This window comes from Otolemur garnettii, unplaced genomic scaffold, assembly GCF_000181295.1.
Source record: "Otolemur garnettii isolate 467f Iridium unplaced genomic scaffold, OtoGar3 scaffold00049, whole genome shotgun sequence".
NCBI lineage: Eukaryota > Metazoa > Chordata > Mammalia > Primates > Galagidae > Otolemur > Otolemur garnettii.
This window is the reverse complement of record NW_003852444.1, coordinates 2,385,004-2,455,951: the sequence shown is the minus strand read 5'-3', so window position 1 is coordinate 2,455,951 and position 70,948 is coordinate 2,385,004. Positions and strand designations below refer to the sequence as shown.

At 45.5% G+C, this 70,948-nt stretch overlaps 2 protein-coding genes across 2 annotated transcripts; one reads left to right on the top strand and one right to left on the bottom strand.

Annotated features, from left to right (window-relative positions):
• Window positions 1-38,165: 38,165 nt before the first annotated feature.
• Window positions 38,166-53,704, top strand: EPHB6 (EPH receptor B6). The gene is made up of 18 exons (XM_003791551.3): window positions 38,166-38,352; window positions 45,322-45,392; window positions 45,698-45,898; window positions 46,198-46,262; window positions 46,537-47,320; window positions 48,024-48,179; window positions 48,472-48,825; window positions 48,985-49,109; window positions 49,317-49,479; window positions 50,417-50,531; window positions 50,757-50,809; window positions 50,953-51,072; window positions 51,224-51,471; window positions 51,715-51,888; window positions 52,424-52,573; window positions 52,809-53,002; window positions 53,125-53,280; window positions 53,391-53,704. Exons 3-18 carry the CDS (start codon window positions 45,799-45,801, stop codon window positions 53,497-53,499), a joined length of 3,066 nt encoding a protein of 1,021 aa, XP_003791599.1. The 5' UTR covers window positions 38,166-38,352; window positions 45,322-45,392; window positions 45,698-45,798; the 3' UTR covers window positions 53,500-53,704.
• Window positions 53,705-54,252: 548 nt separating this feature from the next.
• TRPV6 (transient receptor potential cation channel subfamily V member 6) lies at window positions 54,253-68,929 on the bottom strand. The gene is made up of 15 exons (XM_003791552.1): window positions 68,583-68,929; window positions 60,512-60,609; window positions 60,266-60,388; window positions 59,781-59,918; window positions 59,448-59,546; window positions 59,132-59,307; window positions 58,536-58,682; window positions 58,246-58,458; window positions 57,914-58,000; window positions 57,738-57,814; window positions 57,358-57,523; window positions 56,973-57,039; window positions 56,325-56,593; window positions 54,916-55,022; window positions 54,253-54,599 (listed from the first exon to the last, which is right to left on the bottom strand). The coding sequence occupies exons 1-15, from the start codon at window positions 68,708-68,710 to the stop codon at window positions 54,317-54,319; spliced, it is 2,178 nt and encodes a 725-aa protein (XP_003791600.1). The 5' UTR covers window positions 68,711-68,929; the 3' UTR covers window positions 54,253-54,316.
• Window positions 68,930-70,948: the final 2,019 nt, after the last annotated feature.

Below are 70,948 nucleotides of genomic sequence, written 5' to 3'. Positions count from 1 at the left end.
CTACCTAGGGTAAAGAGGCAGCTCCATGTCCTTGTGCTCAGAGTCTTATACTTTGGCTCCAGCAGGACAATTTTCAACTTTTTTCACCCACATCACCCCATTGACGCAAAGCTTACTTTGGACTCAAACCCTGGGAGTTTTTCACATATAGTTCTGGTGAGCCGTATATTCCCCTTCCTATGTTCACACAGTAAGTTTTCTCTCTCTGGTGGTTGGTGGGGGGAGCATTTTCTTAAGTTTATCCATTTCCTGAGCTTGTCTCTCCAACCTGTTGAGTTTATGCAGGATTCTAATTCTGTGTTTATCGTATTTATCCCCTTCTCCTCATGCTATCTCAGATATGATCATTTTGCTTTATTTATTCTTATACAAGTGATTCCTAAAATTCATGGCCAGATCACCACTGAGTACAGAACCCATCACATTCCCTAATCTCTCTCTGAAGTCTAGGAGCTGCTGAAACAGAGAATTAGCCTGTGATCTTCCTCGGTCCCTAGCTGAATGGGCTTGAATAATTCCTTTTTATTCTCTGGGCTTCTATGTCCTCCTCTATGATCTGAGATTGGGCAAAGTAATCTCCAAGGAACCTTTAAGCTCTACTCTTCAGATTCAGTGATTCAAAATCTATAGGCCCTGAAGCATCAAGAGAATAATAACTCAGAAAACCTCAGCTCTTCCTCAGCTTGAAATCATACACATCTGTGACACAGACTCAAAGGATGTGTAATGGTGTAAGGGACAGTGTTGATCCCAGAGTCCCATAGTTATTAGAGGCACTTGGATTCCAGACACCTGTTCCCTGGTCCTCCCCCTAGTAAAGAGTCTAGTGCCATGAATGAGAAGCAGCGTCAACAAGGAGGGAGCCCCTGAATCAAAGGTCAGGAAGTAACGAGATGCAGGTTGGGGTCTTTAGGTTAAGCAGCAGATGTTAGGGGTAGGGATAGAAGTGTCTGAGCCCAGTGATGGTTACAGGGCTGTTTATCTCAGAGTAACATCAGCACCAAGTAACAACAGCCACCTGTCCTAGCTCCATCTCAGGGAGTCACAACAGGATGCGGTTTGACATTTACCAGGTCTTGCATCTGGGGTGCCTGTGAAAGGCCCTGCCCCCACCCACCTTCTGAGCACCATGAGAACCACACTCACCACATCCTGCCCCCAGCTCTCCCCAGGCTGCTCTTTCTACCTAGGCCTCTGGTTAGCCCCCTGGCAGTGGAAATACAAGTGCAGAGAGAGGAAAGGGTCTCTAAAGGGGAGTCTAGGTGCCTCAGCTCCACGTGCAGTGCTGCCCCATGGCTTCTACACCTGCTTGAGGTTATAAGCAAGACAGTAGTAAACGAAAGCAGCTGCAATAACTGCTCTGACCCAAATGGGTCCCTTCTGGTCCCACATCACTCAGGCAACTCCCTCCTCCCACCCACCTGCCCCCCCCCACCTCTCTCCCTCAACCTGTCCTCCCACTTCCTTCCACTCATGTAACGAGAGGTCTTAATGAGTCACAGGAAGGGGAGCCCCGGGTAACCAACACACTGCAGAACGGACGGTCCCTGGACGTTTGAGCTGGTGTCTGTGTGCAGCATGGACTGGGTTCCTCTAACTTTCCTTCTCCAGTTGTAAGGTCTATGGGATGGATATTTTGCATTCCATCAGGGGAAGAGATAAGGAAGAACATAACACAGGAGAGGGGCAGAAAGTCCCAAAGGAGAAAGTGGGAAATGAGCAGGTACATAACAGACCGAGCCTGCCTTGCCAAAGCCAGGCTGGTTAAACCAGTTTCTCAACCCTGGGCATTCGCCATCTTCCTCAAACTGTCTAAAGGCCCCAGAGTGTCAAATTATAAATCCCTTACATGGCTGAAATCCATGTGAAATGTCTTGAAGGTGTCCCTCTGGCCACCAGCAAGTGGCCCTGGATTTTCCATGTGCAAGTGGCCAGGGGATGAGATCTATGGAGAAACAGTTACCCTGGCTTATCTATAAACCCCGGAAGCTCTCCTAGAAGAAACAACAGCATCTTCTGACCCAAGGGGCAAGTGAGGTTGATGAATTCCTGGCAAGAAATATTGTATCTGAGTAGGATCTACCATCCCCTCTCTCCTGAAATCACGATGGCTGTGGATTTCTGAGTCCTAGAGCTATAGAAAATGTTATGGGAATAGGATTCTTATGCTTGAGCAAGGGAAGGTAATATGGAGGATACTAATTTGTTTTGTTGACTTTCAACCCCCCTGGACTAGTAGCGATTGCCTGGAATGCTTCTCTTTTGAAAAGGATCTGGATGCAGCATGAGGTCCCAGTAGAAAAGATGGATGGTTAATAACTGAATAGCCACGACATAGGCCACAAATTTCATGGGTTTGCCATTTAAGTACACTTAGTGTTTCTAAATATTTACATGCTGGTAGTTTATCATTTAATATTTTAAAAAATAAGTCTTCCTTTGGTTAAGTTGTAATAAAAATTTCTGTACATGTCAAGAGAGGAAAATAACATGTGTTGAAAGTTAGACCCTGTAACAGGGTTTTATAAACACTTCATTTAATATATTTAACAATTGAATAAGGCAAATGGCGAATGTGAAGCCTAGAGAGATTAATAAACTAGCCTGAGATCATAAGAACAAGTAAATTTAGACTCAAAAATCAAGTGCTTCACTATATCATGCTGTGAGTAGGCTCAGCACCGTCTTGAGTGGACCTCACTTGTCCTTTAATGTGCGTGATGGCTCACTGTGTCTAGCACATAACAGCCACTTGATATATATTAATAGTTGACCCTTAAAGTGCAGGAGGGACCAGAGGCATTATTACATTCTCTTTCTCTTTTCTTCTTCTTCTTTCTCTTTTTCTTCTTCTTCTTTTTTTTTTTTTTAACTGTGATATAAGGAAATCACTGTGGTCTTCTATTTATTTCTGAGGAGTGCATCTGTCTGACTGGTAAGAGGAAGAAATAGGGAATGTCCCCAAATGGCTTCTAGGAACAGACAAGAAGTTCTCAACTTTGATACAATTCACATTTTGGGCCATATAATTCTTTTTGTTTTTGTTTTTGTTTTTTTTCCAAGACAGAGTCTCAGTCTGCCAAGGCTGCAGTGCTCACTACAGTCTGGGACTCCTGGGCCCTGTTGACCCTCCTGCCTCAGCCTCCCTAGTAGCTAGGACGACAGACACACACCACCAGGCCTGGCTAATTTTTTTTTATTCTTTTGTGGGAACAGGGTCTTACTATGCTACCCAAGCTGGTCATGAACTCTTGACCTTACACACTTCAGCCTCTGCCTCCCACAACGCTGGGATTATAGGTGGGAGCCACTGTGCTTGGCCCCCTACCCACTCTCTCGATCACTCTGTGTCTGTCTCAGATTTTCCTCTACAGATTAAATGGTACTGGAAACAAACACTTGTGTGGATTGTTGGAGATTAAGTGATGCCAGGAACGGAGTATTTTAAGACTTCTTGTGCCCTCTCGTGGAGGGTGAGGGACATTAGAAACAAAATCATTTTAAGCATATAGAGAACTAGGGGGCGATGAAGGATGAGCAGGAAACTCGGTTGCCAAAGTAACCACAGCACCTCCTCCCAGCCATCCACATCAGCCTTTTCCTCTGCTCATTTCCATCCAAGTGAAGTCTCTTTTTTAGGGATCTACCATTACACACATGGCCCTCTTCATTTTCAGTCTTGTATATCTCTTGGATCACCATCTGTTCCTCTGTTCCCTCTTTGCTACGAGGAAAGGGATGGAAGATAGCACAACAGGAAATTTTTTTAAACCCAAAGCAATAATCATAATTTCTAAGTGCATGTTTCTTATACTAACAAAACCACACTTCCACCCGAACGAGAACAGTCTCCTGAATGTCTTGCCCTCTCGCTGGCTCCAAGCATCTACAAAATTTCTAGTCTCAGCAGTAATGTCAATGATAGGAGACTCCCCGGTGATAAAAGTGACCCATTAAGTGACCTGAGTTGGCAGTCCCCCTACCTCCCACTGCACCCATCATTTGTTCACCACCTGTCTCCATGCCACATCCAGCCACGGGGTATCCTAAGTCACTCACCCAACAGTGCACATACCCTCTGCTTGTGGACACCGGTAGGAGTTTGGGAGCATAGAGTATTGGGCAAGGTATAGCTGCACTGTAAGGACTGGAGTCTGAGAGCCCCGGACCAGACAGCCACACACTGGGAACATTATCATGTGGACAATTCACAGGTTCTGTGCACATAAGATTTTTTGTTCTCCCTGAGAACTTTATGAAGTTTTTTGGAGAATACTGGCTCAATTCAGTTGATCTCACATTGGCTAGCAGCCAGAAACCCAGTCACAAATATCCTCCACTCAGTCCCTGAGTGAGGGTTCCTGGGGGGGGTGGGGGGGGTGGAGTTTTTGCACAGATGTCAGCCCCGCCCAGCTCAGTGTGATACTCCAGGCACAGAGATAGAAGCCAGAGTCGCTGAGGAGGAGCTTCTTAGAACTCAGGAAGAACTGGCTTTCATGGGTCCTAGAGGTTAAGAGGTTCTGGAGCCCCTCAGACTCTATCTGGTCAACACCAAAGGAATAGAAGAGCAGCTGGAGGGGCCCTCCATTGACCTGCCGGTACCAGTAGAGGTTGGGGTTTGATGTCCCCTTCACAGTGCACTCCAGAGAGAGAGGGCTCCCTCGAAGCTGCACGCTGGTCACTGGCCACTGATGAATGGTCTGAGGCCTGACACCTATAAGAAGTGGAAGGTGTCATTTAGAGAGGAAGCATTCCAGCCTGGCTTGCTCACCTAGACAGCAGGGCTGCTCAGACCCTTCCATGAGTCAGGTACACGGAGTCAATGCTGGGGAGTAGATTGGGAGAGCTAAGAGTGCCTGGTGCCCCTGGGACAGGGGAGACCAAGACAGCAAACTCCTTCCCAGAGAACAGAGAGAACCAAGACTCATGGCACTGGTCCCTGAGACAAAAGTCCCATATCCTTTCCAGAGAAGTGGAGGAAGGTACCCCTGAGAGTGAAAGCAACAGCAGAGGCTGTGGACTCACAGGGCTGGGGTGCAGGAGGGTGAGGATTGGAAGGGAAGCTCACCAGAGAGGAGAGCACCTGCCTGGGAATTTGCCCAGGAGAAGGGCAAGGAGGAAGCAGAGCATAGCTGGAGCCAGCCTTTCCTTCAGCTTGTCGGTTGACACCTTCTCTAGGGCAGAGACGTGTCCGGGCCCCTCCCTGATGGGCATCTGCTACCACAGTAGAATGATCACATCCCCTAGAGCTGGGGAGGAAGTGAGGCTGGTGTTCTTTTCTTTCTTTTTTTTTTTTCTTGTGGTGATTCATCCCCATCCTCCCTGGGAACCTGCTGCAAGCACCACTTATTATCTTCATTGCTATCCTGCTTATGTCCTGGTATGTAAATATACTTAATGACTCAGAATTTACCTGTAAACAAGAGGTCACTCTCTAACTCCCCCAGGAGACATCAGAAGTCTCTATAACTCAGGGAAACTGTGATACTGGCAGAATGATGAAAAGGGATTTTAGTCTCTCTGAAGTTAGAAACTGGAGATAGAATATGTCACCTGGGAAGCTGGAAAGGAGATAAAAGGAGATCAGGACTCAAGAGATTTAGGTCTGTGTGGCATTCAAAACAGAAAAGCTCAGTTCTGGGGAAAGGAAGAGGTTATGACAAAAAAATGAGCGATCATCTGCATGGGCTTCATCCCTGGCAGACAGGCTTAGAGACTCAGATAGGCTAAATTAACTACTGAACTGATCAAAGTTGGACTGGGTTCTGCTAGATCTGATTTTCATGTGAATGCAGAATGAGGTAGAGGAGACATCACGGAGCTATGAAATCATGTGAGTCTGGATTGGTACCAGATCTCTGCCTATTGCTGGCTTGGGAACCCTCAATTTTCTCACCTATAATTTTTTTGTTTATTTCAGGTTACTATGAGTGTACAAATATTTAGGCTACATTGTTTTTATTTCCAAAGTAAAATTCAAGTTGTCGTTGAGCTCTTCACCCAGTAGCGTGCTGAATACCCTTACGTTGTGTATATTGGGTGAGATCCCGCCAATCGCCCTCCCCTCTTCCTCCTTCCCTTGTGTCCCTAGACTATGCTTGTGTTTTTTCTCTCATGTAGGCATGTACTTGTTTATATACTAGTTTCATATTAGCATTGAGTAAATTGGATACTTTTTTTTTTTTACATTGAATACTTTTTTTTTTTACATTCTTGAGATACTTTACTAAGAAGAATATATTTCAACTCCATCCAGGTAAACACAAAAGATGTGGTCTCCAATCTTTTCTTATGACTGAATAGTACCCCATGGCCTACATATGGCACAGTTTGTTAATCCACTCATGGGTTGATGGGCACTTACATTGCTTCTACCTCTTGGCAACTGTGACTATCCAGAAGAATAAAAATCAATTTTCTCATCTGTAAAATTTAAGATAATGATTGTAAGACCTACAAATGGTTGAAGGATGCATTTTTCCTGGTGCATTGCAGAAACTCTTACAAGTAGTATCTTTTCATTATTGTTTAGACCCTGTGTCTGCACTCAAGACCAAAGATTGACAATAGACTGGGATGGAGAGTGGGCTGAAGGGACTACAGAGACACCGGAAGTGCTGCCAAGCCACTGACTCACTGCAGCTAAAGATGGAAATCTATTAGGCAGTGGGTATAGCCTCATTCTGCTGAGATGAGATATAGGACCCCAAGGCTCCTGGAGGGCAGCCACCGCCCTTGGAGCTGCCTCTTCCCTCTGTCTTTGCCATGCTCTGTCTCTGAAGGAGTTATTTTCAAAACAATTATTCAATTTGAGTTGGATATGGTGGAGTAGTTTAAGGTGAGGAGTTAGCAAAGAAAGCAGCAGAAGTGGCCTAACAGGGAGACTGAGCCTGAAGCAAATCGGGTATTTGTAGCACTCTCCCATTTCATCAGGGGCTGGTGATGTAAGGCATTTGTTATTGTTGCTGAAGCTGCAATAACACAATTCCAAGTTAATTCTGAGGTTCTTGCTTCAGGCAGAGTTTAAGCTATGGCAGCAAATGTTTCTTTTGCTTGCATATGAATGCACTATATTGCAGGGTGTTATTTTATATGTTTTCCAAATGGAATTAATCTTCTTATGACATTTATTTATGTGATAGATCAAGTAGTAAATATAATTTGCTTTCTGTGGATATTTGAGATACAGATGAAAAATAGTTATGGCTCATAAAAGCAAGCAGTGAGGTCCTACAGTTTAATCTCAGTTGTTAAAAATCTGTTAATAGGACTGTATATAATATCAATGCATGTTAGGATTACAAGGAGTCAGCCCCAAATGAATTCACACATACACACAACCCATACCTCCCCATCTTTCCATTTCTGCTCTCCTTCCTCTTTGCTCCTGAAATTTTTATTGAGTAAGTCCTGAGTGGGAATGAGGGTGAAGGGAGGGAGGGCAGAGGGAGAGAGAATGAGAATCTCTCCTGCTTTCCATGAGACCACATGGTGTTTTCATTGGCTGGCAGTCTCTTACACTAGCCCAGCCCATGAGACCTGATATAACTCATCAGCTGCATTAGCTTAGTGTCATTTCCAAGTGTAGAGAGCAATGTAATCTTCCTCCCTAGAAATGGCACAGCAGATTGGAGGGTGAAGAGCCATATCAGTCAGATCAGAGTAACCAGCTGACTCCTGACACCAGATCGTTGTCACAACCCAGTAGCTGGAAGCTCCTTCCATATGGCTGATGCTTAGAAAAATCTCTCCTCGTTCCCCATTCCCAACTGCAACACTACTATTCATTCAATCACTCAAGTCATTCATACGTTGAAACGTGCATGGGGATACGATCCCTCTACTCTGTGGGGGCAAATCTCCGAGAGGGAGAGGCCTGGAGGTCTGGCCTAACTGAGGAGGTGGCCATCTGGCTAGCTAGCTGAAAGCTGTCTTTAACCATGCTCTGTGTTCTCCTGTCCCTTCTCGTGGGCACTGGAAGGTGGGTAGCCACCTCTTTGGCAAGCTTCTTTCATATCCTTTTGTTACCATCTTGATCCTCTTTTTCTACATTAGGTTCTTAATGAATCACTGCTAACAAGATAAAGCTTTAGTTCTAAAACCAAAATCTATTCCTATATAATGGGTTTGGAAGATAATTACAGAATCTATTTGTTCCTCCACAGAAGACTTAAAAATTACCTGGAAGGAAGAAAAAAATGAGAGTCAGACAAAAGGGTGGTCCCAAACTTCCTGAGCTGTGCCTGGTCCACACGCTATCTTCTGCCTATCCACATCCTAATCAAGGAAAGAGAAGAGAGAGGGGTAGGGGGAGAATTGTGCTTATTTCCAAGATGATGTGAACAAAATCTTAGGTCCCTACATGTCACACTGGTTAGAGAACAGTAAGTAGAAATGGCTTGTGATAAACAGATAACGGCCCCCCAGAAGACCCCATTCTTGGCAAGGGAAAGTACCCCCAGAAAAAGAGGAAAATTAAAAAGTAAGCTGAGTGAGTTAGAACAAAGTCAGCTAGTTTACATTTAAGCTAGCCATTGCTAGCAAGCTTCCTGCCTTTTCTGAAATTCTAGCCTGTTGGGGATACAGCTTATAAACACCCCTGCTGGGTCTGTGAGCACCATGAGGAAAAATGGTCATAGAAGAGGTTATGGTAAAGACCTAGAAAGATACACTAACTGGGTCATTTTCTGACTAGTAAACAGGCAAAGAAGATACCCATTGTGGAGATTTGCATTTGCCTGGGCCAGAGATCAAGGGAGCAGCTCGAGCCCTGAGATATGGGCAGAAGAACTTATATCCCTTATTGCAGAGGAAGATCCTCTGTGGTGGTGATGGGAGGAAAATTCCTCCCTTCCACCTATTCCTCAGAGGAGATTAATGCTACAGAGAACTAGCGGAGTTTAACAACTCCTTAGAAATCTGTGTGTGTGATCTCAAGCAGGAGATCTTCCAATACAAGTTTCAGATTTCAGATTTCTCAAGGCTAGTCAAACCCTTAAATAATAGCACTAGGAAAAAGGAGTTCTGAAATAAAATAATAATAACAATAGGAGCTGATGTGCTCACTCAGAAACTGCTGGCATCTTTGTTCCCTCCCTCCTCTTACCCTCAAAAGCAGAGTGGAGCAAACACTTGGGGCCATTGCCAGAAGTCCATAAACGGGCAATGGACCCCTGAGCTCCCACCTTTAATTCTACTCTATGTTTCATGTCTCTTTCTTTACCATCATTTCTAACTTCAGTTGGTTGCTGCCAGTTTCCACAGGTCTTAGCAGACCCTGCTCTCAGGGTGGGACCCCAACACTCATCTCCAGAAGCTGTATATTTGTTATGCTACATGGCAAAGAACAGCTGAAGATGGAATAAAGTTTCTAACTCGATGATCTCAAAATAGGGAGAGGAGTCTGAATTACCCAAGTGTGGCCCCACATAATCACAGGAGTCCTTAGGCAGGGTACAGGAAAGAAGAAGTCAGAGAAAGATACATGGCCACAGAAGCAAGTAAGAGAGATGGCAATGCTGCTGGCTCTGAAGATAGAAGTGGGCTTGAGTCAAAAAATGAAGTTGCCTTTAGAAGCGGGAAAAGGCAAGGAAATTAATTCTCTCCTAGAGCCTCTACATAGTAATGCAATCCAGAAGTTACCTTGAACTTAGCTCACTTAAACCTGTGTCAGACTTCTGAACTAGAGAGCTGTACGACAGTAGCCTTGTGTTGTTTCAAGCCACTAAATCTGCAGTGATTTACTATAGAAAGGAAAAACTAACACGTGGCTTTAGAATGTGTCTTGAGAAAAGGCACTGAGGTAGTCTGCCAAAAAACTCCCTAAAGATCTCAGGACAGATCAGGAGTAGACACTTTCTCATTCATATGAAGATGGATTGACTGAGAGAAGCCCTGAAGCCTAAAGGGGCATCATGATTGAAATGTGGAAGATGTAGGGTCCCCTTCCCCTTCACGGATCAACAGGGAATGAAGGACAGAAAGATGCTCCTCCTCCAGACAGAGGGATTAGCAGTCATCAGTGAGGACAGGTGCTGGTAAGTGGTGCAAATGGCAATAACTAATCAGTGACCAAAGACCAAGTACAACCCTCACTATGCCTTGATATTTCATAGGAGAGTCTGAGAGAGTCCAAAATGAACCATGTGCACCTCAATGGAACCAGGACCTAGATATAAAAAGATTTTAATTATTGAAAGCTAAAATTATATTTTACTCACCCATATTTGAAGCCCATGAATTTCACAACCAGCTTACATTACCTATAAAATTCAAGACTAGATAGGTGTCATGGAAAACAAGACATTACAAAGATGTAATACTTGATTTTCAATAACTTATCTACTGGAGGAACTAAAAAGCAGAAAAGTGGTCAAAATAACAGGGGAGCTCAGGTACTGCTGCTTCCAGTTATGGTGGGGGAACTTGCACTCAACTAATGTTCTGTGTCACTATTATTTTTTGACCTGTGGTAACAAAGTACCATAAGCTGTGTGGCTTAAAACAACACAATTTATTGTCTCACAGGTCTGGAACCTAGAATTCTAAAATCAAAGGACAGAGTGTCCCAAAAGTCACCCTAAAGCCACCATACATAGGAAAAATGAGAAATTGTAGCTAAACACATCTTTACTTACAAAAAAGAGATCACAAAGTTTGATAACATAGTTGCAAAATATTCACTGCGTGTTAGCAACTTCATTGTAAAATTTTATAATGAACCTTATGTTAATAAAGGTACATTTAGCCACAGTTTCCCATTTTCCCTACATATGGTGACTTTAAGGACACCCTGTATTGGCAGGGTCACAGTGCCTCTGGAACTGGGGGGCTGGGGGGGGATCTTTCTTTGCCTATTGTTCCTACCTTCTAGTGGTTTTCTGACAATCTTTGGCATTCCTTGCAGCCTTGAACATTTTCCATTGCCATTTATCTTCTTTTATGAACATCAGTCATATTAGATTAGGAGTCTATGGAACTCTAGTTATGACCTCATCTCAATCAGTCACATCTTCAATGACCCTATACCAAAAAGGATTTCTTTCTGAGATACTGCAGATCTGTTAGTCAATATAACTTTTTCTAGGGGAGCACAATTTAACCTATTACATACTTCAGTAATGAAAAAACTAGAAAACTAGACAAATTACATAAAACACTTGTCTCCTAATAATGAAAAACAGACAGTGTGAGGCTGTGATCCATAAAAGAGGGGAAACAAATGAGGTGAGCCCTGTTATCATGGCAATTTTCTGCCTGGCACTTTGTGGTTTGCTGCACAGGGAGAAGGAAGCCAAGCAAAGCATGGCACTCTGAAATTCTTACTGAGCAGAGATTATAGCTCAGAGAACGGGGAGGAATGCACAGAAAGAACCCCAGAAATTTTTCTAGGGTTCTCCCTGCGTCTTTGACTAAATACATGTACAAAGTTGGTATATATAGGATGAAACTCTACAAGGCCAGGAGAAGGACAAATACTGGGGAATTAACAACTACTTGCAAACTATAGTATGAGTAATTACTAAAGTTTGCTCAAGGCTGAGAGAGGCTCTGACCAATCAGAAGAGCTTTCCTGAATACCTGGACCATTTAATAGACACCCCAGAATCAGCTTTACTGGGGCCACCTGGAAGCTGTATGCCTGGTCTCTCCTGAGCCCTGGTCTATGTACCTCTTCCTTTCCTAACTTTGATCTATATTCTGTCACTGTAATGAACTACAGCTATGTGGATAGTGACTTTTAGAAATTCTGTGAGTTCTTCCAGCAAACCCTTGAACATGAGGTTGGTTTAGGGACTTCCTAAATTGGTGACGAGAAAAGGAAAATTCTCAAATTGATGAGCTCAGATTCCACCTTAAGAAAGTGGAAAAGAAGAGAAAATCAAATCCAAGTGCAAGAAAGGAATAAATATCACAGAAGAAATCAATAAAATAGAAAACAGAAAACCAATTGACAGAAGTCAAGGAAACCAAAAGCTTGTTATTTAAGATCAATAAAATTGTAGCAGACTAATCAGGAAAATAAAAGAGAAAACACAAGGTACTCATATCAGAATTAAAGTGAAGGCATTGCTACAATTCTAGGTATTAAAAGGATACTAAAGAAATATCATGAACAACTTTATGTCAATAAATTAAAACAGAATAATAACAAAATAACAACAATAATAATAATGAATCTCAACTGTTACCTCCTACCAACCATACAAATTTACTCAAAATGGATCATACATCAAAATGGATATGCTAAAACTATAAATGTTTGGAAAGAAAACATATGTGTGTATATATTTATGTGCACTAAAGTCCCAAAACCTTAGTAAACTAGGACTTGTTAGCAATTCTTAAGGAGAACACAAACGTTCTCACATAAACTATAACAGGAACACATTAACTATAAAGGGGAAAGAAACTAAACTGAATTTCATCAACATTTTAAACTTGATATTGAAAAGACACTACTAAATGACTGAAAAGACAAGCACAGACTGGAGAAAAATAGTCACAAAAGATTAATCAAACAAAAAACATCTAGAATATAAAAGAATTCTTAAGTTCAACATTAGAAAGAAAACAACCAGATTGAAAAAAATGCACAAAAGTTTGGAATAGACATTTTATCTGAAAAGATATAAAGATGGCAAATAAGCACATGAACAGGTATCCAACATCAGCAGTCCTTTGGGATGTGTGGATTAAAGCCACAAGAACTACTCTACAAAACAATTCTAGCAGGTAAATTAAAAAGACTTGTTGGCCGGGCGTGATGGCTCACGCCTGTTGTCCCAGCACTGTGGGAGGCCAAGGCGGGTGGATCACCTGTGCTCAGAGGTTCGAGACCAGCATGAGCCAGAGTGAGACCCCGTCTCTACCAAAAATTGCCAGGCGTTCTGGCAGGTGCCTATAATCCCAGCTACTTGGGAGGCTGAGCCTGGAGAATCACTTAAACCCAGGGACCCAGGGGTTGGCAGAGGTTGCTGTGAGCTATGTACTCTACTGAAGGACACAAAGTGAGACTCTGTCTCCATAAAAAAAATAAAATAAAATAAAAGCAAAAAGACTTATTACCCTGTTTTTTTGTGTTGATGAGAATGTAGAGCACCTAAAACTCTTATGTGCTACTTGTGGAAATGTAAAATGGTATAAAAAATTTAACTTGCCATAGATGTCCACATATGACCCAACCATTCTGCTCTTAGTCCTATGAACAAAAGAAATGAAGGCACAGGTCCACACAAAGACAAACATTCATAAGAAAATGTAAGAGTCAAAAATTCAAAACAACCCAATTGTCTATTAACGAATATATCCACACTATGGGAAATTATTTAATGACAAAAAAGTATGAACTATTTATATGTATAATAACACAGATAAACTGTCAAAATAATTGTGATGACTGAAAATAGAGAAACAAAAAAATTCATACTTTAGGATTCCATTTATATAAAATTCTAGCAAATGCAGAGAGGTCTACAATAACAGAAAGAAATGTTTAAGTATTTGTCAGTGTGGAGAGAGGGATGGGCATATAAAGGCCCAATAAGAGACTTTTGGAAGTGATGTGTAACGTTCATTAACCTAATTTTCATGATGGTTTCCCAGGTGTCTATATATGTCAAAACTTATCAAATCGTACATTTTAAGTATGTTTATTGTTTATCAAACACACCTTAATAAAGCTGTCAAAGGAAGAATTATTTTTAATTCAGTATCTGAATAATAGAAAACCACTGGGAATGTTTGATCAAGAGAGCACCACAATTACTATTGCAGTTTAATTAATTAACTACAATTAATCACCATTAATCAGTGAGAAATATATTTTGTGCTGAAGATTTTCCAGAGAGACCAGTAAGATTGTTTACAATGCTTATGGAAGGGCAAAACTTCATAAACTCCCTTTTCAACATGCTGGTTCTTTTGCCAAATTTCCATTCTGGACGCCAGCTACCTTTCGCCTCCTTTTTCTTTCCACAGCCACACCCATTCTCATTATAGTCCCAGACTGTTCAGCTCTGAAAAGTATATCTGGCAAAGCAAAGCTGTAAGAGCAGATGGGCCCCATTTGGAAGGCAGTTGCATGCTCATCTCTTTTTGGACAAACTTCATCCTCACAGGAGTTGACCTCTCACCAACCCCTTTGGGGAGGGAACTCATCAAAGTGTACAAAATAAGTTCTATCCATGAGAATGCTGCTATTTAGAAAACAAAATTTTCTCCTCCTTGTTATGCACAAAAAAGTTGGTGAAATTACAGGAACTGGTTTGAGAGAGAAGATAGTAAGTGTTTAGTATTCAGAGCTTGAGGTTACAGGGATCCAATTCAATTGGAAAAAATACAAGTGAAAGACTGTATTTTTAATGAGAGAGGGTCATCTATATATAGATAATAGTTGAAGTGTTTGGAATGGATGAAATATCCAAAGTAATAAGTAAAGAAAATAAAAGGTCCCCAAAACAAGAATTTCTAAATATCCACATTTTTTAGGCAAAAGGAGGAACAAAAGCTTGAGAAGTGAAGAAAGTCGTCCTAGAGACAACATGAAAATCTTTCCAAGATATGCTGTTCATTCGAAAAGCAAGTTGCCAAGTAATACATCAAAGCAATATGATTAGTATCAAAACACATTCCCAAACACATAAAAGCAGTTGCATGGATACGTATGTGTGTACACAACATTCTTTCATTCATTCGAACAAGAGTGTTTGGATGTCTGCTCTACATTCCCATGTAACTTATTTTAGTAAGGAATGCAAATATATAGAAAGAAAAGGAGCTAAAAAAGTGAGTGCCAGATTAATAACAGTAGTTATTTCTGGGAAAGAGAATAGGAGAGGGACATTTCAAGAGAATCTGTGATTTCAGTGTTTATACTTCTGTGGTGCATGTGATTTGCACTGAGACCACCAGTCGTGATCTCAAATTGTGCTCCACTTATCTGAGCAGATAACTAGGAGAATTAAGGTCACAGGGTTCAAACTGCATCTATTTTCCTTTTGTCCCTAGTAAATATTGAGAGCAGCATCAAGAGAAAAAGGTACCAGAGTAGTTGGGACTGACGGAAAGTTAGAATGTCCAGTGTGGGATGAATAAGAAGAAAGAAAGAAGAAGTTACAGCATGAGTGGATGGTCCAAGCGAGGGAGAGAGAACAGTGGGTGTGGAATGTTGAGAAGGAGCTGGCTTGTGAGATGAAGGTATCCAGTGTCTGGCCCCAGTGGTGGACGTGGGATCTAAGACCTCAGAGGCTCTAGATAGACTGTCCTCATAAACAGAAGCCAGCGGAGGAGAACAGAGAAAAGAACACCAATCTGTTACTGAATCATCTTTGGATGTGAAAATGGGTCAACTGAAGATGCTAAAGCATGGATTTCAAGAGGACTATCAAGATAAAAGGCAAAGGCTTCAAAGCATAGTGGCAGAGAGAGGGTGGTAGAGATGGCCATAGCACGGTCAGACCCCTCGCCACCTGCCAGGGTGATGGTTTGGGGGAGCATCTTGTTAGAAGAGAAGAGTAGGAGGTGCAGGATCAAAAGATGAGACCCGTGCTTTAGATGGGGCCGGGATGTGAATCTAGAAAAAGGTCAGGGAAAAAGAGAACAGTGCATATGGCAGCACGGATACTACCTGCAGCACGTGCTCAGCACCCAGGACGATGCTGTGTGCTGCTGACAGGACGGCTGATAGGGATCGAGTCAAAACAGCCCCCCTGGCCTTGGGTGTGGTCTGTGGGGATAATAGAAACATGCGGGCAGCCACTCAGAGGAAAGTGAGGATGAGAACCAGGGTGTCTGAGTGCTGTCACTCTTGAACCAAGGTTCATCCAAGAGGAAAAATCAAGTTCAAAAGGCAAGAGGCCAGTGTAGATATACAGCAGCTCTCTCTGTCTCTCTTTCACACACACACACACACTTCCTCTCAAGCACACACCCTAAGATTCCAAATGTAAAGCTTGTACTGAGTCATACCAATCGCAACAATTACTTGCCCTGTCAGGTATGTTTATTCATGACTATGTTACTAAGAGCAGGGAGGATGTGAGAAAGTTTCATTTTATATCTCCATTTAAAATCTTGCAGCGCTCTGTCCAAAGTGACATGCTAAATTATAATTGAATTGTCTCTGACTAAAGGAAGTTGAGACAGAAGAAAGTTGGAAAAATTTCAGGTAAGTAAACAGTTGCCAAAGGAAGTGTCTGATGATGAAAGACAATAAACTTCATATGCAAACTGAAAATAAATGACAAAGTCCCAAGTTAGTTTTAAAAAATATTATACCAAAGCAATATAAGGAATAGATAACATTTTTGTTGTTGTTAACAGCTAACATATTATGAGGACTTGCTGTGTCCAGGTGCAATCGAGTTGTTTTTATATATTATCACCCTTAAAGTAAAGCTCTGTAATCCTGAGAGGTAGTTATTGCTTGTCCCACTTAACAAATGAGGGCATTGAAGCTTGGAGACGCTAAATTACTTGCCCATGGTCACACCACACAGGCAGCATCTGGGTCCAATCTAATGCTGACTGAGTATGAGGCTCATGTGTTTAATCTACACGCTGTATTATTCGCCACCGTAGAACAAGAGCAGCGGGGAACTGTGCTGGAACTGTGCGGAGGTGCGGCGGTATCTGAAATGTATTTACTAGCGCTCATTGTTCTTCAGGCATTCTTCTTAGTGTTGTGTTTAATGACTTTATCCTGGCAAAGACCTTATGTTTCAGTGTTTCTTTTATCACCCCCACTCCACAGATAAGAAAGCCGAGGCACAGATGAATTAGATAGAGAATTCTGCCCATGGTCACAAGATTAAAAAGTATTAATACTTGAGCCAAGATACCAAGCCAAGGAGTCTGACTACAAAGCCTTCGGAGTCCGTGCTATGCCGTGTCAGAGTACAAGTTACCTTTTCCTTCCCCTGTGGAGAGAGAACTAAGAAAAAACTAAGTTCAGAGGCAAGAGATGAAATTATTATTTAGAAATTATTCCTCTTCACAAGAGTGTTGAACAGACAAATGAACAACAAAATTGGTTTTTTGTAGCAAATACGTTTGTAATCTTGAGAATTTCAATTACTCAAAAGGCAAGGGGAGTGTCACAGACTTTGAGAATTTCAGGATTCCCAAATGACTCTGGAACTAAAGGTCTCTAGGGTAAACAAAATATACTCAAAGAGATTTGGAAAGAAATCAGGAAACATGAGAAAGAGAAAAAAAATCCAAAGTAAGTGGAATCAAAGGGCAAAATAATGATGATGATGATGATGATGATGATGATGATGATAGCATTTATTGACAGTTTCCCGAGTGTGCAGTATTGTGATGGAGAGAGAGGCTCCTCCTCTGTCAGGACAAGCAGCGATCCACTCAGACCCTCTCCTAGAATGTGGAGTCAGCACCACTACATGGAAGATTGGATTCAATGACCAAGAAGATTTCTTTGGATGTACTTCATTGTAAAATTTTACATATGGCGCCCATAGCACAATGGTTACGGTATCAGCCACATACACTAGGCCTGGGCCAGCTAAACTACAAATGACAGCTGCAACAAAAATAGTCAGGCATTGTGGCAGACACCTGTAGTCCCTGCTACATGGGAAGCTGAGGCAAGAGAATCACTTAAACCAAAGAGTTTGAGGTTGCTGTGAGCTGTGATGCCACAGCACTCTACTGAGGGTGACATAGTAAGACTCTGTCTCAAAATAAATAAATAAATAAAGTAAAATTTTATATAAACAGGGTCTGCTCTTTGAACTCTGGGATCCCAAGATTCTAACAATAAAATAAGTTCCCTGTGAATATAGCCAGCAAAATAAATTTCTTAAATAACCGATCATAAAAGAACCTGACCTGAAACACACACACACACACACATACAAGCAAGAGAAAAGGGGAGAGTGAGAGGGAGTGAGAGCAGGAGACAGACAGCAGGAGAGGGACGTCCGAGCAGAGACACATAGGATGTCCGTGATGCCATTACATCGGGGTTACAGTAGAATCTTGGAGCAGGGACAAGCAGATTATCAGAAGTACATCAAGGGGAGAAAAAAACAATTCTAGAAACATGTTTAAGGAATAGCATCTAGTTTAATAAACTATAAGATGCAACTAGAAGTCAGCAAAAGATATTTTCTGGACCCAAATAGCACCAGGGGGAGATGCACTTTGATAAAGAATCTGCCTCTATTTTTTTTTGTCAACTATAGTTTTCCCAAAGATATCATTATTTCATTTGGCCACATGATAAAAAAAAAATGAGCAGAGTATTCAAAATATATCTGTGAGGCCCTCTTTACTAAAATATTTATTTATACTTGAAGTGTATTTACATGTAATATCTCTATATCCATAAATTCTAAATATCACATTTAATATGACCCAGTGCTTGATGGAAGTAAAAATAAGGAACAGTTGGAGTAACCAGGAGTTCCTGCATGGCTTTCGTGTCATCTTTGTAGGCGTAATGCTTCGTCTATTCCTATGGATTTTGAAAGACAGGCAGGGCTAAGATGAGGAGAAGTCCCCCTAATGGACGGAGAAGAGAGTTGATAAAATATCAGGGATACGGAGGGTAAAGAAACTTAGTGCAGAAGCAGGTAGCCTGTGAGACAAGGGCGGAATTCATAAGAAGTGCTGAGTACAGATAAATAAGTTAGTAACCTCTGGGACACATACAACCGGATAAAATGCAGTCTGCATCTGGATGTGCCGAATACAGTGTGTTAATAGATAGAAAGGGAGAAAGAAAGCCAAAAAAAGAAAAAAGGAAAAGAAAGGAAGCAATTGGTGCAAGTGAGACTGATCATATCAGCAGAGGGCCAAGCCTCAGGCTCAGGTTCCAGCTGAAGGCAGGTGGCAGACACAGCAAGGACGGGTGATGATAAGTGATCCTGGTCACCAGGACCTACAACACAGACAGCGGGCACTTGGCTCTTCATATGGGACATTATTACAAAGCACTAAGTATTTTTCTACCCCGAATCAATAAAAAAGTGATCATCATTTTGGGTTTCTTGAATTATATTTATGTAAAAAATAAAATCATCTCTTTGACTGATTCTATTTAGCATATCTCAGCAAATCTTTCCAGGCCACCATGAGTCCATAGATTCATTAACGCCCATAATGAAAGGTCCTTACAATTCATTTAGTCCACTGCATGTAAGGAAGCAAAAAATGAACCCTAATGTTGTTACATAATTTTCCTCACTTGATACCCACAGCTTCATAGTAGTAGACCCAGGATTTGAGCCCTAAGAGTTTACAGGGTGAGAAACCAGGATCTCAGAACCTAATGTAAGGAGTAGTTAAAGCAGGAGTAGGTGACAAGTGACGAAATATGTTCATGTTTGGAAGGAAGCTTGGGACACAAGAATATATAGGGGGTTATAAAATGTCCAAAGAGTGAAGAGGAAGAGGGAGTTGGTTGATGGAAGAAGACACTTATAATGAAGCCCAGCTTTACAAAATGAGAGTATTTCACCCCCTTAAAAGATACGTATACAGATGAGAAGACTTATACAAGGATAGGGATGTCTCCAGGTGCTTTGTTGACAGCCTGGAGCCTTCTCTGCCTACACCGCAGCATGATGACTTAGAGATGTCCACATGGTTCAAGGGCAACCCTCAGTTTTCCAGGTTCACAAATTTGTTTTTACCATAACAGAAAGAATGGATCAGTCTCTCGCGGTCTATTCGAGTTCAAAAAAAAGGTCACCTCACAAACTAGAAAGAATGTCAATTTATAAATTTAAAATTCAATAATGAAAAATGTAATTTCCACAGGTTCTGAAGATGTGCTCTTCAGCCAGCACATTGTTTTCCTGGGAAAGAAGGTATATAGATGACGGCAAGGTCGCTTTGTGAGGACAAGTGGCTCAAATGATTTGTGACATAAGACTAGGTGCACCTGATACATCTACTTAAACAATGGGAATTATCCCGCATTAAGGACCACTCATTCATTCCTTTGTTATATTCCTTTTGTGTTATCGCTCAGGTCACAGTGGCATCCTCTTTGCTCTCTTCTCAGTCCACAAAAGTGTCCTCTCCTACCTCATAGTCATATTGGACAATTGAATATCATCACCCCGCTGGGAAGGGGGACAGAGTGTGGTGGAATAACCTTAATAGATGACAACCCAGTTTGCTTAATTCCTTCTCGTAAGTCTCAGTACACATACAAAATTATTTCACTACCAACTTCTCTATTGATTAGTTTTATGTCTGTAAGCAAGATGGACATTTCACACATCCTTACACCTTTATTTGTTGCTCCTTTAAAAATGCATAGTATCTTTTGATTCCTCACTTCATAATATGATGATATTGTTAACTTAAACCCTCCTTTGTTTCTGTTCCTTCCTTCCATGCAATAAATATGTCATCCATGGTCAAAGTTAATATAACTTACATTCATTATGTGACATAATCAACTATTTTTGTGCCTTGTCCATACTTGATTCCAAAAGTTAAAAAATTAAAGTGGTTATTGTTATTCATAAATAATTCCTTATTATTTATAAGTAATTGTTTACTGCACAGTCATAAGATATAGTTACTGTCGCGTATAACTTTCATCAATTTTTCCTGGAGTTAAAATTCTGTTTTGCTTAAAGCAGTTGATTTTATCATGTCCTTAATTTATTTTTCATGTTTTCCACCAAGAAAAATACTCCATTATGCAGAAACTGCTAGTTGTCTCCCAATACCTGTTATCCACTTCTTCTCTAATAAACCAAAATTAAATTTAGTTTGGGCACATGAACATACGGAATTTAAAAAATACATTTTTTCAGATAGCCAAGTGTAGTTGTTGACTGAGTTTGGGTCCTGGGATGTAAGTGTTGTGTGCAACTTTCACCAAGAGTCTTTTCTAAGAGTCTGCATGGCCATTCTCTCACTGTTCTCTATTCTGCTTCTTGGTGCCTAAATTGGGTCATTTGTATTCTATGGAGAGCAAAGCAGAAAATTGTTCAGGGTCCTCGATCATGATGTAGCTGCTATTAAGTGCCCCAGACTATGTACATCCAGGGTTTTATGTGAAAGACAAATAAGCTTCCTCTTTGCTAAAACCACCCTGAGCTTTCTTACTGGTTCAACACTCCCTAACTCTGGGGGATTTTTTATAGGAACAAAACAAAACAAAACTTTTGTATTTTTGTTTTTGAAACAGAGTCTCCTTTTGTCGCCCTCATAGAATGCTGTGGCGTCACAGCTAACAGCAACCTCCAGCTCATGGGCTTAGGCGAGTCTCCTGCCTCAGCCTCCCTAGTAGCTCGGACTACAGGTGCCCACACAACACCCAGCTATTTTTTTGTTGCAGTTTGGCTGGGGCTGGGTTCGAATCCTCCACCCTCAGCATATGGGGCCGGTGCCCCATTCACTGAGCCACAGACTCTGCCCAAATCTCTTGTATTTTTTGTCATTTGACATTTGATTATTTATCTCTTACCAACAGAAAAATGTATAACCTAACTACTTTACACTCAAAATGAATGTCATTGTTTTGGATACTTGCTTGGCTCATTTACTTTGTGAAGAGATAGATGAAGGATGCTCAGAATTGATCTCAAGGCACAGATGTAAGAAATAAAGCAGGACCCAAGGATAACTTGAGTAGGTCCAGTGACACTTAGGTTTAGCTAAATGTATCTTAGAGCAGAACATCAGTGCAAAACAATGGCTCCATTTAGCCGGCTGGAATGTCTCCCGGATGCAAAAGTCAGAGGGAGAAAGAAGAGGAAGAAGAAAATAAGACACTTAATATGAAATTCTCCATGTGGCCAGTATTTTATCCTGAAGATCCTAAGGTCACAGAAAAGGTCAAAACGGAGATGCAACTGGACAATCAATCCACCTATTCAACCCCAGTTCTCTTTTATCCTATAATTTCTGAACCTAACTTTTCAATAATTTTGTATTCCTTTCTTGGTATCCAAGCTTATCCCACTAGCTACCCGCAATATTACCCTCGTTCTTTTTATTTTGTTCTTTCCAAACCTCTGTCTCTTCCTTCCTGCCAGCTTGTTATCGAACCCCCCAGAGCTCTTGAGTAAACCAGAAATGTGTCCTCTATCTACCTTTGTCATATTCACATACAGACACAGTGGGAGTGGGGGTGAGCAGAAAATCACTTAGCCACAGGGATGTGCACAGGGAGATGACAGCAGTCTTATGGATAAATTGCTCTCACACAGATGCTCAGATGAAACGGTAATAAAAAGGAAATCTGAATGCTTGGCCAAGAGGAAATAAATCCCCTGAGGTCAATCTTTTGTTGGTCTCCTTGATCTTCTTCAGTAATGGGTCAATCAGACCACATGGCCTGAAGCTCAGATGCTGTCCACATGATTTACTTGCTGTCTCAGTGTCCAGCTAGAGGCTGGGATTTAGGTTACTCTTGCATTCAAGAGGCTTGGATTAGAAGGGAAGAGAATGATAATACTTAACATTTACACTACTTATATGCCACGACTGTGTATTTGTGTGTATTTGTATATATATATATATACACACACACACATATATATATAATCTATTTTTTCTGTGTATTTGTGTATATATATATACACGCACATATATATTATAATCTAATATATATATATTTTTCTGTGTATTTGTATATATAGACACACACACATATAGAATCTAATTTATTTTTTCCAACAAACCTGAAACACAGCTAGGTCATTCTTTATAAAAATAATTTATCATTTTTAAAAATAAAATTTGCTGTATAGTTAGTTTACAACAGGCATACATGAGGTACATATTTAATCCTTATAACAGGCCAACACACAGATCATATTTTACAGTAGAGGAAACCAAGGCACCCAGTTAGCTACTGATACAAGTAAATTGATAAAGATTTTTTAAATGATAAAACCTACTGCTGTTGGGCTTAGAAGATAGTATTTTATTTCTGGAAAATAATCCTTTATACATATATAAAGTCACAACAAAGCAAATATCCTTTGAGGCAGCAATTCCACATTAAGAAATTTGATCCAAGAAAATTATTATCTAACATCCCAAGTACAAGAATGTCCATTAAAGAGTTGTTTTTAAATGTGAAAACCAGTACTGAAATAACTTAAATATTCGATCAGAGGAAATTATAGTTAAATTATGGCATACTGTAAAATGGAATATTTCTCATATTCAAAAGTTATTTTAGAAAGTGATCTAATAATCTAGAAAATAGCTTTATTGACATGGAAAATTATATTTTACTAAGTGAAAAACTTAAGTTGAAGGTGATAGAAAAGAACTCATTTATTTCCCTTCACTCCAAAAAAAAAAAAAAAAGGAATAAAGTTTAGAAGTATGGTATTGTAAGAAAATATGAAAGAGAAGAAATTAATATAATTGCCAAATGTTAGAAGGAGAATATTAGCAAAATAAAAATTTATGAGTTTCTGAAAGACCAGAGACAGCTGCAGCCAAGGCGATGTCCCCATCAGCTCCCCACAGGCAGAAGGGAATGCAGCAGGTCAGGGGAGCAGTTTTCACAGCATCCCCTGAATCCTTAGGGATGGAGTGAAGGCATGGGGAAGCACTTATGGCAAGACAACTAATGATGAACTGCATGTCCGACGGCTGCTGACTCAGAGCTCCCGTGCTGAACATCACATGTGTGAGTATATGTGCAAGGAAGGGACCTATAAAGTGAGGCTGAGTTAAGCTACCAGCCTAAGAGGGCAGTGACTTTCAAAGCACAAGTTCCCTGTCCACATGTCGTGCCCAGAAGCAGAAAGTTTGCTGTCAATCTTCACTATCAGAGAAAATGTTAGCCAGTGACAGGTAATAATCAACACTTTTAAATTCACAAGCATATTGGCCTACTGAGTATCAGCAGACATTTGACGTAAAAAAAAAAAAAAAAAGCACCTGTGATAAAGACAATTCTATAGACTTGTCAGACTATTTTATCATCCATTTGAGAGTAGAAAAAAAGCTACATTCCCTCGCATCTAGACTGGGCCACATGACCAGTTCTAAATAGTGGAATGTGAGCAGAAACAAAACCCACCTCCAAGCGTGGACAAAATCACAAAACCCCCCACATGTGATCCTCCTTTCTCTCAACTTTTGTGGCAACACTGGGAATTCTGGGGGAGTGATGTCCTGTGTCTCCACATCAGCTTTCAAAGGAGACGCTCCCGGAAGGAAGGTATGCACTGACCTTTATGTGAGGAGAAAACAAAACAACTCCTTTCAAGCTGTCTAAAAATGTGGGGATTATTTGTAATAACTGGTTGCAGTAATTACTCTTACTAATATAGCAGTATAAAAGAGAAAGATCAAGGTAATTAAACAGAATAATTAATTCTGGGAAAGACACAAAGGCTTTAATTCTTTAACTGAATTCTGTCTCCTTTACATATTTTTTAGAAAATATGGGAATGTATTATATTCATTTATTAGGAAAAGAATAAAATTTAAAAAGAAAAAGTCAAAGGAAAAGGAAGAGTTCATGGAAGTTAAAAGTTATGGCTTAATGAATTCAGGAGCTAGAAAAGCCAGGAAAAAATGTAAACCACAAACAAATGGCAAAAATTATTGGGAAGAAAAGTTAGCAACAATAGATAAACTTTTTTTACATATTCTTCTAAAATTTCAGAAACAAAAGATAAAAAGAAAATCCTAAAACATCAAGAAAATAAATAAACAAAACAAAGTTTTAAGAAAGAAAATAAGTAAATAAACAAAACAAGTTACCTTGGGAGGAACGTGAATCAGATTTGCTGCCAACTTCATACCAGCAACATTAGATACTAGAAGTAAATGGATTCAGGTCTTCAGTCAAGCTATAAAGGAAAACATTTTATATCTCAAATACTCTACCTTAATTATTAATCAAGCATTAAGAATGAATAAAGCTATTTCAGGATATGCAGATGAAATTTTTTCTATACAGCGTATGAACTGTGGCAAAAGAAAAAAAATGTAATCCTAAAAAAGATGACGATAGGAGATCAAACCCCAAAATTCAATATATATAAATTTCAGTATTACTGGGATGAATTCTACAGTAGAATCAGGAAATGAGTCATTTGGACACTCTCAATTGGAACAAGAAATAAGAGAATTCCATTAGAATTTCTTAAGAACAATTTTTTTTTTTTTTTTTTTTTTGTGAGAGTTAGAATGCCGAGGAAGACGAATGATCTCAGTAAAAAGTCGAAGAATACTTGGTCCAAGGGCTTAATCAACGAGCACATGCGCAAAGCTGCTCCAAAAGCGTCAACGGGAGTTGATATGGGCTTATCCACATGGGCTTCCTGCGCCAGGCCTAACCAGGGGTTATCAATACTGCCCCAAAGAGAAGAAGCCAGTACCCTAGGGACAAAAATTCAGATCCTGCGGAAATAAACATGTAATTGTTTTTACCAAAAAAGAACTCGGCCCTTCCAAAGTGATGGAGGAGAGGGGAAATGGAATAGGGAGTAGACAGTGTGTTATAATCATTAATTTCAAGCTCATGACCAGATGCAGAAGCAAGGACTGAGGCAGCTGTGCTTCATGTGATTTACCGCTTCCTATTCGTCCCAGGCCAGTAAGGTACTTGAGGGAGGAGCCCCAAGACAGCAGCTAACATTTGAGGTCTCAGGTGGGTCCAGCTCCATCGCTGTTGCGTCTCCCGGTTGCTTAATGCAGCTCAGACATCTGCTTTCCCTGACCCTGAGGCTCCCGCATGTGCTTCTTCCACATGAACAATCTGTTCCTGCCACACATCAATGTGCACACAGAGAATGTTTGTTAGGGTAACATTAGCCGCAGTAATAAGCAAAATCTAAACATGCGATGGCACAACCACGGCAGAAGTTATTTCTGGCTCATGTGAAGTCCTACATAGTTGTTCCCAGTTGACAGGAATTGCCCCTCCAACGAGTAATTCAGAGACTAAGGGGTTGTTTTGTTGCTATTTTTCCCATCTTTCATTTTAAAATGTAACTTCTGAGATCCTTTTACTTGTCTATATCCAGTTAGTAAAAAGAAAATAAAACATAGTTGGAGCACGCAGGTCTATGAAGCATCCTGGCCTGGAAGTAACGCAGGGTACCCTTGACTGCAAACACACACTGGGGAGAACTAGACATCTGGTCTCCCTCCTAACTCACTCTCTTTCCTCCCCACACAAGTTCCAGCTTCTCTGCGTCTTCTTTATTTCCCCAGATCCTCCTCCCTCTGTCTCACATCCCGCATGAAAATCTCCAGGTGGCCTTCCAGGCAAAGACATATGGTGATTTTTGATGTCTTAGGAAAAAGGAACAGAGGTACCTAATTATGACTAACTATGACAGATTATGGTCATTATTGGAAGACAGGTACCCCAAGGTCTCTAAACCCTTTCTTGAAAGATGCATGCCTGCCTGTACTGAAAGAAAATGAGCCATAGCCACCAACACTTTGTTTAGGAATTCTGTTTGCTGACATTTTTGCTTCATTAATTGATTAAGAGGAAAGTTGTCCTTTAATATCTCAAATAAGGCAAAAATGATTGCTAATGCATTTTCTCACAAGACTCCTGCAGAAGCACACATCAAGGCCAGCTGTGTGGAGAGCAACATTAATGACCAGGGTGCACCCTCTCTTGGCTGGTAGAATAGGAGCCTGTGGAGAGGCAGCTCTAAGGCCACCAACAGCTACTCTGTTGTCATCATCCACTGCCCCCACCTGAGTCACTATGAAGCCTGGAGACCTGAAGTTGCAGAGCTGACAGCTGGATCTCTGTGATCAGTCCATTTTATTGAGAAGAGGAAAGTGTTATCCCCTTTGCCCTTACTTTTTTAGGAATCCTGAAATTTACCTCTCATTGCTATTTTGAAAATAATTAAATACAAGCCCTTAAAGACTCACTCTTTTATCATGTAAAGCAATTCAGCTTGGCCTAAGCAACTGTGCCTGTATTTACATGAGAGATTATACTAAAAAGAAAAAGAAAAAGAAAGCAAAACAAAACAAGAACAAATGGTGATGGTCAACCTGTCTTAGCCCTGGACTTAAAGGGTAATTTGAGAGCATCTTGCTGTGCCTAAGCCTGCACCTTTCCATCTCCCTTGTGCCAAATACCTTACCACCACACTTCCTCCAAACAAAGGAAAACAAAACAAAACACCTCTCTCCTAGGAGAATTTTCAAACCAGATGCTAAGAGGAAAAAACCAACAACATTCTCTACCACATTATACTAACTTCTACTGCTCGAACATTTCACCAAATTGGCTTGTCACTCTGCCAACCAGTTTCTTAGCAGGCTTTTTTGTTTTTTGAAATTATTCAATGGCATTTAGCAGATGGAAAAACCCTAAAATCACAGAGAAAGGCACACATCTTAATCATACACAAACTTATCTGAGTCCCAACAAAAATGGTTTTCAAAACCCTAATCACTTATTTACCAAGACATGAAGTTGTCTCCATTTGGAAAAATAGGCTGACATAACTGAATAATACATTTATTACTGATAAAGCAGATTAAGCAGCAATAGACATTTGACACATAATAAAAATTACTACAATATAATTACTGTAAACTGCAGAAAGACCTCATCTTTAAGAGCATTGATTCCACCATCCACACTGCCTCTACCACTGAAAAAAGAAAAAATGTTCCCAGCTGCTTGGGAGGCTGAGGCAAGAGAATCACCTGGTCCCAGGATTTGGAAGTTGCTGTGAGGCGATAAAGTGAGACTCTGTTTCTACAAAAAAAAAAAAAAGAATAAGTGTTTGATTGGAATGAGAACTGCTTTATAAAAATGCTTACCATTTTTTTTAATTAATGTTTTTCTTGGTGTTCAGAATCCAAAGCACTCCCCAAATAACCTGTTTTAAGATCTTAAATTTTCTAGTCTGAAGTGAAAAAATAAAAATAAAAATAGGAGAAAACCTCACTTTTTTCCCCTTCACTCCATCAACTATTAGTATTAGCAGTTGCAGAAAAAGTTATTCTTAATTGTAACATACAATAGTCCATAATACTTCCCATTCTGTTAGATTATTTGGACCCCATTACAAGAAGATGCGTAATTTCTCCTGGGAAGCTTTGTTAACGTGCCATCATTATTAGTCCTCAGAATGAATTATCTAAAATCAGAATGTGAATGTGTTGCTGTACTTTGTAATCAACTACCTCACTCGGTTCCTACAGAATTCAAATTAAAGAAAATGATGGCTCTTGGAGACCATTAGGAATAATTATCCCTTCTACAATCTATAATTTGATCTTGGATAATTATGTGATGTAACAATAGAATAATTAGACTTGTTTCTCTGTCTGTGTTTGTGTGTGTCCTAGTCATGCCACATTTGCTAAATTATATTTTTAAATGACCTATTAAAATTGGTCACCTCTATAAGTGCCATGCCTGAAAAACACTTAGATAATTACAATGGATGTGCCACTCAAGATTGTATTTCATCTTTTTTTCTTTAATACTGAAAAACTTAATTCACCAAAAGATTGTATGCTGAACTATTACAATGGGCTAGATACTGTTTGAAGATAAGCAAGCAAATCTGACTCGGAAATCATTAGGGAACATGGTCCCAGGGAGGAGAAAAACATAGCTCAAAAATCACACAAATAAATATACATTTACAATTATACAGTCTTCTGTGAGTGTGATTTTAAAAGGTTTCTCTGAAACAACAACCTGTGAATTGAGATTTTTTTTTTGTTGTGGTAAATATCTAACTTAATATTTAACATTTTAACCACAATTCAGTGGCATTAAATGCATTCACAGTGTTGTGTAAACATCACCACTATCTATATCCAAAATTTATTCATTATCCTCAACAAAAATTCTGTACCCATAAAACAATAATCTGCCCTCATTTCACCACCCCGGTCTCTGGTACCCTCAAGTCTATTGTCTGTCTTTATGAATTTGCCTATTCTTGGCACCTCATGGCTATGAGCTGAATGTTTGAGTATCCCCAAGTTTCATAGGTGGAAATCCTAACCTCCAAGGTGATGGTATGAGGAAGCAGGGTCTTTAGGAAGTGAGGAGGTGGTGAAGGCAGAGAACTCCTACATGAGATCACCGCCCTAATAAAAAAGGTTCCAGAGAGACCCTTCATCCCTTCAGCATGTGAGGACACAGGAAAAAGGTGATCATCTGTGAAGCAGGAAGCTGGCCCCGACCAGACCCTGAATCTGCTGTTGCCTTGATCTTGGACTTTCCAGCCTCAGAATTGTGAGAAATAAATTTCTGTTGTTTATTAGTGACCCAATTTATGACACTTTGTTATAGTGTTCTGTCCAGACCAAGACACGCAAACAACTTGAATCATAAAATATCTTTCCTTCTGTCTCTGGCTTATTTTACTAAGAATGTGTTCAAAGACCATTCATGTAGTATCACATATCAAAATTTCATTTCTTTGTAATGGTTGAATAATATTCCACTGTAGTATATGCTACATTTTGTTTATCTGTTCATGGACACTTGGCTTATTCCCACCTTTCAGCCATTGTGAATAACGCTGCTATGAACATTGGTGTACAAAGATCTGGTCCAGTCCTTACTTTCAATTCTTTTAGGTATGAACGTAGAAGTGGAATTGCTGGATCATACAGCAACTCTGCGTTTAGTTTTTTGAAGAACTGCCATACCGTTTTCCATAGTGATGAACCATCCTACATTCCCTCCAACAATGCACAAAGATTACAGTTTCTCCATATCTTCACCAATACTTGTTACTTTCTAATTTTCTTTGTAGTAAAAAAAAAATCCTAGTAGGTGTAAAGTACACCTACGGGGTTTTAATTTGTGTTTGCCTAATGATTAATGATGGTGAGCATCCTTTCATATAATTAATAGACATTGACATGTCTGCTTAGGACAAATGTCTACTCAAGTCCTTTGACCACTTTTAAATTTGGTCATTTGGTTTATTGCTGAGTCTTAGGAGTTCCTTAGCTATCCTGGATAGTAAACTCTTAGCATCTATCTAATTTACAAATATTTTGTCCCAATCTAAAGGTTGTGCTTTCACTCTCTTCATAGTAGCTTTGATGCACAAAACTTCTTCATGGTAATGAAGTCCAATTTATTTGCTTATTGTTTTATTGCCTGTGCTTTCAGTGTCCTGTCCGTGAAATTGTTGCTAAATTCAATGTTATGAAGATTTTTCTCAATGCTTTCATCTAAGAGTTTTATAGTTTAATGCTTAAATTTAGGTTTTTGAATCATTCTGAAATATTATTACCCTTTTAATCTAGTGTTAGGCAAGGGCCAAACATCAGTTTTCCCTGTACCATTTGTTGGAAATCATCATTTCCCCACTGAACAGTCTTGGCACACTTGTTGAAAACCAGTTGGCCACATATGTAAAGGTTTATTTCTAGGCTGAGAGCTGATATTTTACTCCAAAAGATGAACAGGAGTTAAATTAATCTGGCATTTAAAGTCTCTCTGGGGTGATTCTGAGTTATTCACTTTACTCCGGTTTCTCCAGAAGAATAACACAGGGTGACACTAAATCCATTCTTCGTTGTCATCTTGTAACCACTGTGAGTCATAAATCTGCCACTTTTTATTCTTTCTAGTATCCAACAGGTAGCAGTGATTCAGAAAAACACAACTCCCAAGGCCACATATTAAGTCTCATAAATAATGCAGAACAAAGTTCCAAGGAGGAAGAATGTAATTATCTAATAATTAGTGAAGCCCACTTTGCCCACAATAAAATTAGTAATTTACATTATGAAGAAGAGGAGTATTAGGAAAGCTCCTTCCAAGCAATTAAAAGATTTGTAGGGAGAGAAAGGAAAGGGAGTTGGTGTAGTCAACTGGGATTTAATGAGCATTAACATGGGAAATTCTGTAATTTATACTAATTATGTTAAAGATTGTATGTTATCTGTCAAATGCCTCTTCTCCATAAAACTACTTTGAACAGAATGAATACATACATACAGTTAAAAAATCTACTCTGTTTTCCAATATGAAAATAAACAATTTTGTGTCTTTGTTTAAAGTGATCGAAGTCTTTAAGTCTGCATTTTTTATGATTTTTAAAAATCATCTCTCATTTTCACACAGCATCTTTTTAGGTTTGTAGTATATAAAAAGTGGGCTCATTGCTAAGTTACCCTTTGATGATTTCTGCTTTCGCTACACAAAGACTGTGATGAAGCTTTGAAATTATTGCTCATAAGAGTCTAATCAATTTTGTAGACAAGTCAACATTATCTCCCTGCCTCCCCTTGGATTGTGGAGGTGCAGGAAAGAGATGAGGAGGGAGGAGGAGAGGTGGAAACATAGTGGGTTGGCAATTCCCTCCCTCAAATTATTTGTTTGTGTATGTGCATGTGTGTGTGTGTGTACTTAAACTCCATGGCTTAGACATTTTAAAATTATACGTTTAATTTTAACAGCATTAATTTTTACTGAAGTTGCAGGTTCCTTTGATGTTTGAAAAATTAATAGCACCATCAGATGTCCCCCAAATATTGTGTCGTTTATATATGTAACTTTAGAAATACAACAGGCAACAGTTTATGTATATTATAAAATGGAAAAGAGATGTTTTGCTACTGTTACGTGAAGAAATTTCACAGAATATTTATTCCATTGACTTATCATAGAAATTGTTCTAGAAATCGTGCTTATTAGGACCTTGTATTTGGTTTGACATCTGTCAGTTTAATTATACTTTCTGTATTTTAATGCTTCCTATTATCTTTTATCTAGTTTGCCTTTGGATAAATGAACTATGTCCATTTGCTTTTATGTATGTCTTGTAAGGTTAACCTCCTTTTTAAAGATAATCTTACATGATTATCATAAAACATTAAAATTCTTCTCACCTAATTATGCCAACAATATCTATTGACTTCCTCTGATGCCTGTCAAGGAATTTATCTTTGCTGACACCCATGTCTTTGCTACTCCTCTCTTACATGCATTTTGCATTATATTAACCTGGATTTTAAAAACATCCATTGAAAAAGAGACTTACTTTGTATATTTACATTTGGTATTTTACTTTTGTTGTCGTAATTACTCTCGATTACTTAATTTTCCTCTTACTATTGGTTCGTGATTTGCAGGTTTGTGTTTTGTTTTTGTTTATCCCACAATTTTAGATAGTTTAAGTTATTATAACCACCTTTCTCAATCACAACTTCCCTAATGAAGATTGCAATTGCTTATTCATCTCTTAACTGTTCAGAGTACATTTGTAGTGTACCTTGCTGGAAAACAGACTTGAGTGGCAAATTTCCTAAGAGCTATAGATCTGAAAATAGCTTTATGTGCATGCCTACAGAGTTTCATGACAGACTTTGTTATGGTTCATCATTTCAAGTCCAAGAAACACACCGTTGACAGTGTCCTTTCTGATTCACCGGTACTTGTGTCAACTTGTTCAGCTTACTGGTGTTGCTGGGAGGGCTTCATTTGTTTCTGTCCACGTGGATTTTACAGTTCTTGATTTTTGTGTATCTCCAAACTTTTGTAATGACCCACATATCTTGCCTTTGAAAAACAATAAGCCCTTGCCTGGAGATAGAATGCTCCAGTCTATAGCCATTAAAGATGCATGATGCTGCAAGTCACAAAATTTGCAATCATAGGTGTTTATTTTTCTTGTTACAAGAAGTCTGTGTGTGGTTGCCAGATTTGGCTCAGATGCAAATATAGTGCTGTAGCCTCAGCCATCACATCTGTCGTTGGTCGAATAATGGTCCCAAATATGTCTATGTCCTAATCTTTGGGACCTGTTAGTGTGCTGGCTTATATGACAAAAGAGACTGGAGGTTGCTAATCAGCTAACTTTGAGAAGGGCAGATTATCCTGGGTTATCAAGGCGGTCCTGATAAAATCACATGGTATTTAAAAGTGGAAGAGGAAGACAAGTGGAAGTGAGCCAAGGAGGATAGTGGTGGCTTCCAGGAGCCACACTGGCAAAAGCAAGGAAAGAGTTTCTCCTAGCAACTCCAAAAGAAACACAGCCCTGCAAACACCTCGATTTCAGCCCACTGAGACCCACGTCAGATTTCTGAGCTCCAGAACTGTAAGATAATAAATTTGTATTATTTTCAGCCTCTAAGTTTGTTGTGGCATTGATAGGAAACTAATGCAAAGTCTGAGTGTTTATTTCAAAGCAAGACAGACAGAAAACGGCATACCAGATATGTCTTTTATCAGAAATCCAAAAACTTTCTCAGAAATGCTTACAGCAGGATTATCCATTTCTTGGAATGAACCAGAATTAAGTCTCATATGCACTCCTAACTGTTAATAAGGATAGGAAGAGATAGATTTAGCTTTTCAGCTTCAAATTGAGGTAACGGAGAGTGAGGAATTGTTTCTGAGAGCAAGTCAATAGTGCTACGTCATCCATTTCTTCTGAAAACTCTGAGCGTTACTCCTCTATTCTCATTAATTGATGCCGCAGGGAAGAAATATGAATTTATGTAGATTTTAACTCCTGTTAAAAGTAAACTCTGTATGTGTGTGTTTGTGCATGCACACACATGTGTAAACCGAGAAGGTACTGACTGGAAAGTATTTACTGAAACATATTTTCCCACTGACTTCTGATTATTGATTTTACTTAGAATATGGCAAAAAAAAAAAAATTCAGTCTCATGAATTTTTTCAGTTTATTCAATTATTCAATAAACATTCACTGACCAGGAACAGTGGCTCACACCTGAAATTCTAGCACTTCAGAAAGCCAAGGTAGGAGGATCACTTAAAGCCAGGAGTTTGAGACCAGCCTGGGCAACATAACAAATCCTCATCTCTACAAACAGTAGAGAAATTAGCCAGGCACGAGAGGACACAGCTGTAGTTCTAGCTACTCAAGGACCTAAGGCAGGAAAACTGCTTGAACCCACGAGTTTGAGGTTGCAATGAGCTGTGATGATACCATTGCACTCTATCCAGCTTAAACGACAGAGAGAAAGTGTTTCAAAAAATTTTAAATAAATAAATAAATTTCTTTAGTTTTATCTTTGTGCTTTTTTCCCTCTTGTGTATTTGATCTTTCTTTTTACTCTGGAATTATTGTTATTTTAAGGTCAAGTATATTGAATCTTTCTTTTCATTCTGGAATTATTGTTATTTTAAGGTCAAAATTCCCTGTTGTGTTTTTCAGACCTTTAACTTTCTTTGTTATTTAAAAATTGATCTATTTATGTCGAATATCATGAATGTCTCATGGCTTATTTGTATTTCACTAGTTTGTGTTTCCTGAAGTTTCAAGCCATTTAAAGACCCGATGAAAATCAATGGCTTATTTTGTATTTCACTAGTTTGTATTTCCTGGAGTTTGAAGCCACTTTTCCAAAGAGCTGAGGTTTTATGTTGGCACTTGTGCTTTTCTTTTTTTTTAACTCCCTTTTGCCACTGGCCCTTTAAAATAGCTTCCGTATCTCCTTTTAACTCATTAAGAATATTAAGACAAGTTCTGTCTGGGCTTGAAAAGATAAAGACCGGGGGGAAAGCAGAGAGTGGTGTGGAGTATTTATCGATTCTGTTCTGCAGATGAGCACTGCCAAAAATCTTATTAAAATCTAGACTGTTTTTAACTCTAACTGTTGACATTAGTGACTGCAGAGGATTTGTTATTTTTCTACAGAGATGGTGTCATAGTCATTTTAAAGAGAAGTTCCTAGCATTTCTGTTCACTCTACTAACTTCCTAGGAACTATCATTGAACATTAAAAATGTATATTAAAGATGATGGTCTAGGGGGAAAAGCAAGGATGTCCTACTAAAAAACTCTATCTTTGCTGGTTGCAAGGAAAGATGTAGATTGCTGCATCATTTTATCTCATTGGTGGCAGAGACTACTGGTTGCCTTCTTAATATTCTTTCTCTTCTCCTCTCTTACTAGGAGTTTTAATTTTATTTAGTACAGCTTGTAGGTGTATTTCATAGGTTGTTTACAGGTAGAAGTGGTCAGGCGACACAATCCTGACCAATAATATATAAGGAGAAGTCACTGGCTAGGGCTTCCAGAAAGATTCTTTACCAGTGCTAATTCAGCAGGATGTATCTCCTTAATTCTGTTCCCTTTTTCTTTTCTTGCCTGAAATTCATAAACATTATAATTGCAGCTCTAGCTGACACGTTAAGAACCTGAGAACAAGCCCTCATCCTAAAGTTGGAGTCTTGTTGAGCTGCAGCCTTCATAGTTTTCCTGAGTTTACTCATTTGTTTAAATCATTGTCGTACAACTTTTCTGTTATATGGAGCTGAAGCCAAATCCTAACTAAGAAAAGAGCCATCCTCTTTCTCTTCGTGTACCAATGCTTCTGAATACCTTTGTGTTATGGCTTGGTTAAAGTAATATCAAAGTGTAAGGCTGTCTTGGGTAAACTTCTGTCTTTCAAATAAACCATAGGCAAATTCTAGAACATTCTACAAATTTCTAAACAGAAGTGGGTTGTAATTGTATGAATGGGCATTTGACACTTTTATTGGCAAAATGTCTGATGACCAGATTCCAGCTTTTGGGATGTAGAACTCCACCTTGAGGACACAGGGTCTCAACATAGTTCGATCAAGGACCTGGGCACCTGTGTGATCACCCACTGGTCCCTATAACTTATGTTTTGGAATAAGGGATCTGAGGCTCAGGAGATTCCTCTGTTGCTTTTCACTAGAATTCTTATCACAGAAATTACTTATAAAGCTTTTTGTTTATAATAACATCAGCTTGCATCAGTTCTAAAGGGAAATAAAGAAGAATAAAATTGCACACCCTAGGGGAGTGATAGAAATTGAAGACCGACGAGCCCAACGAAGGAGGCACAAACTCCAGGGGGGAAATAAAAGAGAGACAGAATCAGTCCAGGAGTCATTGTATCCCACCTGGAGTTTTCTACTGGGGAGTTCCTTTCAGTTCCACATTTACATTATAGATTACTGTGTGCCAGAGATAATGAATTCTGTGAGCCGCAAACCTTATTAGGTCCTACCCTTCAGCACAAAACAAGTTTAAATATTGTGTTTTATCTACTCATTCTATAACACTGCCAAGCACCTAAATGTGTGCCAGCCATTGAAAAAACTTAGAACAAAGATGTATGTTCAACTTCAGAAATGAATTCATTACCTTGTTTTTTAATAGCTTCAGATTGCAGCATAATTTAAAAATGCATCCTGTGTTATCCACCTACCACTAAAACTTGGTTTGATCATGCATAGGAAATTATGATACCAGGCCAATTGTAGTCTCAAACCTGTCTGCATCCTACGTACGATGGCCAAGGCCTTGAAAACTAGATGCCTCTCAAATTTTATGAACATGAGGAAAAAACTCATTACAGAAGACCTGAACAGTAAAAGTTTAATTTGAATTATAGGCGCCTAATATGAAATATGTCATGCAATAAAAAGGAGTACAGATGTTTTTACAATAATATCAGTACATGCTATATTGCAAAACTACTGGAATTTCTGGGTTTTGTAAAATAACATCTATGTTTTGGGGTTTGGGGTACTTTATCTTAAAGCAATAATTTACTTATATGCTTTGTTATTAGTTTTTAGATTTCCAATATAGCCATAGATTTCTAGCAATCAGGCCAGGGTTAATATACCCTTTATAGTGATTATATAATATTGGATACCATGTAAATTCAGGTTTCATCAAGAAAGTCTTTGAAGGCGTTAGTCTGAAGGCAGCCCTCCTCTATTACTGAATTTCAGAGCAAAGGGCAGAAACAAGTTATAAATTCATCGGTGTAAGTGGAGTCATTAGGCTTATTAATTGTGGATATCATTAAGAGTGAACAAACCTCTGACCAAGTGGGGACTAGTTATCTTTCTTTCTGTCAGTCATTCAGTCAATTCATTAAAGTCGGAGTGTCTCTTAGGAGCCTCCTAAGGAGTTTGTTTTGTTACTGTGCTTGTTGGCGCATAGATCTCTTTCACAATTTTCCTGGTTTCTCAATGCTCCCTCAGTACCAGTTTTGATCAGCTCATTTGCAGCTAGTGCTTTAATAAACATGTCTTTGAATAAATGAAAGAAGTAGGTGCTCAAGATGGGACAGGGAGATATGCAGAGAAAAGGGGCCACAGGGAATTCCACCAGGTGCCTGTGTTCCCCGCAAGGACCAGCAGGTGGTAGCAACAGTTCGTGGGAAGGCCCCAACCCAGCTCTGCCAGGGCCGAAACAATAGACCCCCAAATCCAGTCCTCTGTTGGGAAAAAAAGGTTAGGGGTGGGCGGAAACATTTTTCCCTAATAGCAGCCCCTGCGTTCCCTAAGTCTGCCTCCAGGCATTAGCTTAGAGCACCTTGCACCTCCTCTCCCCATCTCCTCTCGTGGGGAGATTCCCTCTGGAGAGCCGGCAAGGGAGGAGGCACCCGGAGGTGCAGCGACTTGCCCCAGCAATGTCAGAGCCATGAACCCCGCATCAGGACTTCCCTCTTTCAACCCCAGGCTGACCAACCCTTAGGGGAGAGTTGAGACAGGGAGAGTTGAGCCAGAAGCCCCGACAGTGACCAACATTCAGACACGAAAAGGGAGAAGAGTTTCGCAGAGACGCCTGAGAGTCAGCCTAACCTCCCCGCTCCCCCCTCCCCTCCCCTCCCGGATTTCTCAGTTTGTCTTTCCCTCCACCCCCTGCTTTCCCTTCCTTCTCGCTTTCTCAGCTCACGCCCACCTTAGTTCAAAGCTGAGTAGGAGCCCCACTGTTTTAGTTCCTAGAGTTAAAGCCCAATAGCAGGGGAGGCGCGAGGGGGGTGTACTCGGGTTTCTGTCCTGCTCTGCTCGTCAGTTGCGCTTCGCTCTATGGTGTCCAAGCTCCAGCCCGAGCCCCAGGGATTCCGATCCGGCCGCTTCCCCACCCCGCCACATCCAGGCCCCTCACGTTTGTCATCTGCCCGTCTGGGACCAGCAGGAGGAGGCCGCCTCCTCCCCAGCACACAGGCAGGGTCCGGGCGCGCCCTGCGTCTCCCCCGCGGTCCCCCGCGCGCCCGCCGCCCAGGCAGGGAGGGCGGGTTCGGCTCCCCGGAAGAGAGGAGAGGGAAGGCGGCCGAAGGGGCCGGAGGGGCGGGCCGGGCTGGGAGGGATCGCGGAGGGGGCGGGCCCGGCTGCGCTTGCTCCAGCCGCCGCTCCAGAGCAGCGGGCGGCGGGACCAGCGACCCAGCTCGGCTACCACGATCGCTACGCGGGATCGGCACGATCCTCCGCCAGTGCCTGGTCAGCCCCGGAATCCAAGAGACTTGCAGCGCCGAAGGGACCCGGGCCACGGGGTAGTGGCGTCCCTGGACCTAAGAGGACGCAGGTGGCGCCGGGTAAGCTCGAGAGCAGCAGCTCCGCCGCGGGGCCTTGGGAGACACAGACCAAAGGAGGCTGTGGCCGGCGGGAAGGTGAGTCCAGAAGTCGCAAACGACGTTGTGGGGGTCAGGGGAGAGTGTGCCTGGGGACAGAGGAATTAAGGTTTTGGAAAGTAAAGGAGCTTTCCATCAGGGGTTTCTGCAGATCCCAGGGGCCCTCCTGGGCGAGTACTGAATATATCTCCCCAATGCCAGCGCAGTATTCACCAGGCTGAGAACCTGGCCAACCTGGTACCCCATCACCAGCCATCACTGACACCTCATTACTCTTGCTGTTAGGATCCTTCCACTGTGCTCCCAGAGATCCTCCTCTGGCTTTGGTTTGGGGATCCTGATGTGAGGGGGGGTGTCATCACAGAAGCCGGGGGCTCCAGCGCTCTGAAAAGGGTCAGCCATCCCTCTGGCTCCAGTGGTACTACTCCAATCCCCTCGCAGCTAGGAGGAACCAGGAGGCTGACTGACCCCAGGTTCTGCAAGCCCCTCTATGCTGTGCCCACATTTAAGTCTCTAAGCTGGAGTGGCCGCTGGCTTTCTGCTTCTCAGCCATTACCCCCAAGTTGCAACCAAAGTCTCCTGCTTGATGCTGCTTCAGCCCCACCCTCTCTCTCTGCATCTAGGTGGCTGGCCCTGCCCGCCCCACACCCTCGCCCACTGATCTTGGCCGTCTGGCACCCTCTCTCCTCCCATCCCTAGGGGAGCTGGCAGGGGACCAGCATAGCCGCTGTTGTAATGTCCCTGGCAGTGCCCATGGAGAGGAGCGGCTGGGCCTGTTCCCACTCAGTTAACCTAGGTCCTCCCCTGGCCAGGGGAACTTGACTCAGACTCTAGGAGAGGAATTGGTGGTTCTGAGCTGAGGGATCAGCAGGAAGGAGCTGCGTGGGGCTCTTTGTAGTCCATGGGAACTGCCCAGGTACTGGAGCCCTGAGGCACTGAGACTTGCTGACTGCAGGCCCAGTGGCCTTTTCAGGGCAATGGGCCTTTTTTCTGAATGGAAGATTAGGGTGCAGGTTCCTGTGTACTTTCATTGTAGCAGAGGGAGGAAGACTCCTTTGGAGTCCCCTTGGTTCATTCAGGGTGCAAGAAGATGGCTGGCAATGGCCAATGGGTTACCAGGATGCCAGGAAGCAACATGATGGGATGGGTTGAATGTGGGAAAGGAGGATCCTCCTTCTGGGACAGCTGCTATCCAGGTATGACTATCTTCTGAACCTAAGCCCTGAATTCTGCCCTCCTCCCGACGGTAAGCAGAAGGAGCATACAGGCTCAGGGGTGGGGGGTCGGGGAGGAAACCTAAAGCTTCCCTTTCTCACCTCCCCTGCCTGGCCCCCTCTTCTAACCCAGTTGTTTCTGTATGGCTCACAGCCAGACAGGGGCTAAAGGTAAGAGAGATCTCATGGGTGTGCACGCTCTGGTGCACAGGAGCACACCTCGCCCCATCCACATTCCCTACACACTGGGCCAAGTAGATGCAGCCTAAGGCCTTCACTGTGGCAAGTACTCCTCCTGACACTCAGGGGCTTCCTCCCACAACCTTCCATTTACTCACCTCTCCTGCGCACTTGCCTCCTGCCTGACACCCTCCCTTATGTTCTTTTCCAGAGCCTCACATGTGCCCGGTCAGTGCTCAGAGTGGCTCGTTCTAAGTAGCAATCTGGCAAGACCTAGACACTGCCTGCATCTCAAAAGCCTCCCCCTATCTCCATAGCCTAGAGTGGGAGGCACATTTGTCTGAGTCAGAGTGCTCTGGGGGACATTTGCAGAGACTGGAGGCCTCAAGGGTCACAGGACTGTACTCTGCTAGGTAATCCACAAATTAGCTTCTCCAGCCAGGACAGCAGGGGATAGATAGAGGAGATGGAGGACAGCCGCCTCTGCAACGTCTGTGCTGGATGGCACCATAAAGCCTTTCTCAAGGCAGGAGGCCAGAGCACGAAGACATGTCTAAGGTGGAGATTGAAGGGTAGAGGTTGCTGATTTAGCTGAGCAAGGATTATGCTGGAATTTCCTGGGCGTTTAACAGCTGCAGAAAAGGGTGGGGGACAGAGCGTGTGGTTCTGACCTGGTGGCAAACAGGTGTGAGGACCAGCCCAGGACCATAGCAGACATAAATAAAACCAGACCATGGGCCCCTTTGCCCTTGGGACCATTGCTTTCCCCGATGGACTCTACAACTTGCTTAGCTTCATTGAATCCTGCCTGTCTGGGCTCACGTGATGATGCCCCCTCATTGTGTGCTGGGAGTGGACAGCTCCCTCCGTTGTATTCTCCCCGCCTTGCCGGCCCAGTTCTCTGCTCCACATGGTGGAAGAGAAACATGACATGGTCACTGGGAACAATTTCAACTTCTTGGGGAAGAAGATTAAGGAATATCCAAGGATAAAAGTTATTTTGCTTTTATTGTTGCTATTGTTCCACTCATTCAATCTCAGTTTCTACTATCTTCCCATCCCTATTTACTTCTTATAGATGAAAATTTGGGGATATTTTGAAACCGAGAGGGGAAAAGAGGGGGAGGGGGAACAAAATGTAAACATACACTATATTTGTCTAGCATTTAAAAATATTTTCCTTTTTGTTTAGATTTTAATTATGAGATTTTGTTTAATTGTAAAAATAAGACATGCTTGTTATAACAAGAAAAATAACTGAAATATGTGTAAGACAAAGTTAATCCCCCCACCTACGTTCCTTCATCTCTGCCTCCCACAGTAACCAATTTTAATGGCCCAATATGTCTTCTGCTATAGTTCTCTCCAGGCTTGTTTGGCTTAAGTTATTTAATTTTTAAAAATCCATTTTGTGGCTGGAGGTGCATAAACTATATGAAATAAGCTTGATTTGTTCACGAAATCATCATATTTAGCATGTAATTTGAAAACAATTATTTTTTTAAAATTCTGACAGCTTTATTAATTTACTTTTAGATCTTTCATTTTTACAGTAACAGAAACCATAAGCTATGCCTTGTAATCTAAGATTCTACAAGTCATTAATTTTTGCCAGTTTCTGAAAACAAAGTACAACCTTGTTGCCTAAAGAAACTTATTCTTATAAAGCAAAGAAGTGTGGCAGGCTTGTGGATCTTGTCTGCACTGTATCAAAAAGATATTAAATGATAGATCCAGAAAAGAAGCTGAGAAACAAATTTTGAATTCCTAGAATGCAATTTTTGTCACAGGGAACTGTGTCTAATCAGTATCATTTTCTGAGCTATCATTTTACATCCGCATTTCTGCTGCTTCTGGTGTTTTATATTTTTAAAACCTTATACACATCTGAAATTTGAATGTCTTCCTGATTAAGTTTTCCTCACTTTCATTTGTTGACCAGTTCCTTTGGTGAGCTGGAGAAGAGCGTAGACTCTCCAGCAGGCTGGGAGGGAGCAGGGCCTGGCTTTGTGCAGGCGTCTTCCGGTCTGAGTGGCAGGAGGGATATGCCTGACTGCTCCCGGGATGCTGTCCTGCACCGCATGCAAAAGATGCTCCACATCCACAACCACAGAAGGCACCTTTGAAAATCAGGTTTCTAAGCCCTGCTTCCTTAATATTCCAGGCATGTGGAACAACCGTGTTCCTTAGGTTTCTGCCTTTGAAATTTGCTTCAAAAGACTCTGCAGTGGGATGAATTGGTTGACAGCAATTTATTCTATATCCTAATATACAGTTGTCCTCTTTCCTTGTTTGTGTTCTTACAACAGTGATATGCTCAGATTTTTTTAGATATATTAAAAAGTAAAAGACTTGAATTTATCTGATCAGTTTGATGAGCTAGACCTGTCCTAAATTCCTAATCTGACTCAGCAACAATTTTTTTTTTTTTTATCTGAAGAAACTTGTCTATAACGTTTAGTCTTCTGGATTTGAATCTAAAAGAGGTTGTCATAAATACTGAAAGTACAATTTGGGTACTCTAAGATCCTTAATCATTTCTTTTTAATAAATATTTTTGTTGTTAGGAAAATTTCAAAAAAATAACTAAAGTGGCACATTCCACAGGCTGTGTCTCTGTCTTACTCTTTTCTTTCTGCTTCTGGTTGACAGCAGCTGAGTGGCTTTAACATGCATGTTTCATAATTGCTTCTGTTCTTTTCTGGTTCTTCTGGAAGGAGGCCAGCTTCATGTTTTCATTAAGATGCATACTAAGGCAATGTAAGCACGCCCTGTTGCACCCACAAGCAACTGTGTGACTTGGATTGTGGGTCATCAAAGCAAATATCTTGCCATTCTCCATCTTCAAGAATGTTCCATATAGTACAGCCAATACTATCTGCAGTGCATCTTTTCTATATTGTTTGGCTGTTTGTCAAAAAAATTCATTGAGATGTTTCCAAAATATTTATTATTCCTTTTCCATGATGACTTGTCTCAAGTTGTAAGCTTGAGAAGACAGTTGGGACTGTTGTACTAAAGTACAATTAGACCAAGTGGCTTATAAGCAACACTTGTTGTGTCTTCTTTGTACAGATTACAGAATCTGTCCACATTCTGACACAAAGAAAGAGATTATTTTAAAGAATATCTTCTGAGGGAAATGGTAAAATAGTCTTCATTGTTTAAAATTTTGCTGCTGGCATTTTCTTCATGATAATAGCATACCTAAAGCCTCTGTGGAGGCTAAAATCTGGTGTGGCTCTGGGCAAAATCTGGTGTGTCAAGCATGTCTTCAAATGAAGCCATTGAGAGTTTGGTGGGGGTGGGGGGTGTACCTAAGACATGGATTATAATACTTTAGGGTATTAAACAGCTATGGCCAATGGTGCCAGTGTAACAGAATTGAAGAGCTATATGCTGTTTACTTCATCATCTCCCTGTTCTTCTCTGAAGCATTTATTTAGTCTATGAATGATCTTAGTAGCATTTGCGACAGTATTTGCAAAGAACCTCTGTTTCTTAAGAGCAATTTGCCATATGGAAATGCTTCTAACTCGTCTCCATAGGCTGTAAGTTGAACTCTCTGTTTCACAGATAAGGTTATAGAAGTATGAAAGGTAAATTTTATAAGCTAGATGGCAGATGCCCACTACTGACCAGCCTGGGAATTTGCAGAAATGATAGCTCTCTATGTAACTTCATGGAGATAACACTGATGGCTACACCTTCTGGCACAGCCAGCATTACCAGATAAAATTAGTAGGAATCAAATTTCATATTTATCCCAGTTAATTATAGTTTCATTGTGTGATTTCAGATTCATTGTCATTTTCAATACCACTGTGAATCACAAGGCCACATATGTCCAGGAGAAAAGAGATTGTGACTTCTCTTTCACTTGGCTTTTTTTTTCCCTCTCTCTCTCAATCCTATGTTTTTTGAGCAAGCCAGGCAACCATTATGGTTTTTCTTCTGGACAGAAATAAACGATCATACTGCTCTGGTCCACACAAATGACAGACTTTTGAGACCCAGTCACGAGGACAGAGAGAGTATCACCAATCTCTAGGTCAACAAGCAAAGGAGGCAGCAAGCTTGTCAGTCTTTCTTGTGACACTGGAGGTGGCCTTCCATGGCTTTGTGCCTTCTGAGGGATCAAGGTTTTATACAAGAGGTACTTTGTTACATAGTTAAAAGAAATCATTTTGAAGGCATGAGCCCTCAAAATTTTGCCTAATTTTATCATATAGTTAGGTACATATTAGGTACTATTTTATGGAAATTTTTAATTAATTATTTAGCTGAAAAGATAATATGTATGCAAGATTTTTTTCAATGTAAAATTATAGGGAATAAAGTGAAAGGGAGTCTCCCTTACACTGGGCCCCAGTCCTCTTCTTTTGCCTTTTTTCACAGGTTTTGGATGTTCTTACATAAATACTCTTTCATATATGTGTATATATCCTTCTTAACAAATGGGAGCTCACTTTACAATGCTCTCCTGTACTACTTTCACTCAAAAATCATTTTCATATCAATACATAAACACTTGCCCATATTCCTTTCTAAGGATGCGCCATAATTTTTTAACCATCTTCCTACTGGTGGACAGTTAGTTGATAGCCTTTTCTCTTGCAAACAATTCACAATTGATGTCCTTGTTCAAACTTCTTTGCAAACTAATACAAGTAGACAGAACCTGAAGGACGAATTCTTAGAAGTGAAGCTGCTGGCTCGATATTGTCCAGTTGCCCTCCCAAGAGCACTTGTAAACACACAAGCACAGTGTCTGACAGAGAACCAACTGTCCATGCCTCCTCCAACGCAGTGTGCTATCAATCTTACAGGTTCAAAACAGTATCTTCCTTAGTTGGGACTGTGGTACTAAGGTAGAATTAGACCAGGTGGCTTACAAACAATAGAAATTTTCTTCTCACAGTTCTGAAGGCTGGTACCAGCAGGGGTAGGTCCTATAAAAGCCTTCTTATGGGGGTCAGGCAGGTCCCTTTTCACTACATCTTCATGTGGCAGAAAGAGGGTGAAAAACTCTTTGGTGTCTTTTTTATAAAGGCACTGATCCCTTCTGCAGGCACTCTGCCCTAATGACCTAATTACTTCCCAAAGGTCCCACCTCCTTGGAGGTTAGGATTTCAACATATGAATTGTGGGAAGACACGAATATTCAGTCTATAATGAATGGCTTGTCACTGCTGTTTTGATATGACTTCCCTTCAATGTAAGCAATCAAGAAGCATTTTCTCATATGTTTAAGCCACACATTTATTCTTCTGTAAACTGTAAGAAAACATGTGCCCTGGGGGAAACAGGATCTTTGTTCACAAAGTGAATGCCAGACCTGTGTCTGTCTGCCTCCTCCCTACACTGCCTCAATGATCACACAGGATCTTCACTCCTGTGTTCTTTTTGCATTTATTCTCATTCCCTCCCTCCCGCCATACCCCACAGTTACTTTTTGAGTCCCTCTGCTTCACTACCTCTCTGAAATTTCTAGAGTATCCAGGTCCAACAAGGGTCCAGCGGTGTTGTGAAGACACAAATCTGCATATCTGTAAGGATGGAGTATCTTCCAACCTGCCTTCCTGTAATAAGAATTTTCTAACTTCCAATACAGGTGGCTGTTGGAGACAGGGAGGAGAGTAAATGAAGAGAAAGAACTGGAATAACTCCTTCCACAAAGAAAGGGTAAGTCTGACCTTGAACTACCATGAGCCCCACCTCTAGACTGGAGAGCGAGAGAAATGAACACACAGAGGCAGGTCATGTAGGGAGCAGGGCTGAGTGCCTGGCACGTGGCCCTTCAAGATAGTCAAATTACTGAGGAGGGACAGAAGCCACCCACTGGCTGGCTCCTGGCTCCTGTCCCATGGCTGGTGCTGGGGCAGTTGAGAACTGTAGGAGGGGACGTGGGATCAGGTTTTGGGGCCTGGGCTGTTTGTGAAGACATGCACTCTCCTCCCACCCCCTTCTCTGTCCTGTTGTCTCCCCAGAAAGTAAACTTGGGTATACACCCTCAGCGTTGTGAAAGCTGCAGCCCCACCCGGGAGCAGGGTGGAGGCTGGGGCAATGGTGGGTGCCCTGAAGATGCCTCATGGCTACTGAGGGGCCTTCCCGGCTGGAGAGCAGAGTGGTGGGCATGGTGTGCAGCTTGTGGGTCCTACTCCTGGTACCCTCAGCTATAGCCCTGGAAGGTAAGAGGGAGGAGAAACAGGTGAGCCCCTGTCTGCCAATAGAGACCCAGTGCCAGTGGAAAGTGGGAGAGATTCCAAAAAGGAAGAAAGGAGTGAAGGTGTCAAAAGAGGCATGGGAAGGACAACCAGGCCCTGTAATGGGTTTGTCAGAGAAAGGGTCCTCACAGACAGCGGCACTGCTGCTAGCAAAGTGACTGGAAGGTGGGGGGATTTCTTTTGTTCCCCACTGGGAATGTAATAGGGACCAGCACTGCTAGCTGGAGGCTTGGCCACTGTGTGCCCTCCTTGTCTCTGGGCAGAGGTACTGTTGGACACCACAGGAGAGACATCTGAGATTGGCTGGCTCACCTACCCACCGGGTGGGGTGAGTGCCACTCTCTAATTCTGAGCCTGCCCCCACCACACTTACATGCCTGTTCCCTGGAGAGTGGAATTGTGGGAGGAAACCCTGGGCAAAGATGGGTGGGGTGAAACTCCCTCCCTCCCGCGGAGTAGGATTTCAGGGCATTCTCTCCCTGCTTTGCTTGTCACTGGTTTTAAGTCTCAATGCAAGGGCTCTGTCCCTTCCCTGTCCCTCTCCTTCCCTACCCCTCCACCCAAGCCCTGAGCCCGCAGTGATTCCCTGGCCCCCCTTGTAGTGGGATGAGGTGAGTGTGCTGGACGACCAGCGTCGCCTGACACGGACCTTCGAGGCCTGCCACGTGGCAGGGGCGCCTCCAGGCACTGGGCAGGACAATTGGCTGCAGACACACTTTGTGGACCGGCGAGGGGCGCAGAGGGTGCACATCCGGCTCCACTTCTCCGTGCGGGCATGCTCTAGCCTGGGCGTGAGCGGGGGCACCTGCCGGGAGACCTTCACCCTCTACTACCGCCAGGCCGAGGAGCCTGACAGCCCCGGCAGCGTTCCGGCCTGGCACCTCAAACGCTGGACCAAGGTGGACACAATTGCAGCTGATGAGAGCTTCCCCTCCTCGTCCTCCTCTTCGTCCTCTGCTGCCTCCTCCTCTGCGTGGGCTCTGGGGCCCCACGGGGTGGGGCAGCGTGCTGGGCTGCAGCTGAACGTCAAAGAGAGGAGCTTTGGGCCTCTCACCCAGCGCGGCTTCTACGTGGCCTTCCAGGACACAGGGGCCTGCCTGGCCCTTGTCGCTGTCCGGCTCTTCTCTTACACCTGCCCCGCGGTGTTCCGAGCCTTCGCCTCCTTTCCAGAGACGCAGGCCAGTGGGGCCGGGGGTGCCTCCCTGGTGGCAGCAGTGGGCACCTGTGTGGCTCACGCAGAGCCAGAGGAGGATGGAGTGGGGGGCCAGGCGGGGAGCAACCCCCCTAGGCTGCACTGCAATGGGGAGGGCAAGTGGATGGTAGCCGTCGGGGGCTGCCGCTGCCAGCCCGGACACCAGCCTGCACGAGGGGACAAGGCCTGCCAAGGTGAGAGCCCCTCCCCTGTGCTTCTCACAACCCTGCTATCTCCCACCTGACTTCCTATCTTCCCGCTTCCTAAAACTTCATTTTGTCCCCAGACGGTTAGGAATAATCCATCGTAGGAAAGGAACTCTGTTTTCCCTAAGATTATTCCCTAAAGAACTCGAACGTGCTGTCACCTACTAATATAAAATTTCTGGAACCTTCTGGAGCCTTTCACAGCAATTACTGAGGCTCCAAGGGCTCCAGGTCTGAGAAGTGATGGAGACCAAAAGGTGTTAAACTGCCTGGTTGCCTTGAGCTGCAGTCCTTTGTCCCCATGCTCTGTTGGGTGGGGAAGGTTCCTGCTGGGGCCTGGGAAGGATGCAGGTAGAAGGAGCAGTGGGTACCAGCTGAGCCCAACAACCGTAGCAGGAGGCCTCCTCCTCAGAGGGAGGTTATGCAACAAGCCAGAAGCACCCACCTCTGCTGCTGGGCCTGCCCACGGTCCCCCTGCACCTCCTTTTCTCCTTCAATAGAAATGCAGTCTGTCCCAGGAAATGGTAGAAGGAGTCTGTGCTGAGGGAAGAGCAAGTGCGGATAGGTCTAGGAAGAAAAGGAGAAGCAGCTCCAAGGGGGAGAAGCTGAGAGGCCCTGCCTGCAGGTGTATTGGGAATGCAGGGGGGTGGGCAGAATGAGCATGACACCTGTGTCCTCTCTGCCTCCTCAGCCTGTCCCCTGGGGCTCTATAAGGCCCAGCCTGGAAATGGCCTCTGCTCACCATGCCCTGCCCGAAGCCACGCCATCACCCCTGCAGCCCCCATTTGCCCCTGCCTGCAGGGCTTCTACCGGGCCAGCTCTGACCCACCAGAGGCCCCCTGCACTGGTGAGTCCCCCACCCAGCCCAGTGAGGATAAGAAACAGGAAGGGGCCAGAAATGCAGAACTCTGTGGGCGAGGGGCCTTTGCATTTGGAGTGACTTATCTTTTCCTTGTTTCCTCGGTGTCCTCTCTCCCTGCCTCCCCACTGTATTTCCCTGTGCCCCCCTGCACTCTGTTTCCTCCTCTCTGGCCCTCACCCTCCCCTGCCTCCTCCCTTCCTCACTCTCCACCCCCCCCCCATGACTCCCACCTTCTTGGTCCTTCCCTGTCGCACGTCACACTGTCCGGCCTCCCCAGGCCCTCCTTCGGCTCCCCGGGAGCTGTGGTTCGAGGTGCAAGGCTCCGCACTCATGCTACACTGGCGCCTGCCTCAGGAGCTCGGGGGGCGAGGGGACCTGCTCTTCAATGTCGTGTGCAAAGAATGTGGAGGCCAGCGGGAGCCTGGCAGCAGCGGTGGAGTGTGTCGCCGCTGCAGGGATGAGGTCCATTTCGACCCCCGCCAGAGGGGCCTGACTGAGAGCCGGGTGTTAGTAGGGGGGCTCCGAGCACACGTGCCCTACATCCTAGAGGTGCAGGCCGTCAATGGGGTGTCTGAGCTCAGCCCAGACCCTCCCCAGGCTGCAGCCATCAATGTCAGCACCAGCCATGAAGGTGAGTTCTTGGGCTTGAGGATGCCCTGCCTGGGCTCCCTGGTACCTCTTACCCTCTCCTGCCTTCTAGCCTGCCTGCTGCAGCTCTGTCCTGTCTACCCCAGCTGTGATGCTCCTGTGTCCAGGACTCCCATACCCCTAATGGCCTGCCCCTGTCCAGTTCCCTCTGCAGTGCCTGTGGTACACCAGGTGAGCCGGGCATCCAACAGCATCACGGTGTCCTGGCCGCAGCCTGACCAGACCAACGGCAACATCCTGGACTATCAGCTCCGCTACTATGACCAGGTGGGCAGTAGTGGGGCACCATGGGAGGCTGATGGCAGTTCTGATCCACAGGGTGGGGACAGGAAGTCAGCTGGGCCAAGAGAGGTGCCCAGGAGCCTGCACAGGAGTGAGCCTGAGAGCCCAGTGACCTGGACAGGGGCTGGACACTTGGGGGTCAGCAAGGGCAAGAATGGCAGTGGGCAGGAAGTGAGTGGCTATTACCCCCAGGCAGAAGACGAGTCCCACTCCTTCACCCTGACCAGTGAGACCAACACTGCCACTGTGACACAGCTGAGTCCTGGCCACATCTACGGCTTCCAGGTGCGGGCAAGGACAGCTGCTGGCCATGGCCCATATGGGGGCAAAGTCTACTTCCAGACACTGCCTCAAGGTGAGGGCATCTCCATGGGTGGGGGAGGCCCAACAGGGTAGGGAGGAGGACTTGTGCCCTGACACAGTATCCTCCAGACCAGAGGCTCTGTGGGAGAGGATGGTGATGTGGCCAAGCAGCTGAACTTAGAGGCTGTGTGTATAGCGGTGAAGGGGGTTGTGAGTGTGTGCAATGGTGGGGGACTGGGATATGTTTAGGGGTGAGAGGTTGGGATGTGTGTAGGGGTGAGGGTTGGAGTAGGGGTGAGGGGTTGTGGGGTATGTGCAGGGGTGGGTGCTGTGGGGTATGTATAGGAGTGTGAGGTTGTGGGGTATGTATAGGGGTGTGGGGTTGTGGGGTATGTGTAGGGGTGGGAGGTTGTGGGGAATGTGCAGGGATGAGGGGTTGTGAGGTATGCACAGGGGTGGGTGTTGTGGGGTATGGGCAGAGGTGAGGTGTTGCAAGGAATGTGTAAGGGTGAAGGGTTGTGAGACATGTGTGGGGTGGGGATTGGGGTATGTGTAGGTGTGGGAGGTTGTGGGATGTATGTAGGAGTAGGGGATTGGGGTGTGTGTAGGAGTGGGGGCTGCAGGGTGTGTAGGGGTGGAGGCTGCAGGGTGGGGTGTTTGCAGGGGGGATTGTGGGATATGTATAGAGGTGGGAATTGGGGTTATATAGGGGCTAGTGGTTGGGTGTGTGTAGGGATGGGGGTTGAGTTGTATGAAGGGTTGGAGGATTGGGGTGTGTGTAGGGGTGGGGTTTGGGGTGTGTGTAGGGGTGGAGGCTGCAGGGGTGGGGTGTGTTATGAGTGTTGTGAGTATGGGAGTGGAGGCCTCTGTGTATGTGAGAGTGTGTGGGATGCATGTGGAGTGGAGGTAAACAGGTGGGCAGGTGGGCCAGTGTGCATACACATGTGAGAGGCCCGGACCACCTGTGACTCTGGCAGCTGGTCCCGCAGGTGAACTGTCCTCTCAGCTTCCAGAGAGACTCTCCTTGGTGATTGGTTCCATCCTGGGGGCCTTGGCCTTCCTCCTGCTGGCGGCCATCGTGGTGCTGGCTGTGGTCTTCCAGCGGTGAGTCCCAGTCCACCCACCTGCCCCAGCTCCATCCACTCCTCCAGGCTCAACCCCAAGTCTTCAAGTATTGGCAGAGACCCCCACCAGCACCCCTCCCACCACCCAGCCCTGCTGCATGCTGAGGTGGGAAGGAAGGACCCTTTGTGCCCTCCCTCCACAGACAGGCTGGAAAGGGCGGGGTAGAAATGGGAGTATCATTCCAGGCCCTGGTTTGCCCCTCAGGAAGCGCCGCGGGACGGGCTACACAGAGCAACTTCAGCAGTACAGCAGCCCAGGTGGGGTCAGGGGCTCAAAGAGACCTGGGGCTGGGCAGGTACAGGCCATGCTGGGTCCTCCTGAGGTCAAGAGGTGGGCAAGTCTGGGGTATGAGGCAGCCCCTTTTGCATCACACCCTATAACATCCTGCACACCCCTGCAGGGCTTGGGGTGAAGTATTACATCGACCCCTCCACTTATGAGGACCCCTGCCAGGCCATCCGGGAACTTGCCCGGGAGGTTGATCCTACCTATATCAAGATTGAGGAGGTCATTGGGACAGGTACTGCAGGGGAACAGGGGTGGCAGAGCTGGTGGGGGGGTGGGGTGGGCGGGAACCTCCCCTGGCTAGAGTCCTGTGTAAACCCCAGAGGGGATTGGGAACCTCTGGTCCTTCCTCAACCCCCACCCACAACACACACCTGTTCTCTCAGGCTCTTTTGGAGAAGTGCGCAGAGGCCGCCTACAGCCCCGGGGCCGAAGGGAGCAGGCTGTGGCCATCCAGGCCCTGTGGGCTGGGGGTGCTGAGAGCCTGCAGATGACCTTCCTTGGCCGGGCCGCAGTGCTGGGCCAGTTCCAGCACCCCAACATCCTGCGGCTGGAGGGTGTGGTCACCAAGAGCCGACCCCTCATGGTGCTGACAGAGCTCATGGAGCTCGGGCCCCTCGACAGCTTTCTCAGGGTCAGTTCAGCTCTGGTAAAGTGGGAGGGGCCTTGGGTTCAGGAAACTTGGGGTTCTCTGCTATTTCAGGAGACAGAGTCCTGTCTTTGCTCCTCCTGCCTCACCTTCCATAGTCTCCATCCTTCCTTCCCAGGGCATTTTCTGATTCCTAATTCTGCAGCCCCTGCCCTATCATGCCGATGTCTGCTGTGCAGTGTCAAGGTTCCTGCCCACTATCACTGACCTCTTCCCCCTGCCCCTTAGCAGCGGGAGGGCCAGTTCAGCAGCCTGCAGCTGGTGGCCATGCAGCGGGGAGTGGCTGCCGCTATGCAGTACCTGTCCAGCTTTGCCTTCGTGCACCGTGCCCTCTCTGCCCGCAGTGTGCTGGTGAACAGCCACCTGGTGTGCAAGGTGGCTCGTCTGGGTCACAGTCCTCAGGTAAGAGCACAGCCTTAGGGATTCAGCACCTTCAGCAGGTACTGGAGGGTGAGCTGGCATCTGGGGTGGATGCCTTAGGTGAGCTCTCATAATGTTTAAGGAAGGAGGATGCCTTCTGTGTTGGCAGGTAAAAGCCTGGTGGCAGCAGGAGAGGGAGGATTGAAGGATTTCAAGGACCAAGGGAATGTAAGGGGACTGGGGAGGGCAAGAGCAAAAATCTAGAACCATCTCCTCCCCTGCTTTCCCCCAATACAGAGGTTCCACAGGCCTCAGAGTCAGCATAGCTACAATTCCTGAGTGCTCTACTCTCAGCCTCTGTGACCTTGGACAAGCTCCTATTTTCTAAGCCTCAGCCCCTGCATCTATAGAGAGGATGATGGAGAAAATATCATCTACCTTACAGGGTTGTTATGAAGACTAAATGAGATGCGTGATATAAAACACTTGACAAACATTTGAGCACAGAGTAGTTACTCAATAAATATTGACTGTTGCTATGACTATTACTATTGTCACTTTCAACTTCACTCCTCAGGGCCCAGGTTGTTTGCTGCGCTGGGCGGCACCCGAGGTCATTGCACATGGAAAGCATACAACAGCCAGTGATGTCTGGAGCTTTGGGATAGTTATGTGGGAAGTGATGAGTTATGGAGAACGACCCTACTGGGACATGAGCGAGCAGGAGGTGAGTGCTGACCTAGACACTGCTGAACCTCGCAGGCGGGAACATTCCAAGAACTCCATTCGCTAATCCATTCCCCTTCTAAGACCTCCTGGCTCTTGGATTCTTGGTCTTTGAGTTCCTTCATGGCTCCCACTTCATGTTCCCACTGCACTCCAGCCTATCCCCTTACCTAGTGAAGTATTCCCCTCTCCTAGCTCTGACTTCCAATTCTCACATTGTTCCTTTGACGTCCCAGGTATTAAATGCAATAGAGCAGGAGTTCCGGTTGCCCCCACCTCCAGGCTGTCCTCCTGGACTCCATCTCCTTATGTTGGACACTTGGCAGAAGGACCGTGCCCGGCGGCCTCACTTTGACCAGCTGGTGGCTGCATTTGACAAGATGATTCGAAAGCCAGATACCCTACAGGCTGGCAGGGACCTTGGGGACAGGTCTGGAGCATGGGGCTGGAGTCTGGGAAAGCCAGGGAGGGTAGATGCTGACCAAAGAGAAAACCGAGGAGAGGGGGCTAAGATGAAGAGGAGACCTTGACCAGCTTGCCCCTCCCCCTTAGGCCGTCCCAGGCCCTTCTGAACCCTGTGGCCCTGGACTTTCCCTGCCTGGACACTCCCCAGGCCTGGCTCTCGGCCATTGGACTGGAGTGCTACCAGGACAACTTCTCCAAATTTGGCCTCTGCACCTTCAGCGACGTGGCTCAGCTCAGCCTGGAGTAAGCAGGGGGTTGGGAGGGCAAGTGTTCTGAGCCCCAGGCCAGGGGCCATACTGGGAATCTTGGAGAAGCTGGCCCACATTTGACTCCCTCCCTCCCCCTTCCACCAGAGACCTGCCTGCTCTGGGTATCACCCTGGCTGGCCACCAGAAGAAGCTGCTGCACCATGTCCAGCTCCTTCAGCAGCACCTGCGGCAGCCAGGCTCAGTGGAGGTCTGAGGCCTGGGCAGGAAGCTGTGGACTGATGCTGCCCCTGACCACTGGACACAGGCTGAGAAGGGACATGTGAGATGGGAGCGAGGCTCCCTCTCGGCATCCATGAGAGATGCCCACAGCAAACCCAGCTGCCTGGATGGGTGCTGCGTCCCCAGCCCTCCACCCCTCCACCAGCCTCCCCACATTAAAGGGAAAGAAGGGAATTGGCCATTTCAGGTGTGGTGAGGCCTAATCCTACAAGGAAAGGTAGGGCAGTGGGCAGGTGGCACCAGCACCACAGAGATGCAGAAGGGAAGTGGGCAGGGAGCAGGAAATAACTTTATTGGAAGGTGGAAGGGGGCAAGACTCTACCCTGCTTCATCCCACCCTGGCACCAGCCTCCCTCTCAAGCACACCTTGGACAAGCCCTGAGCCTGCCCTGCACCTATGTGGGACAGCCTGAGAGGACGCTTTCCCTTCCCTCTTATGACACTGGGCTGGAGACCAGGTGCCTGGGAGAGCCAGCCCAGCCTAAAGTGCTTTGTTGAGCAGCAGTGGGTGCAGAAGGGTCAGCAGGGAGGCCCCTCCCACAACAGGAACATGGCCCACTACTCCAGGGCTCTGTGTGCCCTGGAGCTGGCAGTGATGCCAACACAGAGCACTGATTCCTGATACACAAACTGACATGTGTCATGCACTTTCCTTGGTGCTCATGCTTCTCTCCCTTCCCTCCTGGGCTTGGGAGATTAGACTTCTAGGTATATGTTGGTTGTCATGTGGTCCTGGTTTTGTTTTGATGCTCCCAGGAAAATGAGAGCAACTTTCTGGAGGTGGTGTGCCCTCAGATCTGGTATTCCCAGCTGTCCCCATCCTCCAGACCCCTGTTGACCAGCCCCCGCAGGTCTTTCCTCAGGGTCCCCTGCCGGAGCCTCTCCCAGTTGATGCTGCTGCGGGAGGTACTTCGAGACACTGAGGGTATAGAAAGGGACAAGTGGGGGCTGGAGGGGCGGCCCAGATCGAGTTTGTCCACTGAGTCTTTGTCCGAGTCCTCGGAGCCCAGGGTGTGGAAGGCCTTTGCATAGCGTTGGATCCGCTGCCGATTGAGGTCCTGCCTGTCTTCCACCCTGTGGAGCATTGTGGGGGGTGGCTTGAGGGGCAGCCAGGAATGCAAGAGCATGTCCAAGACAGAGGCTTGTCTAGCCCTGGCCCCACCACTGCTGCCTTTTCCCTTCTCTGTGGCCAGTGTGGGTGTCCAGGCCACCAGCTCTCATAGCCGGGCCTCAGAAAGCAGCAGGATCTGGTCCCTAGCTCTAGAGATGCTCTGAGGGGTCCAAGCTCCTAGTGGGGCCCTTTCTCAGCAGCTCAATCAGAGGGTAGAGTGCCTGGGAACACTACACAGACTGCGCCACCTCAGGGGACAACCACTCCCTGGTCACTCACCTCAAGAACCAGCGGTCCCCCAGGCCGTACTCGCGCCCACAGATCCCAGAGCGTGGCCACAGGCAACGAGGCAGCTTCCGCTCCAGCATCACTGTGGTGGCCACAACCTGCGCGTGGGAACAGAGGGAAAGTCAGAGATGAAGCTGGGCGTACACTGAGAGATGAGAGCTGTAGAAGGAGTCAGGGTGCGGTGGGGTGGGGGGGTTACAGCAGCTTAGCAACAGGAAGCCCTGGAGCTCATGGTTTCCCAGGGATGAAGAACAACACCCCTTATCTTGAAGGTAGTGTGAACTTTGTTGATCCTCTCCTGTGGGAGAGAATTGATGGGACTTGAGCCCCACAATTCTTCACTCAATGACATCAATGGCAAAGCCAGGCAAGAAGTAGGTGGCATGCAGGCAGAATGCAGGTGGGATGTAGGAAGGGTGCAGGAGGGAATCAGGAGAATGCAGGCGGGATGTGTAGGAGATGCAGGGGGTGCATGTGAGATTGCAGGGCAGAGCTGAGGGGCTGCAGGGGGAATATAGGCAGGATGTACGGGAAAGGCAGAGAGATTCATGTACAGGAGGTACATGGGAGCTTGGAGGGATGCAGGAGGGGGTGAAGGCAGGATGCAGTAGGGATACAGGTTGGACTCAGACAGGATGCAGGAGGCAGAGACACCTGTTCCGAGGGGAACCTGTACTAGAGCAAAGGAGGCTTAAGCGCTCTTAGAGATTCTGACCCCACAGATATAAAGGCCTCTTAATAGCATCCCACTTAGGATGTCAATATATGTTTATGGAAAAATATTTTCCTGAAAACACCCCATTTAGCTAGCTTAGTTTGTATTTCACTTTCTACACAGCACAATTAAATTGCCTCCCTGTTTGGGGGATTTTCATTTTTATTTTGCTGAAATTAATATTTTGAGACAAATTACCTTCTACGTACACAATTATTAATGAGGATTTGATTTATCTAATGGTTATCTCTATCATGATGATCTGACTAAGGGTAGCTTTTGCTACTATAGGAAGTTTTTGTGGTATTATTTTTAACATCTAGTTTTTCTGGGTCAAATTTCACAGACTTAACTGTTACCAAGAAGACTTGATACTCTGGGTTTTATTAGGAAACAAATTTTACTGAATGTAATTGTGGCCACTGTTACTTTTATTTCTTGTTGGTTATTCCAGAAAAGACTGAGGTTTTAATTGCTGAGAAATCTGAATTTTTTCCGGTGATTCTAGTATTGCTCAGTTGCATTACTCATCTAACTCTTCTGTACCCCTTGCATGATTTTATATAGTGTGCAACAACTTTCCAAGCATATGTAGGGTCAAAATACCCTGCCTCTATCCTAGTTTGACTCATTCATCGGGAGGAAAGCCATGACACCCCCCCTGCTGTCAGCCCCAGGGACTCACCTGTGCCCTCCAGAGCTCATCCCGCTCATGAGCCACTCGCCAGTGCGTGTCTCCCATCATGGCGATGAGAAGGTTGAGCATGAGCAGTGTGGCAATGATGGCGAAGGCGGCATAGGTGATGCTATACATGAAGGGCAGATCCACACTGTAGTTGGCAGGGCCATCGATGATAGTGAGGAACAGTTCAAAGGTGCTATACAGGGCCATGGGGTAATCGTAGAAGTGGCCCAGCTCGGTGGGGTCCTCTGTCTGGAAGATGACATAGAAGGCTGCTCCACCCAAGAGGGTGAGGGTTACCATGGCAACCATATAGATGACTTGCCCACACCCAGATCATTGCTGCCCATTTGGGTTCTATTCCCTCTTATCTCCGGTATCACCATTCCAACCCCCCAGATACCCAACACTTTGGGGTCTTAGGGTCCATTATTTTCTACAAGCCTCATGCTTCTGATCTTAAGAGCCACCTCTTCCTTACATTCCCAGTTTCCTCTCACCTCTGGGGCATGTGCCATCTGCAGACATCGTATAGATTTCTCCAAGCTCTGCCTTCTCTCCCTTCCCCAAGGTCAGCCATAGACCTTCTGTGCTCTCTAGGTCCCCTCAACCTCTCCCTCCCATTTCTCCCATGCTGGACAGATGATTTACCTGAAGCAAAGCCCAGGATGACCACAGCCATCAGCCAGCAGAATCGCATTAGATCACCAAAAATCATCTGGAGGAAGGAGGAGGCAGAAAGAACATCTCCACGTGTTCCCTAAATCATTGCCCTATCTGATCTCTGATAAATCTAGGCAGGTGTTGGCAAACTATGACCATTAGTCCAAACCCACCTGACCTGACTTGGTATGGTTCTTGAACAAAAAAGGATTTTTACTACACATTTTTAAAGGATTGTTAAAAAAGAATATGACACAAGACGGGGTGTGGATTGCAAAACCTAGAATGTTTACTATTTGGCCCTTTACAGAACTGTTTGCTGACCCTCTGCTCTGGGACCTTTCTCTAGGAAACTTGAGGGTAAGGCACTGACCTTCTGGATCATGATGGTGAAGGGGCCCAGCATCTGGAATCCTCGGGCGAAGTACATGACGTTGCACCAGCCCAGCACCAGGGCCAAGGACATGGGCACCACCTCTCCGTTGGTGTTAGTGATCCGCATCACCATGGTCACCAGCACAAGCAAGGCATAGGTGATGCTGGGGAGAGAGCAGATGGGGTGAGAAGAGGAGGGCTGGATGATCCTGGAGACTTGATAGCAAGAGTGAAATTGGAAGGTACCCACACACTCAGATTGAGTCTTTGCACACTCAGAACACAGGGTCATACATGCATCACTGCAGAGGCCAGGCTCACGAAAAGAAGCTGGAGCCCTGCTGCGGGAAGGGATGGGGCTGGGAAAAGAAGACTCACATGAGAACATGAAATGGCCCCCCAAGGATGGTCTGTCCAAAGAAGCGAGTGACCCCCATCTTGAAGATGTCTGGAATCTGGAGAGAATACAGGGAGACACACAGACACTTGTAGACCAGAGCTCTGGCTGGCTCCTGAGGCAGACAGCCTCACCCCTGATCCCAACCACACCTCACCTCTATCAGCAGGATGATCAGAGCCCCAAGGATGGTCACAAGCTCCCCCACCAGCCGAATGTCATCCATGGGAGTCACGTAGGCTTCCTGAGGGAGGAAAAGGATGATCAAAGCACTCAGGGTTCCAGCATCTGCCCTGTGTGCTCCTGATTCCCAGGGTCATCAGCCCCATCAGGTCCTTTTCAGCCCATTAGGTTGAGCTGTTCTCAGACTCTGCTCTTACAGCAGTAAGAGTGTGTGTATGTCTCTGTGGGTATCTGATGTCAGAGTGAGGGGAGAAATGTCTGAGAAAGAGCGGAGAGTCATGCCTTGCCCTGCACCCAGGGCATCACCTGGAGTAGCTTCTGCTGCAGTAGAGTGTTGTCCCTAGTGCTGGTGCGGTTGGTGGTCCTGGACTTGAGGGGGCGGTAGACGCAGCACATGGTGAAGCAGATGATGTAGAGAAGGTAGATGGCCCCCAGCACACAGAGGTACGGCCGCCCGTACCTGCGCCACTTGAGGCTCACTAGCTCCTTCACTGGTGTCTGGTCCAGGATCTGGCGAGCCTGAGGGAGGGGGAAGAGAGCAGGTGGCTCAGAGGTTCCAGCATCCCCATTGGTGCAGTGGCCCTAATGACCCCTACCTCCCGCTTCTTGGTGGTGACGATAAGTTCCAGCAGGGACTGCTCGCATCCTGAGGAGTCGATCTCCGTGAGGTCATAGAGGGTGGAAGTCAGTGGCCCATACGTCCACTGGATGTGCTTCCGCTTCTGCATCAGGTGCTGGAACATCTGAGGGAGTGTGGAGAGTTCAGGAGGGGCAAGCAAAGAGGACAGTCCGAGGGCACAGGTGCGAGGTGTGCCAGGAGGACAACAGCCCTGGAAGGGGTGGGTCCACTTCCCACAGTGGCCACAGCCATTGGAGCTGGAAGAACCCACGTCACTCTGATTCGCTGGCCCCCTCCCCCAGGCCTCTCTCAGGAGCCTGGGAAAGGAAGGTGACAGGCTGGAGGACAGACACTCTGGGATGGATAGGGAAGGTAGGCTGGGGCATTATGGCCTACCAACATGAGATCTAGATCTGTAGGGTAGAAAGGGAATAGGGGACAAGAGAGACAGGGGTTGAGAGGAAAATCCCAGTCTGAACAGCTACTGCCCTAACTGCCAGGAGTGTGTGTTCAGAGCTATTTGTTTCTGAAGTCAGAAGGATAGGGTGACGCAGGCAAGGGGGCATCTCTCACCACAGTGTTTCCCTCCACTCCGGACAGCTTGAAGGGGGTGAGGCCTTGGTGGTTGGGCACAGTGTCCAAGGGCTGCAGGTGGTCTCCACGGCCATCATAGGAGAGCAGCAGGTTGTACATCTGACAGGCAAAGGTTTTGTTGGGCTGGAGAACGAGGATGTGCAACACCGTGTTTCCTGGAGGAGGACACGGGCATCATGGGGCCATTGGCCCAAAGTCCCTGATGTCCCCATCCCCACCTAGGGTGGGCCTGAGGTCCCAGCCTTCCCCATCCCTCCACCTACAGCCTGGCTGCCCTCTCTATCCTAGCTCTTACCCAAGGAGTCCTGGGCCCGGATGTCAGCTCCATGCTCAATGAGAAGCCGCACAATCTCCTCACTGCCCACACAGGCAGCAAAAGACAGAGGGTGCTCCCCTGGGAACACACAGGGTACCATGGCAGGATAGCACAGGACAGTGAGTGGGAGGGGCTGTCTCCCCCAAATGCCTCCTCTCCCGACGCACCTCAGCTCAGGGTCTGGGGACACTTGTCTGGCAGAACCAGAGGAAGGACTGTGGAGGGATTGACCTCCAGCCTAATTAAGCTCCAGACAGCTGCCCTTGGCCACCTCTCGGCCTTCCCATCCTCCCAGCCTGGCCCTGCTCTCACCGAAGTAAATGAGGTTACGGGGACTGCGGCGGAAGGCGGTGCCCGTAGCTCTGGCAGAGACACTGGCCCCGTGATTCAGAAGGGCTCGCACCAGGTTCACGTTCTGGTTCACAACAGCGATGTGCAGTGCAGTCTGACCTGGCCCAGAGACAGTCAGCAGTCACAGGACTGTCCCCAGGATCCTGATGGTGTCCCTTCCATGTATACCTGTGGTCGTCTTACCCCAGGGGAAGCCTGGAATTTTGCATGGGGAGCCCTGGGGTGCTCAGGGTTCCTAGGGTACCCAGCTGCTCCCTGTGTCTTTCCCTTCTCGGGACCCCTGGCATTTCAGAGTCAGAACTGACAAGGAAGAAGGGAGACAGAGAAAGGAATAAAGACTAGGGAACAGATCCCTGCCTCTGACGTCCCCCAAATATATGCCACAGAGACTGATGCAATATCCAGCAGGTCACTGCTGCCCTCCATGGTGGCCCTGGGCCCCTCACCCTCATACAGCTCCGATGTCATGGGCTCAAAGACCAGCTCAGGGGCAGCTTCTATCAGCACAATGGCGGCCTCCACGTTGTCATAGAGGGCTGCTACATGCAGTGCTGTCTCCCCCATGGCTCCTATCATTTATAGAAAGAAGGGTCACATGGGGTGGGAAATGGGGACAATACAGTGTCAGGAATCTGCAGCACAAGGTCTGGGGTCTCTTGGGCAGCCCTGGTGTTAGCGCGTCTGCTCTGTACCTCTCTGGTGCACCTCACAGGCGTTATACTTGAGCATCTTGTGCAGAGCCTGGACATCATTCTCTTTGGCAGCTAGAAGGAAAGGAGACTCCCAGATCCTACAAGGGAAAGGGGTGAGAAAAGTGGCAGTGGCGAGCATGCCCAGTTGGGGTGCTGGAGCCTACACAGACATGTGTACCCCGGCAGCAGTGAACCCCAAGGTTCTTGATCATGGCAGGCAGGCCTGTGAAGGGTGCAGGTGGCCTGATGTCTTTGAACATAGCCAGTCAATACAAACCTACTTTTTTGCCCATTTAGCTTACATGAATGATTGTCTATGACTGTTTCCTATTCCCTGGGGTGCTGGGATGGGAATGTACAATGTGTGAACACATCCTCTGTGTATTCCAGGCAAAGAGAGTTTTACTTAAACATCTATTCACTTCCTGACTGGTTGACCCCTGGAGCGGTCCTGTTTTAGCCTCACCAGTTGCCCTGAGATTGCCCTGCAGGATAAGCCTAGTTTGGCACAGATTAGGGGTGCAGGGAGTTCCCTCTCCTATTTGTGGAGGAAGTTGATATGTAGAGGCCAGCCGATTTCCTCCTGTGGCCTCTGCTGACTCAACCTCAGCTAAACCCTCAGTCCTGGTGCTTTCATCCCTCCAGTAATATCTTCAGGGCTCAGTCCAAAAGGAACAATGGCCTATAAGAACAAGCCTGGCTCTGGGCTTCCCTGCCTCCTGGTCATTCATTCAGTTACTTATTCATTTACTCATTTACTCTCTCTCTCTCTCTTTCTTCCTTTCTCTCCTTGCTTCTTACATCTTAATCTCCATGGCCATCCTTCACAAGGTAGACCCCTGGAGTGTCAGTATCACATGAGCCCTCATAAGAAATGTAAACTCGGCTCGGCGCCTGTGGCTCAATCGGCTAAGGCGCCAGCCACATACACCTAAGGTGGCGGGTTCGAATCCCCAGCCCGGGCCCGCCAAACAACAATGATGGCTGCAACCAAAAAAAAATGGCCAGGCGTTGTGGCGGGCGCCTGTGGTCCCAGCTACTTGGGAGGCAAAGGCAGGACACTCGCTTGAGCCCAGGAGTTGGAGGTTGCTGTGAGCGTGATGCCATGGCACTCTACCCAGGGGGATAGCTTGAGGCTCTGTCTCAAAAAAAAAAAAAAAAAAAAGAAATGTAAACTCTCAGAGCCATCCTTTGACCTAGCAAATCAGAATGTGCAGTAAGGAGATTCCCCTGCTGATTTCTGTGCACGTGAAAATTTAAGAGGCATTGTTCAAGCCAGCAAGCATTTGAGTATGTTCCCTGCATGTGTAAACCTGTGGCCATCAATTAGAGGCACATTCAGGGAGCTCCATTTCAGATAGCTCACATTAAGGTTTGAGAAGCAATATTTTCCATTGTCCTTAGACTGGTCATCTAGAGGTCCTTAAGTGCTACTTTATTTTGGCCATTAGCACCTATGAAGGCACAAACTACGGACAGGAATAGCAGAGGCAGAGAAAAAGAGAGAATCCAATTTAGGGAGTCATTTATTGAATTTCATGTGGACCTGTCTGAATGTTCCCATTCTGCCCTCTGACCCTTCTCGAGTTTATCCAGTTTTGGATTCATGGATCCTTTTTGGTTTTGCTCCCTAAGTTAAATTATTGTTTCTCCTTACTTATTATCCACATCTCACTTATTTTAGGCAAAACAATCTTCTCTGATTAGCTCATCTCTCTAGTCTTATTCCTACAATGAACTAAAAATCTCTTTCCAAATCAAAACTTAGTCCAACTAAGATACATGGGTCACTTTGATTCAATTTTCTCTCTCAGCCGGGAGTCATTTGGTCTTTCTGTGAGAGTGAATGAAATAACCCTATTTATCCATAGATGGCCAATTATGTGACCTACAAAAAGACACAGACAGGGGCTCACATCCTGAAGTGATGAAGTAGCAAGAAATCTTCTCCAGAGTGGGGATGGGAGGACCATCAGAGAGGAGAGGAGTCAGCTGAGCACTGGCACAACAACCCAGCTGTCCTCTGCGTGTCACACGGATAGCCATCAGACCCTGTCCACTCAGTATGTAAAGCTCTCTCTCCATTCAGTCCCTACCTCCTTTCCCCTACTGACCTTCCTTAATTCACATCCTCATTCTCTAGCCCAGGATTAGCAAAATCTCTTAGCTAGTTTCCCTGCATCCTGTCTGCCCCCCTTCCATTCTTCTCTGTGCTGCTGAGACAACCTTTCTAAATCACAACTTACAAAAGCCCGATGGGTCTCTAAATGCCCAAGGGTGAGGAACATGGAGACCCTTTATGATCTTTCTGCAATGACCTTCCACTCTTTCCATCTGGCTTTGGGTTTCACGACATGCCTCAGCTCTGCAGAGCACACTCTTCTCCTTCCTCCTGTTTATTCTGCACTCCCTGTACCCACAGACACGCCCGTATAGACTAGGTGTACACTGACACTACCTGTGGAAGGAAGGAGTCAGTAGCAATGCCAGGAGGTGGTTTGGCCTTGCTCTCCTCCTTATTATCCCCCATCAGACAGCCCTTGCGCCACCCTGAAGCAAACACATCCTCTAAGTGCCTGCCTGGCATGCACATGCAGCTACAAAACAAGCTTCCTGCACTGCCTTCTCCACCTCCCCAACACTTGGCCCCCAGACTTCTCCTCCACAGGTATCCCTGAGCCAGCACCAAATGGGGGGAAGGAAAGAGAACTTCCCTCAACACACACATCCTCCTCAAGAAGTTTCTCCTTTGGCCTTAGTTTTGTTTTGGGACCTTCCACTGTGTGCTGTAACTAGTACCTATCTTTTCCTTCTGGGGGTGTCTAACCTGCACCCCCCCACCACATGTTGATTTTGTGAGGACTTCTGTTACTTATCTGTGGTGTCAGATACCATGAAAACTATGCACAGACCTCTTTTGGCTCCTCAGCTTTCATTTGTGTTTGTGCATTTGCTGTGTAGCCCAAGAAAACTCTTATTCTTCTGATGTGCAGCAGAAAAAGAAAAACAGTTGGACACCCTGCCTATGTAGCTGACAGAGACCAGCGCTTACTCATCTTTGTACCTCTTCCCTGCCCTCCTCCAATTAGCTTTCAGTTTTACGCCCTATTTTGATCAAATGTATAAAAAGTTAACGGAAAATCTAGAAATGGATTCAAAGGGGTGCCTTGACCAAGCACAGAATTTTTAGAGCTCCCTTCCCCCTAACAGATGAGTGGTGGTGTAGTCAGTGGCAGGTCCAGAGACTTTCCTTGAGTCCCTAAACATCCCTAAAGCCCATAAATGTCCCCCCAAAGCCCCCCATTTTCTATATAAACCTTTTCTACCCTCTACTGACCTTAGTGGGCTACTATCAGATCTAAAGGTGCCATATTTACCGAAAAAAGTACAGCATGCTCAGTAAAACTTGAATATTGGACACAAAACTTTATTTTCAGTGTAGCTAAAGTTATATCCCATGCAATATTTGAACATCTTTGTAATAACTATTATTTATCTGAAATGCAATTAAACTGAGTGTCCTATTTTATCTGGAAAGTTGGTCTTACCCATACCCTGGGTAAAGAATTAGTTTATGACACAACCCACCAAGGTTTGTACAGAACTGGCTTCTTTTGGCTGCAACCACCAGAATTCCACCACCAAGGAGGGCAGATGGAGTGTGGATAGGATTTAAGACAGAGCCATTACTTGCAATAACATCTGACAGCCAGAAGGGGACAGCAGAGAGAGCCCCAACTAGCATTCTTGGCAGAGAGGCTGAGTCCCAAACACCTGGCTGCACTGGGGCCCCACAAAGGAGGTGTGCAGAGCAGACTTAGCCAAGGATTCCTGTGCTTGGGGCACAAGGAATTTTTTTCACAGCCCACAAGAGTTTAGATCACAACGGGGGAGAAAAGGACAAGGACGTTGCTAAACATTGTGCATTAGTCAGGCCCCCCACTCCCCAACCATAATTATCCTGCCCAAAATGTTGGTATTGCAAGGAGGAGAAACCCCAATTCGTAGGTGCAGTTATTCATAATCTATTTTAGAAAAAATATTCTTCACACTAAAAAGAATTAAAACATCCCTATACATAAAAAGTATTTTCTTATGGATCATTAAGTACTTAACTAAAGGAGAAGCAAAAGGTGAAGCTTTTAAACTCCCACTGATTAAGTAGCATAAAGAAATTATAAAGCAGATCTAAAATTATAACAATAGAAAAGGCATTTTCAGGTTCTTGTATGTTTTGTTTTACTGGGCAATTAATTATAAAACTGAACAGTCAATCCAATGTTAGACAGGTGGAAATCTGACTATAGGGTTCCTGGCACAAAATCTATCATAACTTTTTGTTGAGTAAACAAATCAGTCATCTGTCCCTGGAAGCCATCTCTGGGCCACCAAGTGAGGATAGCTGCCTTCTCCTTTCCTGGTGGCCTCACACCCGCTGCTGATCCTGTGTCCTCTTGGGTGTGTTCGCCATGTGTGCTGTGCCCGTAAGTCAAATCTTGTTTTTCGTTGCTGAGAAACAAGGCAGGATCAAAAAAGTCTTCAGAAAAGTTCAGATCATAATTTTAGAGCCAGGATGTCCTCAGAAATTGAGTCTAATCAGCTCCTGTATCAGAGAAAGAGGCCTGGAGCCCTAACATGACTTGTCCAAGCAAGTCAGAGGCAGAGCCGGAAGGGGACCCATTTTTTTTTGTTTGTTTGTTTGTTTTGGGGGGGACCCATTTTGACACTTCTTTTTACCAAGTTTCTGTTCTCTGTGTTTTTTAGGGTCAGAGGAGGGTTTGAGAAGACACAGGGGACCACGGGACATGCACCAGGCTCATTGGTTTCTCGATAAACACCCTCTCAGACTCAGAATCATGAGCATGCCCTGGGGGCAAGGTGGGGTGGTGCACGCCCTGTCCCCTGCCTGCAGACCATTCTGGGTGGGCACATTTTTATTCAGAGAGGGTTCACAGCCCCTATAACGCCCATCTTTTCCACCTCACTTTTTAGTACTGCTGTTCCTTACAACTTTCTGACGTGGACTGAATAATTCTCCCATGTTTCAGAAAAGAAAACTGAGACAGCATGGCCAAATTATTGCTATAAGATCACACAGAGTTAAAGGCAAGGATACTTGGCCAAGAATCTAGCCCTGGACTCTTACCACTAAATTATGTGGTTCTTCTAGTTTTTTGGCTCCTCCTGCTTCTTCTTGGGGGGTGGGGGACAGGCCTAAGCAGTGGCCACAGATGAGGGAAGGAGCAGTCATGTGTGGGCAGGAGGCATAGGCTGGGCTCCTGTGGGTCACCTCCCTCCAGTGCAGGTTCATGGCCATGGGATGAAGAAGCCAAAGCCCCAGGGAAAGTGGCTATTTAGAGACTCTGAGCCAGGCCACCGCCTTCTAACTGCTGAGAATCCTTTTATGTGTGGTATGAGTTTACTGAGGCAGCATGCCCAGTGCACCAGAGATCACAGGGCTTATTTTTTGCAGACAGATCAATTCCCACATGTCCACCCAGGTGCCTATATGATCACTCAGCATCCACAGCCTTGTTGCTCCTTGGGGAGGTTAAGCACTAGCATGGGGTAGGAGGGTGCATCCGCAGCCTCTGTGAAGTGCCTAGCATGCGCTCTGTAATCACACAGCATCCTCCATGCTGCTCCTTGGGGAGGTTAAGCACCAGCATGGGGTAGGAGGGTGCGTCTGCAGCCTCTCTGAAGTGCCTACCATGCTCTCACACTGTCAGCAGCCCTGCTTCCTGAATACTTGGTTAGACCCTGCTCACCTTTAACCTAAGCATTTGCCTCTTGGTAGATCTGGCTTACTGGAATACGAGCTCCTTGAGAGCAGAGAAAGTGTCACATTTATTTTCTGCAAACCTAGTGGAGTATCTTACATGTAATAAATGTTTAATATCACAGAAAATGAGAAAATGCAAGCTCAAGGGAGACATGATCTGGAAGAAATGGGAGAAAGTTAAAGCTTGGCATGGATCCCAACAATGTGAATTTAAGCAGAGGAGGCTATGTGTTAAGACCCAAGAAAAGGCTAACATAGAGGAGTTTCCTTCCTAACCATCCTGGAGAAACCTTAATGTCTTCCCTTCTTACTCGATGATCCTCTTCCTCAGAATCCTATCTGACTCCATCCCAAGATCCTTGAGTGTCCCTTAACACAGTTCTAATTTCTATGGCCCCATTCTTATGGTCATAGCAGGGCCTTCCTCCTAGGGGCTCCTTTGGGATTATAGAAAACCAAGCAAGTGGCCATACTAGCACAGTGCTGGCTTTCAATCCATCACCTGCTCCTTGCTTAGGGCAGCCCACCCCTCTCCTGTCCATACTGTTCCTACTTCCGTGGCCATCCCAGAGTCAACTAGCTGCCCTCATGTCTTTGCTTTGTCTGATTGACTGCACAGATGAGGAAACTCCCAGGCCAGGCACTGTCAGTGTCCTTCTGGGAAGTGCCAACCCACAGAGGAGTCAGTACCCCCAGTGTCCTGGGCACACGGTGTCCAACCCAAAAGAAGAGGGCTAAGAAACTGTGAAAGCAGATGGGAAAGTCAGGGAATGAAGGGGGATGGCCAAAATGATGGCATTAGGACAACAGAGGAGTTCCTCCTCCTAAGGTCTGAAGAAGTTCATGAGCAGATAAGATGCCTGAAGTCTGTCCTCCCACCCAGGGCTTCCACTTTGTCCTCCCCTGACATCAGCACACAGGGCACCTGCAACACCCCTTGCCAGTGCTGGCCTTTTGTGCTCTGTGCCTAGCTTCCCCAGCCCTGGGGGTCCTAAGAGTGGGAGAAGCATGAGTGGAGCCGGTGACACCTATTCTCTAACAACAATGCCATTCTGTTGCCCTAAGACGTCACCAGCCAGACATGTACCCCAGTCCCAGTTCTCCCAGACCTGCAGGGAGAGGTGGGTGGCTAATGTGAGAGACAGGAAGCCACAACTCACAGAAGGAACACATCTCCAGCCCTAGTTCTAGAACAAAAGAAAACACAAGGGCCCCAGGCAGCCTCCTGGTCAGGACAGGCAGGCCTCTGTTTTGGAGACTGAGACAAATCCTGAGACACAACCTCCACCCCACCGTCACCCCCATGCTTTCCTCCTGAAGGGACACAGCACCTGGCTCCTTAGGTGCCCCCAGGGAAAGCCCCAGCAGGTAGGACTTCCTTCTAGCTGCCACCAGCTAGCTGGAGAGATCCACTAGAGACTGGGATACGGAGACTGCACACAGGGCCGGCCTGGTTCCAGGGATTCCCCCTCCTCTTCTGCTCCTAACCCTAAGATGCTGCAGTGGGGGAAATACCAAAGAGCCGAGGGAAGTTTTGGTGGGCGAGAAGCAGCAAGTGAGATTTCCCTATGGCTCGGACTTTAGGGCTGCTCGACTTCCCCAATGTTAAGAAGGGTTTGGGTAACCCCAGTCCTGAGCACATCTGGTATGTTGGTAGCTCTCCCACACCCCTCCCTCCACTCCCCAAAGAGCTTTGCTGGTCTTCCCTCCTAGGCTCCCAGCGCCTGGCAGACAGCAGGGCCTTGGTGGATGCCTGGCGAGACAAATGCATAGGAATGGTAACTGCTCCTCCCATTGTGTCCTGTTGTGTGCTTATTAGTGTCTGCGGTTCTCTCTCCTCACCTCCTTCATTCAGCTGTTCATTCATTCTTGCTCGCATACGTGTGTATCCTATGTGCTTCTGCCAGAGAGACTGTTGTAGAGGCTGGGTGTAGAGACGCACAGGCACCGTCCTGACTTGCCAGCACCTCTGGGATCAGGGGCTGTGATGCCATCCCCATGCCAGGCCCTGAGAGATGCTCATGAGAGGCTGGCAGGACTGAATTGGATCTGAGTGATAGTGAACACCTGTGCTCCTCTCCACCCCCTCCTCTCTCACTTGGCATCTGGGGCACTTAGCCCCATAGGCCAAGGCTCTTGAAAACTCTTGAGACAAAATTCTCCCAGGGAGCCAGTCCAGGCCTGGAAGCGGAGTTTGTTCAGCCCAACAAAAAGGTGCCAAACAGGAGGTGAGAGAGGGTGATGGGGGCATCGCAGGCCAGGGCTGGGAGCAGACCGAGGGCGGCTTACCTCTTCTGCTGCAGAAGGTTCTGCTCATCTCGGCTCTGAGCCCAGGATTCTTGTCTCTGGAACCATCTACAGAACTTGCTCCACAGGCAGAGAATTAGCCCCTTCTCCTTGGGCAGTGATAACCCCATGGGGTGTAGGGCCGGCTCCTTGGGGGACTGAGGCCAAGGCCAGAGCCTGACTGAACTCAGTCTTGGGGCCACATCGGCTCCCCCAAGGGCCGGCCTGTCTTCTCTCTGTAGAGGTCCCGTCTCCCACCTCCGGGCTGAGTTCCCTGGGAGTCTCCTGGTGGCCGCCCCAGCCAGTCTGGAGAGGGCTCTGGGTTTGTTACACTCAGCAGAGCCAGCCAGGACTCTGCTGGGCTCGCCTGTGGAGCTGCTGCTGGGAGTGAGCAGGAGCTGCAGACACTCCCTCCCTCCTCCCAAATTACCTGAGATTTAAAGAGACAGGCCACAGACCTGCCTACTATGGGGGCCTTGCGTCAACCCCAATTCTCTCTCCACCTAGGCCTGGCTCCTTGCCTCCAAGCCCGTCACTGCTGGGTAGGGAAGGCCTCCAAAGAGATTGGCCAGGACTTGGGGTGACCTCTGGAAAGGCCTGGACAGGTCAGGATAGCCTGAGAGGCTCCAGACATCAAGGGCAGGGGGAAGAGTCAGTCAGGGCAGTCATTCCCAGGCTGGAAGGGCCCGTGTATGTGCCCCATGTCCTCACTCTGCCTTCTCGGCCACCTCTTTCCTCTCCACTGTCTGGGCTTCCCCCTGCTTATGTCCCAGAGACCTGAATTTTCTCCGCTCTGCCACTTTGATCCCTTGCCTGGCCCAGAATTGGTACACAGAGAGTGAAAATCCCTAGTTCTCCCAAACTCTCCTCCCACCAACTTCAGATCAGCAAACATTTTCTGGAAAGGACCAGACAGCACATGTAAATTATTTCAGGATTTGCAAGCCAATATAGTCTCTAATGTTTTTTCTTTCTTTTTTTTTTTATCATTGCTTGTTTTTTTAACAAGATGTAAAATCCACTCTTAGATCTCCAGCCAGTGCATAAAATGTAGCTGTAGGCAGGCAGACAGACCCCTTCTCTGGAGCCCTAGAGATCCACTTCAGTGACACAGACATGGTGGGTGCCAGAGAAATACAGGGCAGCCACTCACATTTGTATTTTAGGTAAGCAGCAAAGAATTTCTTTAGTGTAAATAAGTTCCAAATTGTCCAAATATTTTATTTGTCAACCTTCCAGGGGAGGAAGCATTTATTCATTTCCTATGGTGTGTTGGGCCATTGACCTGAGTTCCCACGTAAACCCACAGCAAACCTGTGAGACAGGTGTTAGCAGTAAAGTAAATCTCCCAAGTCACAGAGGTGGCAGAGGTGGCAGAGACAAGATTCAAGTACACTTCAACTCTGAGCCCACCCTCTTTCTCCTGCCACACGCACTCACCCAGCGGGCACAGAGCTCGGCAGAGGCAAAGTGACCAGCACAGTGATGCCAAGGAGTGACACTCCACAGCACAAGCCTGTCCTCCTCAGCACGGAACTTGGTGGAAGCCATCCTAAAAGTCCTGTAGCTCGCCTTTCCTGCTGGAAAGAAGCAGAGGTTCTAGTTTGCCCCTGCCACCAGCCAGGGATGCCCAGCAGGGCTGCAGCTGCCGGGTGATCTTGCCGGGTGATCAGAGACAGGCGTAGGGGTTAGCTACTTAGCTCCCAACTCAGTGTTTTCCTGTCTCTGATTCAGAGTAGGATGGTCCAGGGAGCGGGTGTGTGAGTGTGTGGGTGGTATGTGGACAGCAAGTGTGTACCTGTGTGTTGTGTGAGTGGTGTGCATAGTATGTATGTGTTGTGTGTATATGTGGCGATTGTGTGTGATACAGGTGTGTTATATGTGTGTGTGGTGCATGTGGTGTGTGTTGTATGTGTGTGTCATGTGAGGTATGTGATATGTTGTTCATGTATGCTGTGGGGGGGTGTAATGTATGTGTCGTGTGTGATATATCTGGTGTACGTGGTGTGTCTCGTGTATGAATATGTATGTTGTGGTGTGGTGTGTGTATGTGGTGAATGTGGTATGTGTATGTGTGTGTGTGGCGTGTGTATGTGGTGTCTATGACAGAACGTGTGATGTGGGTGTGTGTGTTGTACATGTGTGTGTCTGCAGAGTGCACGTGGCGTGTGATGTGTGCTGTATGTTAAAGGCACGTATGTGCATGTGGGGTACATGGCGTGTGTGGTGTGGGCAGTCTCAGGTGTCTCAGGTGTGGGGCACGCAGAGCGGGATGCGAAGTAGAGGGGCCGCTTCAAAAGGAAAGCGGCTTGTGTGCTGCTGCCGGGCCGGGGGCCAGGCCACACAGCCCTGAGCAAACACAGCAGCTG

Excerpts from the sequence above, each read along its gene's own strand:
- EPHB6 (XM_003791551.3), top strand. The coding sequence starts at position 45,799 with ATGGCTACTGAGGGGCCTTCCCGGCTGGAGAGCAGAGTGGTGGGCATG. Across the intron at positions 48,180-48,471 it reads ACCAGAGGCCCCCTGCACTG|GCCCTCCTTCGGCTCCCCGG; the intron begins GTGAGTCCCCCA and ends CGGCCTCCCCAG. Across the intron at positions 52,574-52,808 it reads GGGACATGAGCGAGCAGGAG|GTATTAAATGCAATAGAGCA; the intron begins GTGAGTGCTGAC and ends TTGACGTCCCAG.
- TRPV6 (XM_003791552.1), bottom strand. The coding sequence starts at position 68,710 with ATGGGGTTATCACTGCCCAAGGAGAAGGGGCTAATTCTCTGCCTGTGG. Across the intron at positions 59,308-59,447 it reads CCGGGCCCAGGACTCCTTGG|GAAACACGGTGTTGCACATC; the intron begins GTAAGAGCTAGG and ends GTCCTCCTCCAG. Across the intron at positions 57,524-57,737 it reads GGGCCATTTCATGTTCTCAT|CATCACCTATGCCTTGCTTG; the intron begins GTGAGTCTTCTT and ends CTCTCTCCCCAG.